At 23.4% G+C, this 72089-nt stretch overlaps 1 protein-coding gene across 3 annotated transcripts; it reads left to right on the top strand.

Annotated features, from left to right (window-relative positions):
* Positions 1 to 40678: 40678 nt before the first annotated feature.
* LOC129612738 (titin) lies at positions 40679 to 52022 on the top strand. 3 transcript variants are annotated; one of them, XM_055526497.1, is made up of 7 exons: positions 40682 to 41099; positions 43439 to 48482; positions 48539 to 48746; positions 48826 to 49378; positions 49446 to 49770; positions 49831 to 51124; positions 51579 to 51831. In XM_055526497.1, the coding sequence occupies exons 2-7, from the start codon at positions 43494 to 43496 to the stop codon at positions 51701 to 51703; spliced, it is 7494 nt and encodes a 2497-aa protein (XP_055382472.1). In that variant the 5' UTR covers positions 40682 to 41099; positions 43439 to 43493; the 3' UTR covers positions 51704 to 51831. The 3 variants fall into 3 exon arrangements, with proteins under 3 accessions (XP_055382470.1, XP_055382472.1, XP_055382471.1); XM_055526495.1 differs by having other exon boundaries at positions 40679 to 41099; positions 49831 to 52022; XM_055526496.1 differs by lacking the exon at positions 40682 to 41099 and adding an exon at positions 43263 to 43366 and having other exon boundaries at positions 49831 to 52022.
* The last annotated feature ends 20067 nt before the right edge of the window (positions 52023 to 72089 follow it).

Genomic DNA, 72089 nt, shown 5'->3' with positions numbered 1-72089 from the left:
ATTCATAATTAGGGCTTTAAGGACAAAAAAATAATTAGGTATAGGTACACAATTCTCCTTATAAGATAAAAACAATAATGAAATCTGTTTTCTTATAATTTTATATATTTGTCTTCTTCTGTTATCTCCTCTTTTCTCTCTTTTAATGGTTTCAAAATTTTATAATTTATATGTAGGTAAGTATTATTGTTATGAATTGAATAATATCACTTTATCGCATGATAAATTGCTATTTACAGAGCTGCAAACAAATATGCATAAACATATGTATATATACGTTGATAATATACGTACATAAATATATAAATATAAACTTAGATTTAAAACATATTCATGTATACACTCTATAATAATGTGATTTGTGAATAATTATTCCTATGGGCTTAGAAAATATACGAGAAATTCTGCGAGATCCTTTGATCATATTAAAATATTTTAAGTGGGTATTTTCTGGTATGGTAAATTTTCCTTACAACTTTTGCAATACATATGTACATCGTTGGGATAATGAGCCATATATGTTTGTATATATATGAATTTTTTATATGGAAACTAATTTCATAAAATAATTAAAAATATAATATAATTTATACCTATACAATAAAATAAATATCCATACATAAATTATTTTTAAAAATAGTTAATGGTTAACTTACCCTGCATTGGGGCTCCCATAAAATTATGACACACACAAAGGTATGAAGTTATATACAATGTACAAATTTTCATTTATTTTCTGTTGAATTTTTCTGTTAACAATTTTTTTTTTAAAACTTTTCAATTCAGGATCAGATTCCATAATTATTCAGCCACTAAATTCCATTGCAATTTTCGAAAATTTGATTTGTCTTTTCAGACTGAATTTAAATTATCCTTTAAACTTGACTCACTTTAAAGAAAAATTTTAGTTTTTGAAGAATTTTCAAACATCAAGAATACAAAAAAGATTACTAGATTAGTTTGTAAATTATTAAAATATTTTTATATTTCATATGATTCTTGTTTAAAAATAAAATTATTTATTTATAGTTATTTTCTATTAACCGCCTAAATTAAGCTTATGTGTTTTTTTTTTATTGAACTACAAAAATGTACGCTATAAATCCAACATATTGAAAGCCTTAAACTTCATTCAACATCCTCTCAAGCATAAACTTAAAGAGAAAGAGTGAGATAAAGGGATAAACAGAAAAGAAATTGAAAGGAAGATTTACAATCGAAAATGTAAAGCTTTCATATTACATTAGATTGGACATTGAACGGATTTTCAGCGTTATGAACTCATACACTCACAAAATATGCTTCACACTCATATAATAGGCTTCATAATTAAATTGGAAATACTAGAATAATTACTGTTATGCGATCAAAAATTGCAATTGAAAAAATCATATTTGTCGGAAATTTTAACCATATTTGGTGAATAATATTATTAACTTATTAATAATTACATAATTTTACTTTCATATAAATTATAATTAAAATTTTACTTGGGGATTATAACGCGCTCTTAATCAAACACTATAATTAAATCATTATAGGTACTCGACACTAATTTGCAAATTATACTAGATGTATATTATACATATATACATACAATATGAATATGCATATATTATGAATTTTGAATAATATATATATATATACATAGAAACATACATATGTATAAGTATGTGAATATACAAAATTATGATGAGGAAAAGAAAATTTACATATTTTTTTTTTGTTTTTAGAAAAATTTTCCTTTCTCATGCAAAAACGCCAATGCATCACAACGTGAATTTGTTTTATGAAATTTGATGTAAGCACTCATTCACACTTCATTACATACATATATACATAAATACGTTCCATGCTTTTGTATAAAATTTTGTATAGTCGAGCGAAGGAGCCGTAAAATTTTACAAGCAAATTAATTAACAATATCGTAATACTATATTTAATTTACTATTTGTCTAATATTTGCTATTAAAATTTTCCAATTTCTGAAAAATTTTCCACACTATTTCCTCTCAAAAACCCTCATTTAACATAATACTCTTAAAATATAGTGCATGAAAAAGCATGAAGACAAAGTGATATACGAAATTTTGTGCCATATTTTTGTATTGCACACAATCGCCATAATACACAAAAATTGTTCGTATTTCTCTATAAAAATTTCTTTCTTTGTTCTTTTTCAATTTTCAATAATTTTTTGCATACCGTCTGGAGTTTTGGACTTAATACATAACAAAAAAAGGAATTCGAAAAAATATTCAAGGCTTTTCTCTAGAACAATAACAAAATTTATTCTGATCTGACCAAAATATTTAAAAATAAAGAGAATCTTATATAAAATACATTGACATATAAAATAGTAGATAATAAAAGAAAAAATATTATTGAGTACGATTAGATATCTTTAGTAGATTCTTTATGTTGAATTTAGAGACATTAAGATCTATATATACAACTTCACATACAATAAATGTACACATATATAAACACAATGTTGCTATTATATTAACCGGAATTTCATATCTTACATCTTATTTTTTCTTATAAGTATTTTTCATTGTACCCATTGTCATGCAACATGTACGTATACAATATTGTGAATTGTGATGATCCAAAATGGCAATAAAAATACCCTGTGAGTATAATAAAAATAATTACATAGCCTATATATAACAATATAACTACAAACATGGACACATACATGTGTTTTCTCATATACTTACAATTGAATACTACTACTTACAAAAAGAACTGATGATATTATTTAAAGAGCACCATATCATAAATACCAACAGTAATATCGCGGAAAATTTAGAATACAACATAAATGCAGAAGTTTAGAAAATATTTGCCGCGTTCCATCAGTTTTAATAATTGTACCGGTAAGTTTTTCTTGTGTAATTAAATATTAATAATTTTAATATTCTTATGTGCCACAACACAGTAATATAATTTTTAATTTAGAAATTCATATTTAAGCTCAATTCAAAATTTCTGATTTAAGCTGAAATGAATATAAAAATTATACTCAAAATATTCAGGCAACGGAATCGCAACAGTGCTATCTTGAATCTTATTATAAAAGTATTTTCCTAATAGTGCCATTTTCTTATATTGTACAAACGAACATGTTTTTTGCATCTTACAGGAAAATCTATTTTAATAAAAAGCCCAAATTACGGAAAATACGAAAATGTTCGCAATTTCGATGCACTGCATATAAAAATAACAAGTAATAATGATAGGTGTATAACCACATACATAATGTTATATACATTTAAGCATGCTACTCAATCGTATAACAGTACAAGAAATATAAGTCAGGCCAGGACTATTATTTTACTCTCACAATTTTCAGCCAATTTCAATTATTATTTTCTAGATATTTAATTCTACTGATTAGAAAAATAAGTGAAAATATTTTCTTCTAAAATAATTTTTTCAATTAACATAACCTTACAAATATACTTAAATAAAATTTTAAAGTAATTTCTTGTATTTATTTAAATTTTGAATAATCCTCTCTTTTTTAAGTCTTAAGAATTCCAATGGATTTTTGTTTAATTTTAGGGTTACCACATCTCTTTGCTTTTGTTATGTCATGGGATCACAAAATTTTCACAAAAATTAAAATGAGTAAAGTGCCTAGAGTCTAGACTGTAAGCTAATTTATAACAGCTTAAATAAATAGAACATACAGAATATACTCCATTAATATATTTGAGTATGTGTATGTAAATACGAATGAAAATGCATTTGTGTTAGATTTATAAATTTTTGAGCTAACAATGAGAGGAAGAGAGAATTTTTGTTTAATAAACGTATGTTCAATTTGTATTCATATATAATATTCTCATTCTCATTTATTTATATACATGTCAAGTCACTGATCACTATATTATATTAAATTTAATATAATTTGAGATAGAAAATATAAAAGAGTAGGTAACTGCTTATAAATAAATAAATAAATAATATTTTGCGGGGGGAAATTGAGAGAATATTAGAAGAAAAAAACGAAAAAGGAGACGGATATAATCAGTAATATTGAAGAAAATGTGAGAAAATAAAGTTTTTATAAATCAAATGAAATTATAAATACGATCATTTTATACAATAGTAAGTGAGTATGTGCATAAAATTTTTTGCAAACAAAAGCAGAATCCCAGTAGAATAACAAGAATTTAATATGTAGATCATTTTTAATATTTTAATATCGTAAATTAAAATGGCGGTAAGTACAAAATATATTAATTTTCTTTTTCCATATTTTTTTATTTGATATTGTTTAATATTCGTCATACACATTTAATTTCCAGTCTTAAAATACATTATATTTTTCTTATATCCGATAATTTTTTATGATTAGTGGCAACAGTGCTGCCAATTTAATTATATTTCTGTAAAATTAAACTGTCAAGTGTCATATAATATATATTTGTAAGTAAGTATGTACCTATCATATTTTTCCTTTAACAAATATTATATTCTTATTCCTATTTTTGATCAGTCCTAATCAAGGATATGGAATGTCATATAATTTTTAGTGCATTATTTTAATTATTGAAAAATGCATTAAGTAATTCAATTATAGCATCAATAACGCGGAATTTCTCAAATTTTTTTTTGAATTATTTATTAAAGTAGACAAATAATTTGGTATAACACTTTAATTTTTAAAGAATTATTTTTGATTCCCAAAAATTTTGCATAATTTGAGAGAAAATAATTTTTTTTTTTTTTCAAGAATTTTTTAGTTCCTTTTGTCTCCTTCCAAACTGCAAAAATTTCATTTTTATGTACCATAATATACTTAACTACGTTAAACTCCGTCACCTATCTAGTAAACTAAATAACATAAGAAACTGGTTCATGGTTATCTACGATATCATGCACCAGCTGGTATGTTACTTCTAGGAACTAAGTAGGATAAAATAATATATACACAATAATATATACATATATATGTATATATATATACATATATATGCAATATACGCCAAACCAATTCCCATATTTTTTCTCATTTCATCTTCCTACTTATGTATTTGGTTATTTTAAGCTTTTTCAAGGCATTTAATTAGTATTTATTTTAATAAGTATATTGGACCTACAAAAAAATCTAAATAATAGCAAAAGTTTTGAATTCCCTTCACTTTATCAGAAATGTTTTTGCAATTTTATCTCATTTCAAAACATACATTCAACCGGAAATGAAATTATTTATTTTTTTTTTTGGCAACATTGCTTTTGTGACTTATAATTTTAGATCAGACAAAAGTTAGAAAATAAAAATACAGGAGAATAATGATAAGAAAAAAGAAAGAGTAAATAATAATCACACTACTGTCTGTAAGTGTAGATAGAAATAGCAACAAGAATTAGCTGTTCATTTTTTGCTCTCCTATTTGCAGAATTATTTTTTTTCAATTCTTCATTCCTTTTCCAAAATGTGAAAAATTTTTTTGTAAATAGTTTTTTTCTATTTTATTAAATTATAATTTACCATTACTTCATTTAAAATCGAGTGAAATTTTTTAATTAATTTTGGAAATTAAAAAAAAAATCATCTAAATTCAATATTTCTCTCAAGTTTTTAAAATTTTTCTCTCAGACATTTTTGACATTTCATTTTTCAATATTTTTCCTAATATTCATTTTAAATTTTTGAACATTTAAATCAAAATTCTCTCTTTTGCTCTCCGAATGTCATCATATCTCTCAATTCAGTGTTTAGCAGTTTATTGTATGTATTGTAAGGTAGGTGAACGACGAATACATAAAACATTTTTATATTATTGTGTGTGCATGTAAAACTATATGTAGATCCGCATAGACGCTTGTTTGTATGCGAGAGTAGGTACAGATCGTGATTAGGAATTTTGTTGAATATTGATCAACCATTTTTAATTTTTTTTTATCTATTTAACATGTTTAATTCTTTTGATTACAAATAAACAATTTCATTATTACTAAATTATATAAAAAAGAATTAAAATTTAAAATTGTATAATATATCGTATATGTATACTTTATATATGTATACTTTATATATGTATGTATGTATGTAATATATAGTTGAAAAAATAATTAAAATGAAAATGTTTTTCTGCCCCCTGTTTTTTTTTTTTTGGTTTTTAAAGAGAGTTAAACAAGAAAATTTTTAATAATTTTCTGTAAATATTTTATGTTTGTGTGTATTTATGTATTTGTACGGCTCTATATTTTATATGAATGCATATATGTATGTATTATATCTGCATAGGCATGATATAGAAGCTGTATATATTATTAAAATTGTAATTAAAATTGCAGGCCTTGATTTTGAAAAAGCAAAAAGAACAACAATCGAGAGCAAATATAGTACTTATTTAAAAAATCCCTGTTTTTAAATTCTTTTATATCTAGAAACCCTCGAATTTCTTGATTTCTTCAATACAAATTCATTTGAAAATAATATTTATTTATAATTATTTTAAATATGTACAATACTTTAAAATCACCCCAGTTTTTCCATAACACCTGACAGTAGTATATTTTATTTTTCTCAATTTACTTCTAACTAAATTTTTGGCTCTCTTATTTTATTTACATATGTTGCTCAATTATATAAATCCATACTTTATATACCTACTTATATAAATAAAAAATATAATAATTGTATTTTATGTTTTATGAATGCATATTGATGTATGCCTGTATATAAAAAAAGAAAATTATGAAAAATTTTATATTTTACAGTTTTTTATTTCAGGTTTGTTTGACATAAAAAAAGAAAACAAAACTTCTCAATTTCTAATGTCATTATTTTATTACCATGTGTATGTTTGTATTTGCATATGAGGTATTAAAACCCACACATTCATTTATAATTTAAGTATATAATGTAAAATATTTGATAGGTATATAAATGAAAACAATCCATCCATTATAATAGCATTGAAAAACACGTAATAAATTTTTTTTTTTCACTATTTACAGAAAAAAAAAACCAAAAGCTTAAAAATTATTTTAAGGCAAAAATATAGAAAGCAATTATTAAGGTTTATATTTTGGGAATTTTTCATTATATATAATTAAATTTTGAGGTTATAACTATTATTATTATTCAATAGTTAATTTTAGGAGGCAAATAATCTGGTATAACACTTTAATTTTTAGAGAATAATTTTTTATGCCCAAAAATATTGCATAATTTGAGAGAAAATAAATTTTTTTTTTTTCAAAATTTTTGGGGTTTTTTTGTTTGACTCCTCTCTCTCTCTCTCTCTCTCTCTTCGTCTATGTTATATTTGATTAATGATATTTTAAATTTTTAACCTAATTAAGTAATTATTATTAAGTAAATGAATACTTAATTATAATATATTTAATTATATACATACATATGTAATTAAATATATTAACATGTGTGTATGTATATACAATGGCATAATTTTATAAAATCGAAATCGTAAGAGTATCACGATAGGAGTTTTTATATACATACCTATATAATTTCAAATATTTTATTAAATAATAATATTATAATTATTCGTCATTGTTATTTGTAATAATCCATTACGTAATTATGCATATATTTATTATATATTATGACTTAATATTTGACATACATATGTACATATAAAATATTGTGTGACAACTTTAATATGTTATATACCGAATATAATGAGTATCTTATATACTGTTATATACTGAAAATTATTATACATAGGATTGATATTTAATGACATATTAATGTTGTATATAAAGTATAATATGTAGACTATGAAATAACTTGGTTATATACGAATTTATATTATATATAAAATAAAAAAAAAAAAATTAGTAAATAGAAAAGTGGCATCAATGCTACTTTAAAAAGAAAATTAGGTATAGGCAAAATAACTTTAAATTGGCTTTATAATATAATTACAAAATATATGTATAACATGTATGTATGTATAATATGCAGACTGTGTGTGGTAATTATGAATATGCAAATAATACTTAATATTTTAATATGTACATAAGTGTTATACAATGTATGTATGAGTATATGTATGTATATATTTGTATAAATATGAAAATAATCTAATATATTTTTTAAATATTTTTATTATTTCTCATATATTATTTTGATTTATAAGTAGGGTAAAGGTAGGCTCTTTGTGATAACTATAAAATACATGAATATAGAATAAAAATTTTTCTTTTAAATAAATAAATAAATAAATAATTTCACACTTCTCCTTCTCCTATATTTTTTTTCCCATTTAATTTCTTCTTCTATCTTCATACTCTTCATCCATTTTTTTTTTGTATTTCTATTTTGTTTTCTATATAAACCATAACTTTTTCTCTTTCTTGAATTCTTAAAACTTCTCTCTCGCAATATTTTCGAAAAAATAGAAAAGAAAAAAATTATTTACAGTTAAATAATTTATTTTACTTGTTTATGTTTTAGGTTTTCTTTTATAAATTTGTAAAATAGAAAAGCTTGTTTGTTCTACAAAAAATAAAATAGAAGAAAGAGAGAAAAAATGGAAAAGGAAATAGATTTATGTAATTTATGTAATTGTGTATAATAGCGTATATATGCTGCGTATATGTTAATTGAAAAAGAAAATCTGATTATTATTAATGGCGTTTCTTTTATTATTCTTTCAATATTTAAAAAAAAAAATTTTGCTATTTTTTCTACATGAATTCAAAGAAAATAAGAAATACATTTCCTGACTAGAAAAAAAATGGAGGAATATATTTGTAATGTAGAATTTTTTGAAAAGTTTAGTATCCATAGGAATATTATTGAAAAATACAGTTCTGAACTCAAATGTAAATTACTTGAACTTGTTAGATATAGGTTTCTCATACTTACTCTAGCCATAGAAATAATTTTGTAAATAATACTTAATTAAATTTTAATTAAATTGTTGGAGAAATTTTTTTTTTAACAAATAAATTAGTAATTATTTTATTCTCAGGAACAAATTCTTGAGAGAATAAGGTCTTGTCGGAAACAATATTATTCTAATTTAAAAGTTTTATTAAATGAAATTTCAGATTTTTCTAAATTTGAATTGGGTAAAATAAGGTGGTTTAAATTTTCACTTAATATTCGGACATGTCCAAAATACTTGCCAATACGCAAAACTGAAATGACTTAAAATTTCCTTGATCCACATTTTAGAGCTAAAAAATTTAAGTTTTGGCTGAAAACTGAAACGAAAACGCGCACTTACATTGGTATACCTGTAATATATTTCTACCAGCAGTTTTTGCTGAATAAAAAAAAAATTAAGAAACCTCAGATTCTGAAAAGTTGAAATTCTATGAACAATTTTAAATTCATTTAATTCGATAAAAACTTTCTATTCGATTCGAATAGATAATCAAAAATTTTACTCTCGGAACCTGTGCCCGACATTTTAATATTAAACTTGTAGGTTCCATTATTAAATAGCTTTAAAATTTTCAAAACAATTTTATTATAATTTTAATTTAATAAATCAATTTTATAAATGTGCAGATATTGTAAATTTTCATTGCGAATTGGAAATTTGCCAAATTACATTACGGAAATATAGGCACAATTACTATGTATGTATATGAATATATACATTCAAAAGTAATTAAAATAGGTAACAAGATTTGAGAAAAGTTTCGATTTGTTTTTGATAATATTTTAAAACTATAATTGAAAAATTTTATTAAATTCATTAACTACAACAAAATAAATTCCCCAAAACCTATAATAAAACTAAAAATATATCACAGAGATTATATTTTATATAATCGTTAGTATATACAAATATAGAGATTATGTACAGACTCACCTAAAATATACATACAAAATACAGGAATATGCCCTTGTATTTAAGAAATAGAGGATCAGGAGAGGATAAAAAATTCCAGAATATTTTCAAAATAAATAAAACGATTAAAAATTTACTGTTTCTACTATGAATAGAATACCTACATGTATGATTGTTCATATTTACATATATGTGTTTATATACCTAATTTATAATGATGTTGGAATAGCTCTAAGACTTTAACTGTTTTATATACGGTATAAAAACCGAAAAGACAACTTATTCCCAATTATTAACTAGAAAATTTATTAATAATTATTTTCTAAATGAAGTTACTTTAAACATTAAATTTTTAATTACGACTCTAACTAATACATACGTACCCACATACATATGTATTAAATACTTTATAAATTTTCTAAATATTTCATGTGATCTATACACCTTAATTTCATATTCATTTAACATTTATATACCTACTTTATGTATTATTTATATATTGTATAACAGAAATATAAAACTTAATTCTGCAATATTTATAATGTACAGAAATAATGACAATAACTATATATATCAATCTACATATTAAATCAAGAATATTGTATATATACCCATATTGTATATTTATGCAGAAATATATATATGTATATATACACCTACTTGAGCATTTAGAATATTGCTTAAAGCTAAAAAACCAAATTTTTTCGTTTTAGTTTTTCTCTTTATTTTTTCTGATCTTTGATCAAAGAAAATGAAAATAAAATTTTTATAGTAGAAATAAAAATTTTTGTATAATACATTTACATTTATATCAGGTTCAATTTATTTTTTCATTCGTACAAACATGTTATACATACAGACATTAACAAAATAACAAATGAGTGAATGTACAAAGACAAATTTTTGTATAACAAAAATTCTTTTCTTGTTTTGTCAAAATACAATATCCTTTTCCGGTTGAATTTTTTTTTTGTTTTTTGTTTATACAAAAAATTATTGAGAATTTTTAGAATTATGTACACAAAAATGTGATGAGTAATTTCTAGAATGCATGATAATTATTTTATTTATGTGTGTAAGCATGTATGTATATAGAAATTAGAAAAGATAGAAAGAGAAATAAAAAAAAAAAAAACAAAATTTACCTGAAATTTATTTTGTTTATGAAAAAGCAAAAGGGAAATCTTATATTTTTAATATGACAGAAAAAAGAGAGAATAAAAGAGACAAAAATAGATTTTTGTTTTTTAATTTATTAATAAAATAAAAAATTTTCTTTCCTTTTTCATTATTATTTTCATTTTTTATTCTCCTTGTTTCTTTGAATTGGAATTTTATATTTTTTTTTGTTTCTTGGTAGAAAACTTTAATAGTTTGGAAATTTTTATGAAATATGAAGTTAGAATATTATTTTCTATATAAGTTCATATTGTATGTATATTATTTGAAATTAGAAATGTAGGATAAAAATAAGAACAGTATAAATATAGTGTTATACAAATAGTAATACACGAAAGATCTTTAATTTTAATCCTTTTATTAAAATTTTAATAAGTTTTTTTTGCGTATTCAATCATATTATATGAAGATATATGTATGTGTTATATGTTATATAACTAATATACAAAAGATATGATATATTGAGTAAATGTATACATTATTTGAGATAGATGAAAAGAAAATAAGATTTATTTCACGGAGGGGAGAGATTGTATTAATATTATTGTATGTACCAGGTTCATAAGAATATAACAATTTTGTTCGAGATTTTTTTAGATTATTAAAATTTACTGAGAAAAGAAATTCAATTAATAATCAGATAAGGGGAATACTGATCAATGATATATAGGAGACCCATATTTAATATATTATAATATTTTTATGCTCAATTTTGAAAAATGTTGAATTATTTAAACTAATTAGGCAGAGATTAAAATTTTTATATCGTGTTATGCAAATTATTAAATTTTTTTGCTCTATAATGACAATACCAGCAGTAATAATTTTTGTAAATGATTGACAAATTTATATAGTAATTTTAAAATTTTCTCTTTTTCTCTCACTCAATTTTAAAGATCTCAATAACATCCATATGGAAATAGATTTTAAAATTCAATTATTAATTTAATTAATATATATGATATTATTGAAAAACCTTTGTTTATAAGGAAACAATTTTTAAATTCGACCAAATCGTTCTTATATGACTTACGAAAAATGTTCTATTCCTGATTTGGCATTTAAAATTAATTATTCAGGTCTGAATATAGTACTCTTATTAGACAAATAAAATTGAATGAAAGGATAGACAAAATGTAAATGTACAGGAGAGTAATAACTACAAAATTTACCTATATAGTATACATAGCTATAACTTCTTTTTACTTTGCAGTATCTCGTAAAATGTAACGAAAATTTTATAATACTAGAATCCTACTTTTATTTTTAAGGATATAGCCCTACACCTGTGAATAATTTTCTTAGACATTACATTTCAAATGAAATTAATAATTTTTATATTATTGGTAGTACTGCAAAATCACAATGGCTGCGAAACATCTCTTTCTATACATTCTACAATATTCATTTCTCTCTTTTGATCTGATTTCATATAGTTCGGCTCATATATTTTGCTCCAAAATGTTAAAAAAGAATATGCAACAGATCACTATGACAAAGTATATGCAATAAAAAATTTCATTATTTAACAGTTTAGCACGAATGCATAATATTATATGAACACGGTCACACACATATATACACACACATATTTATATTGTATTACACATATAAAATGATCTCATGATAAAAAAAAAAAAAAAGTTCACAATAAAAATTCTGACATTTTAATTTTTCTTTGAAAAAAAAAAACGATAAAAACAAAAAAAAAAATCCTTAATTGTTACCAACATAAAAAAAAAAAAATAAAAAAATTTTTCTGTTTTTTATTGTAAATATACTTTTATATTTTGTTATCGTGTTCTACAATATTTGTTGCTACACACATGCACATACATACGTGTATACTTATTGTTGCTACATACTTTTTGTATGAATATGACTTTTGTGTACAAAAAAAAACAAAAACAAAACCAAAAATGTTGTCAGCATAAAAAAAAACTGGTTTTTTTCTTTTGATATTTTCTTTTAGTTCTCTTCTGTTTTTTGTTTTCTTCTGTTTTGTTTTTGTTCTTACAATGTTATTTTCTTTTGTGTTTTTGCGCCTTTTTTCTGAATAAAATTTTTATGTACCCATATTTTATGTACCCGTTTACATATCTACATACATGCATATTAATTGTTATAAAATATACTTAATATAAGAAATGAAATATTGCAGAGACTAGATATATGTAGGTACTTACAATACCTACCCTATCTATATACAAGAAAAAAAATAAAGTGCTTATAAAGTGATTAAAGAAAGAGAGAAACAAAAATATAGGGAGAGAGAAAGAGATGATATTATTAAAATTATAATAAATTTTTTTGTTTTTTGATTATAGACTTTTATATAATAAAAGTTCATAATAATTTTTATATTATGTAGGTACATATATACTATTGTATATCTCTACCTGTATACCTAATAATAAATTGAACATTTTTATAAAAAAAGGATCATCGATCTTATAACTTTATTTTGGTATTCTCTCTTTTTTTTTTTTAAATTTTATGAAAAAAGTTTTGAGTAAAATTATTATATTTATGGAATTTGGGTATATTGGTGGATTTGGAGTAAATCAGGAATTGAATTAAATGAAAATTGAAATTTTAAATTGTATCAATACTGGATTATCTGAGTATATATAGAGTAAAGAATATATATATATGTTATACATATAAGTATTAAAGATAATTACGTATATTATAATGTTATATTATATTTACGTAAAGTTCATCTACATAATTTTATAAAAATATAAAGTTTAACATTATAACTGTATTGCATTTAAGTTAACCGTTAGCGTCATTGGTGCTATTCATTAACGTTTTCAGTATTAAGTAATAGTGTTATACTGTTATACACAAAAATTTAAATTGAACTATTTTCGGAGACACTTTTAAGCACATTAAAAATTGCACGATTTCCGCTTGTTTATATTCAGTTTTTCTAATAAACGCAAATTTTATAAGCACAAATTTTATTTCAAAGCAAATTTTGAACTCATGTGTGCTGCATGGCAAAAATTTCAAAGTGATATACAAATAACATTACCCGAAATGGCAATTTTATTTAAGCTTATAGAAATATAATTTATGGCAACTGTAATATCAGAATTAAGTTTAAGATAAAATTAAAAATATTTTTGCCTATTAAAGGACCTCAAGATAAAAGGAGGAAAATTGTGAATAAAATAGGCCAAAAAAGGAAGTTTAATTTTATGGCAATATGTTGTGTATATGAGCCGGACTACATCTACAAAATAAATTAGATTTTTGAATGCGAATTGATTTTAATACAGTCATCATCAGATAAATGCGTCCAACGATTTTTTGACATTTTAAATTGAAAAAAAAATTCACAATTTAAAAATTGATGCAAAAGATTGGTTCATCAGTTAATTTTGTTAAATGTAGAGGTTTTTTTCATTTAGAATGCAAAAATTTTAAAGTATTTCTTGAAATTTAAAAATTTAAATACGAACTTTAAAATCAGGAACAGTTTTGCAAGAAAATCGGATTATAGAATATGAACCGCTTTTACGAACTAAATTTTCTATATATAAATAATTTCAAGGCTACTATCTTGTATAGAATTTGAAATAAATGCCTTAAAGGACATTTCCATAATGTCATATGCAACAATTGAACAATGCAATATGTTATGTGCTATCTCCATCCCATTTTTTTTCTAAATTTGACTGTTATACTACAGGGTATCCGGGACTCAATGGTATTCTCGAATCAGTGTGATACAATGCATGCAGACGAACAAAAATTAACGACGAACGACTAGTGAAATTTTTCTGTTTTGGCCATTGTTCTCGAATTGTGGGGTCTCAAAATTGGAATATGCAAAAACTGTCCGATTTTCACATTTTTATGTTATTGGCACCACATATTCTATCATATCAAATATGTTCTACGAAATTCAATTTTATTTAGTAAATTCTTTATCCTTTGAAATAAATATGAATATAAATGTAAGAGGTACCCATAGATACCAATTATTTTATTTACAAAATTAAAATTTCTTTAAACATTCAAGTAAATATACAATATATGCAAACATGTAAACACTATACTGTCCAATGACAATAAATATATTAAAAGTAAAAAGAAAACACAAAAATAAAAATATTGGTGAGATTTTTCTTTTTATATAGAAAATTGGGTCATTCAGTAAAGTTAAAAATCCCAAAATTAAACGCTATACAATTTTTATATTTATAATTCATTAATTTTATTTTTTTATTCCTTATAAATGAAATCTTAATATTCTTCGTAAAATTTTTTTTTTCATGTAATCATGTTTACATATATACATACATATGCAATATATTTGATTCTTATGGGTTTGGTTGTTAAAAATGCAAACAATGATGCAATTTATTGCGAAAAATTATTGAATATGAGCAAAAAATATATGCAAATATCAAGATTTAATAATTTTTAATTGTCATATTAATTGTTTAATTTTTGCTTGCAGCATTCGTCATTAAAAGGAAAATATCGAAAAAAAAATATTAATTACTTTCGTATATTTTAATAAAAATAATTAATAATTCCATAAAATATTTGGTTAACTATAAGAGTAAGATCAATTATTGAAAGCAAAATTTGCATTTCAACAGTGCTTGCATACAAAGATACCAAAACTCTATACCTGAAGAAAATCAAGACATTTTTGTTGAAGAAAATTTTTTGTTTAAAATTTTTTGAATTTTATGTATTTTAGTGGCAAATTTCAGGCACGTATTTTGAAAACCTAAAATGTTGTCCTTATCCACTATTGCAAGAAAGTTGTTGATATATCACATTTAAGGTCCCGATATCAGAGATTGTATCTTCCTATACAGAAGAGTTCATCCCTTCTATTATATATTGGTGTAGAGAAAACCGATTGGAATCGGATTCACCATTCAGAAGAAGAAAAGCAGTACACAAAGAATTAACTTTGATTTGGACATTATTACGTAGGGTTTGAAGTTCTCTTAATATAATTGCCTAATTTGTGATTTAAGATGTTTTAAAGTTGATATTGTTGATTCTTTTAAATATCTTGGTTTGCTGTTAGACTCTAATTGGTCAGTTCATGTGCTTTACGTCAAGGACTACACTTTCAGCCAGGTTTACGGCATTTTTATCATGTTATATTGGTATTCATATAAGAAAATATAACTCTAAAGATGATAAATTCAAGAGTTCGTCTTGCTTAAATCCGGGTTAAATACAATATAAAAACTGATTGGAACAAATTTTAAATCAGTTAAATGAAGAAATCGAATGCAATACAGATCGAGAGAGAATTTGAATGAACTAGAAAGTGTGAGGGGATTAGAAAATTAACAGTTTCGAATGTATGGTTGCAAAACAGTTATATGAACCAAAAGGAATATGAACCAAAAGAGAAAGGATTCAAATGTTGTTTCTAAAAAATATTGCACAAGTTTACTGAGATATTACTGAAATTGAGATACACAAGTGAACATACAAGACTAATTGACTAACCGAAAGACCAATATCCCGCCAAAAATATTTTATTTACAATTCCCTACACGTTTCTAGTTTCCACCGAAAACTTGAAATACGAAATTTCGGAGCTATTATATACCCACACCCTTTGGAAACCGGGGACATTTGAAAATACTGTAGAAAGGATGAGGAGGTCTCAGTGTACCTTCTGGAGGAGTGCTATGCTCTCGGTCATATGTGAAGGAAGGCGCTGGTTGGCTTTACTCTCACGACGCCGGAGTTGTGGCCCTCCGGGACTCATAAGCTGATTGAGTTCATCAAGAGGGAGGGTCTCGAGCGTATGCTGTGGAGCATGCCCAGTACTCAAAGGGAGCACACGATAGATCGTAATACGAGGTCGCGGTGCACTGTTACTCACGTTGAATAAATCTGCAAATCTACTCACACCATTGTTGTATGCAGTCAACAATGATCTATTGGCAAAATGACATTGTAGTCTGAACAATAAATTTCCTTTTAGTCATTAAAAAGAGGAAAACAAAATCGAACACTCTTTCAGCCTCTTCAATAGCAAATTTACTTTTAAAGAGTAAACAATTTAGAATGAAATATTACAAGATCGAAAGGAAGTTTTAAAATGCTAATAACTCCCTAGCGTGTAATTGAAATGAGAAAATGAATTTTATGTTGTGATTTTACAAAAGTGATAGATCAAATTTTCTTGGTTATTAACCATTTTTTTTAATTACGGACAAAAATTTTCATTTTAAATCAGCCCGATATCCTTTCAGAATGTAGTGTTCATTAGAATTCTGCACTTCAACTTAAGGTGTTCTACAGTTTATTTAATTTTTAACATTTTGTATGACAAACAATTACTAGCAAAATTTTAATTGAGAAAAATTCAAAAATTATTTCAAAAAATCTTTGCAAACTTCTTTCACTTTATTAAAAATAACTTTAAAAATACCTTGGTATTTTTCTTTATTTCAAAACAGAAAATTCAAAAAAAAAAATTAAAATTAATTTTTTTTTTATTCTATAACAAATTTAAATATTTAAATTAAAAGAAAACGCGTAAATAACAAAGCAAAGAAAACAAAAACTGCGCGCGCGCGCGCTGTTTAAAAAAAAAAACAAAAATTTTTGTGCTTTTTTCCATTTTTTTTTATTACTTTGCTTTCAATTTTATTTTTATTTTTATTTCAGAAAGTCAGAAAGCTTCAAAGTTCATTTTTTATTCCAAGGTTATGTACTACACGTTCCATGTAATATAGGGATCGTGCCATTTTAAGTAGCTTGAAATATTTAAAAGCTACTACTAAAGAATTAAAAAGCTTTAATTTTTTTTTTTGCTTTTTTATAATGTAAAAACGAAAAAAAAATTAATTTTATATGAAAATACCCAAGTAAATATAATTATATGTATGTACACATGTCTGTTTATTTACATATATTTATGTATATATATATATATTATTTATTTATTTATATATCACCTTGTTTACTTTGAAAATAAATAATTTTTAGCTTTGTTATTTCTTTTAATTTTTAATTTTTACTTGCGGTGATTATTTTTTAATTATAATTAAATAGTTTTAGATTTTTAGAAAATTTTTTGAAATTTCTTATTAAATCCTTTAGAATTTGTGAAGAATTTTTTAGCTGATTTTATTTAATAACCAGAAATACATGGTAATCAGATAATTTTGAACAAAATCTCAATTATAGGAACTTTTAAGAATAAAATGTCAACGTGAGATTTCAAGAGACTGACTTCATTGTTCTTGGTTTTTAATGCAATATTTTACATTATGTAAAATAGCTAACATTATGCAGTAGAACTGTCTGGCAATAGATTGTAAGTGAAAAAGCAGCTTTTCTTGAAAATTGTACTGTACAAGATGAAATACTACTATAACAATTAGTAGTATAAAAGTTATGACTGCTGATTAACTCGTCACATTTGCAAATTATACTCTAGACTATTCTTGATTAGAATGAACTATTCTATGGAAAATGAATATTAATCCGAAATATTAAAATTTATAGCTTTGCTTTATTTAAGAGTCGGGTTTCCGCTGAAAGACAATACTTGGGCCTTGCTATGTAAAGTAGTACCATACAAATAAATTGATACAATCTAACCAATTTTTTTCGAATGCGAAAATTGCTTCACGAAAATCGAATAACATAATAGGGCCCCTGAACAAAATTTTGCATATAATTAATTCGAATTATTTTGATGGTAGTCGGTCACGATGAGTTATATAAAAAAAAAAATTATGGATTTTTAAATAGTGGTGTATTATTTAAACATCTGATGTTCACTTATTAATTCTAAATTCTAACAAATATAAGAAAATTTTATTATAACACTAAAACATTATTAAAAAAAATTTGAATTCTTTAAGTTAATTTGTATGAAGAAGTCAATTTTAATTCAGAAAAACTAAGTGCTAGTTATACGTTTATGGCGAATTTCTCAATTTTCTGCAACTGACTTCAAAAAAATTGCATATTTATAGGAATAAACCATAAAATCTTAAGAAAAACTGTAAAAAATTGATTTCTTTGCTTTATTTACCCAAGCTTTTTTGGTATAATGCCCTTAATTTCTAAATTTTCATTGACAATTTGCTTGATTTTAGATTATTGTGAAACGCACCGCTGTTCAATTTAAGTGTAAACCGTATTAGAGGCAAATTGATTTCTTAATTTACTTACACATTTCGAGCTGCGTACTATGCAGATTATATACCATATAGGAAGTTTATTCTATATACATACACATATAAATATGCACATATATTTAGAAATACAAAAATACGTGCTGTTCTTTAAAATTCTATTTAAAATTTTTAATATTGTTAATGTTCTGTAAAACTATATTAATATTTTTCGTAATAATTTTACTATTTTGAAATAAATGACGATTACAACAAAATTCAAATTCAGAAGAAAATCAATTGGCGGAAGATAAATTTTTAATTTGAATTTATGATTCATTATAGTTTTAGTCACACTATTTTGACTCTTCTGGCTTTTAAACACTAAAATGAATCATATATATGTAATAATTGTGGTTAATAGCGGAATATTTAAAATATTAAAAATTTTTTTAATAGCTAGAATGTATTTTTTTTTAAATAAACTTTATAAATAGCTACAGACGTCCAAAAAAAAAAATTATTTTTGGTAAAGGCGATTTATCACCATAAACTTTATCACATCGGATTGTTGATTGAGCTTAAATTTCTGATTTATACTTAATAATAGAAAAATATTATTCAAATAATGAAAATTATTAAGAAAAATAATCAATAAATCTAAAAATTAAAATTATAAAAAATTGCATATTTTTAGGCAATTTTGTAAAAAAAATTCATTTTTAATTAAATTTTATGTTGTAAAATGTTACATATATTTAGAATATATTTATATAAAAAACTATTAGTTTGGTGAATGGTAAAAAATTTTAAAAGCATATAATAGACATTGCATACCAATAGGCGCTCATCATAAAAATTATTTAAAAATGTATGAAATTTTTAATTAAATTTTAATTTAATTTATTAAATATGTAAAATTTTAATATTTTTCACATATTTTCATTAACAGAATCCTATATTATTTAATATTTGGTTCCTTAATACTAATTACCGACCGTATTGTGTAAACAATAGGTAGGTTATGTGATGGCAACAAATTTTGCATATCGAGTTTTCGGTGGGAACGTACTTCTCCATAGTAGGGAAGTGTAAATAAACTATTTTTAGCAATCTGTCGGTCTGTCGGTCTGTCGGTCTGTGTGTGCACGCGTGTATCTCAAGTTCGGCTGAACCGATTTTGATGAAATTTTATATGTAAGTTTGTTTCCACCATGGCACGGATCGATCAACTTTTGGTATATATCAGGCCTCGGGAACTGCACTTTTTAGCGGGCCTGTTTTACATTTTTGAACATTTTGAACAAAATATTCAACCGATTTACTTGAAATTTTATATATAAGCTCAGCTCAACCGTTCGCAAAAATTCGTATGTTTTAGAAGAAATCAGGCATCGGCAACTAGACGTTTACTACGGGCCAAATATACATTTTTGTGTATATAAAGAGAAATAATCAGCCGATTTCATTGAAATTTAATATATGAACTCCTCGTATTAAAACAATGAACATATAACTTTTTTGGAAAGATCAGGGCTCGAGAACTGATTTGCGGGCCGATTTTACACTTTTCACCATATCCACAGAACAAATTGATGGAATTTCTTGAAATTTGATATTTGAGTTCTGGTTGTTACCGAAACTAACTGGCGAGCATTTCAGGGAATTCGGGTAGCACAAAGCGAAACTCTACTAAAAGCCAAATTTACATTTTTCTAAATATGTTAACTATAAGCTTACTAATGTCCTAAAAATTGGAAAGAAGTATTTAACAGACATTTTTATAATATTCTGTAACACTTTTATTTAACTAGACAATACACAATGCGGTCGGTTATGTGCTGACCACATCAGATTTTTTTTTAGTAAAGATCCAATGGTTTATATTAAACTCATTGAAATAAAGGCTGTAAGTATGGAACACTGTTGTAACAATGTTAAATTTTTTTATCTTAATGCAAGAAACAAAATCCAAAACCAATTTTCTTATTGTTTACTATAGCTTAATGCTACAATATTATTTAATTTATATAATCCAGCAATATTGAATCTATTTATAAAAGTTGTTCCTGCCGTATTTTAAAACAATTTTTACTAATTTAATTGTAATATCATTTTTATTTTGATCTGTTTATAATTTTTTCTCATACGAGGTAATAAATAGAATTCTAATGTAAGCAAAAATCTTAATTTATGCAAAAAAATAGACAATCAGGACCAAAAAGTTTTCGAAAAGAAAAGTTCTTAATATTCATGGGGTTTTTTTTTTAAAGTGTAATAAGTTTTTATCAGAGCTTCTTTATATTAAACAAATACCAAACTGGACATTACGTCCATCAGCGTATATGCTCATCAGAATATAAATTTATACACAAGTTTGCTACAATATCGATTTTCATTATAGTTTCTCATATTTTTGACCCTCTTCAAAAGCCAGTATTCAATTTGGCTCTTTTCAAATGGAATTTGAAATACTACAGCTTGAATCTACAAGTGGAACTTACCTTATACAGGTAGCTATATTGTGACTATAAAGATTCTTCAAAAACGTATAATACATAACTAATGTTGTATAACACTTAGCTTAGCTAATATTATTTTTTCTATAAATTCCCATATTAATCATATTATTCGAATTCAATTTATTACTATTACCATTTTTTGTATTAATTAAAGGCGTCTAAATCATTTCATCATTTTCTTATCATTTTTTTTTTTACATATAAAATAAAATCATGAATTTTTCCAGATATTTTTGATAAGAAATTTTATTCCTCTATAACTGATAAGCATATTTATAATGTAAACTGCGTCTGAAAAAAATCTATAAAGACCTCAAAAATATTTTATGTGTATACCTATGTATGTATGTATGTATAATGGCTTGTATATAAAATAATAATGATAATATATTTTAGAATCAATAATATTGTTATAAATGTTATTAACATTCTATTTTCATAATATTAAAATTTAGTACCTAAATTTTTTCGAGAAATTTTGAGAATCTAAACATAAAACAAATTTAAAAGTTAATTAAATGAATGGCAAGAATGAAATTTTAGAAATTTTCTAATTGTGAAGTTAAAAATTTTTTAGAAAAATTTTAATAGAAAAGGTGTAATTTTCGTCTTGTTAATTATGCGAGGTAATTTGAAATCATTGGTTACAGACGACGTGTATAATTTGTATGTATGTAAAGTGATACATTATATTGTGTGTCATATTAGAAGAGAATTTCAAAACAACAGGAATGCTATTTAACCTCAGAAATCAGTTCCATACACAAGGGATATAATAGATTTCTAAGAATTAAATGATGCATTAGGAAATTGCAATTCATGTAACCATATGTGACATTTAAGAAATAAAGAACTTGTAGTCTGAAATTTCAAACAAATTTTCAAACTATATTGGAAAAGTTTCCGTTTAGATCATTTGGGAGCCATAAACCTTAAAAAAAGAAAGCTGATATACCACATTTTGGTATTAGAAATATTTAATAGGAGAAGAAAAGATTGAGATCTTGAAATATAGCCGAAAGGAAAAGGTTTATTGCTGTTTTTTTTTAAGAGATTTTGTCGATCATAAAAAATAGAAAATTGAAAAAAAAAAATAGGAAAATATCCTATGGGGGTCTCTAGAATTCAACAATTTTATTTCTTATATTTAAATTCAATTGCATATATTTAGGCGCAGTAAAATATTTTTCGTTCATTAAGAAATAAATTTTTCAAATTGAATTACAAGGACATGTATAAAACAAACTATTTTAAGACTAATGAGAAAAAAAACCTGAACTCTAACCAGAGTAATTCATCTTAATACGGGCTGGTCTAGAATTTTTCTTAAAGCAATGTGAGCAATGTCTCGCGACTCGGAAAAGAACTCGGATGTCTCAGAGTAGTTCTCGAGGGTTAAATAAAATTTGATGTAAAAAAAATTTTCGTTAAAATTATCCATGACAACTTCGAAATTGTTAAAGCTAGAGCTAGTAATTTTTTTCTCAGTTAATAGACCTACATAACTATATATTATCATTTGTTGATGTTCCCTACAATTTGGTTTTAAAATTTTCTTATTGCAATATTAAATTCAGTATTTCGCAATAGGTTTATTAAAACAAAGTTTTGTAGATAAAAATTAGCCATAACTTTATTATAAATGTGCAAAAATAAAAAATAGAAGCCGTGAAATACAGAAATGTGAAGATATTTGGGGTCCATAAATTAAAATAATTTACCTGCTTTTTTTGTTTTTTTAGACATTCTTTCTACCTTCAAATATAAATTAAATTGTATACGAAATAATAGAAAAGTATAGAAGAAGAGTAGACAAAAAAACACCATAACAATAAAAAGTGAAGAATAACTGTATCATATTTGAAATTAATTTTATTTTAAAATTCGCCACCTGATGTCACTTTATTGTTATGTCATTTAATTTGTAATTTTTAAATAAATTTTTAAAAATCAATTAAAATTGATTAATAGCAATGTTACAAAAAATATACGGTGAAGAGCTCTAGAGATTTAAAAAATTTAAAAATACGTATATTGTAAAACAAAAATTTAAATTTTAAGTAAGATCATTTTGTTTGGAAAAGCTGAGCTCTAAACAGCGAATTTAAAACGCCCCTCCCCCCTTTAATCTAATCATATATGAAGATACCATATATAAAGTGGTTATCGCCAGTCAATAATAATCAGTTTATATGGCTCAAAATTACACGCACAAATGGCGTAAATGCTTGATTTCTAATATAAAATCTTCCTCTTTAACAAAATAGCCATTTGACTAATACCATTTGTTTCAAATTTAAATAACTGTAATTAGCAGCAATAACTGTAATTATTTATTACTATATTTCATATATATAAAATTTTAGTCAAATCGGCTAATTATTTCCTCAAATATACTTAAAAATCCAAAAAATGGTCTGTATGAATAAAAGATGAACTAGATTCCAATACCAAATTTTTACAAAAAGTCCCACAACTCGTTTTATGACCTTCATAAGCACATATAAAATGCACAAATTCCAGGACCATTCATAATTACTTATTTATGATATGAATCTTAGTAATAAAAGTTGTACATTACAATTTGTACTGCAAAATTACCGCCCATTTAATTACTGTTGCAAATTTAATTGAAATTCAATAAAATTTATATAAAATGCATAGCATTGACTTGATTAATATTTTTTATTATACAATGTCTGTATATAAATTAGAGCAATAAAAAAGCTTTTTATACATAAGATGACAATTTGTAAAAAAAAATGTGAGTTCTAAAAAACATAATTTATAACTCTAATAATAAAAATCAATGTGATGGCTAATGGAAATTGAAAAAATTCAAAATAAAAAAGAAATTCAAATTTGAGTACAAATGTGACTAAAAATTATGACCATACAGAATATAAATTAAGTATCTGAAAATTAATATTGCCAGTCGAGAAATTCTCAATATTTTATAAAATTCTTTCGCCTACTCCTTTAAGCTTCTTTCGCAATACAATTAATTTATAAGTGAAATTTCTCTGAAAATTTTATTTTGCATTTAAATATTTAAGAATTCTTAATGAAATTAAAGCTAACGCCAGCTAAATTTAAATTTTGTCACATAAAATTAAAAAAAACTAATTTGCTAATTATTTAGAAAAATGAAAATTATTTCCCTGCGACATAGCTCTTGCAATTCATTGTAGTCATTACGATTAGATAGAAATGTAGACAGAAATCTTGATATTTTTTATGTTCATTATTGTTTTATTCAAATATTCTCATAACCTATTCCGAAAATTGAGATTTCGAAATTGGTAAGGTTCTTCTCAGTATATATTTTTTCTTGAACCAATAGGATCCATTTTTTAAATAAAAAATACTTACAATTTAAATTTGTAAAGACCTTTGATCCATTTTCAAATAATCAAACGCATAATCATATTCGTTAATTTTTTTTGGAGCCCTTAATCTCGGTATCATTTTGAATGAAATTTGAAGTTAAATAAACGCTTACAGTCGAGCCCAGAAGTTCTCCCTTATTAGTGTTTCACTTAATATCGTAAAAATCAAGTATATATTCTTTGTTTCATATAAAGAAGGGGAGACACAAAAAATACATTTTTTTGTTTCTTAAAGGCAGTCCTTAGAAGGATAATAAAAAAAAATTTTTTCAAAAAAATCAAAATAAAATTAACAAACATTTTGTAATCGTACAAGAACTTTACCACAAACAACATGGCACTCACCACAAACATTTGTAATTAAGGTATTTGATTTTAGTTTTTCCCTAATTGTTTTTTCCCTAATTTTAAAATAAATTTTTTTTTTCAGTCGAATCTAAAAATCAACCGTTACAGTTTCCGTTTCCGCTTACGTTTATTTTCAGTTTCAAGGCAATTGTGAATTTATTAATCTTAATCTTTTACGGATGTCACTCAGTATGTTGTTTCCTTAAATTTTCTCACAATGACCCACATCTGTTCCTTATAAGAATTAAATTAAATGAATATTGAACAATTTTTGATGAATTTTCCTCCTATCTTTTATTTGTTGGGTAATTTTTTCTATAATTGTCGCTTTCTATTTTTAGATTTAAAATTTGATATTTAAATTTTAATATTAGAAGATTTTTTTGTATGCATTTTTTTTATTTTTAATTACAAAATTTTCAAAGAAAACACCCAAAAATTTGATTTTCCTATATGATCAAATTTTTCTTTTGTAATTTTATACACCATTCAACGATATGTGTAGGTTGATATGTATGAATATATGACCGTACTAATGCCGAATATAGGCATTTATCAGATCACCAAGCTGAAATTATTTTCCGAAGTAACAAAATTTACAAAAATAATGTTTAATTCCGAAGTATTTTGAATTTCGATTATAATATTTTGATTCAAATTTTGAGTTGCTATATTCTCATTCGTTTTAGCATGTTTTCAAAAACTAGCTAATTAGACAAAAGCCTAATTAGACAAAAAAATGGTTCAAGTTGTTTTTGCACTTTTTCTTTTTCCTGGAATCTTTAAACCAAAAATTTAATTCTTAATTAATTCAGTATCCTTCTATTTGTAGCTGAGGAAAGGTTGAATGTATTAAAATTTTGTAAGTCATATTTTTTTTTATATTACATTTTTCTAAAGAAATCAAATCGAATATTTTACGAAGAGAACCAACAGAGAATTGGCAGAGTTAAAAATATTATACAATTTCCTCTACACAAGTAATTTACAGCAACCCCTTGTAATTTTCATATAAATTTGTAAATTATTTTTAATTGACTCCCCTGATTTTTGTAGCCTGATAATTGGATAACACATACTTATATAGAATTGGTATATAATGTATACACCAAAAATAATCCAATAATAAAAATTATAAAATTTGAAGAAAATACTGTAAAAATATTTTGCTAAAAACTTTTTTCAAAAATAATACACACATTTTTACCTTTTCTAAGAATAATACACACCACTTAGCTTTATAATATAGCATTGGCTATAAAAGAAATATACACATTATAACTACATACGTACGTACATTGGTAATAGAGAAATACAAACATTCATACATGTGATGTGAAATAACAAAGGTATGCAACGAAAATAATAAAAATGATATGAGAAAAAAAATTGTGTAAGAAAACCAAGAACAAGAAATACACAAAAAAAAAATTATATAAGGTCATATAATAAAAAAAAAACACTGAGAAAAAAAAATAACTAAAAATCTAATATAAATCAATCGTAAACGAAAAATATAAAAAACGATAAAATTGATTTTTTTTTTTCTTTCGTACATCAAACGAAGACTGAAAACAAACACATACACGAACACCTTGTATGAATTAAAATGAACAAGAAAAAGCTACAAAACTGGTTAGAAAAAAATAAAAAAAAAAATAAAAATTTTTATTTTAGAATTGAAAAAAAAAAGCAAGAAAATTTTTTTCTTCTAAAAATATAAAATTTAAAAAAAAAAAACGAAAAATCAAAAATTAAATCCAGAAAATGGTGAAAATTTTTTACGTACTTATTTGCACATTTTTTATCCGTATGTTTATGTAGAAAAAGTAGATAATTTTTCCTATTCTATAAACCGCCTGTGTGCACATAATTTTGCCTGTATGTACAAAACCTCACTTAAATCATTGAAATTGTTCTATGTGATCTTTATTCTGTTTCTTGTTAATTATGGGGTCAATTTTCTAAAGTTGTGTAAATATTAAACTTTATGAAATTATCAAAAATTATGAAAAATAATTTGAAATTTGAAATAAGAAAAGTATAGAATTTTAATTTCTTTTTCTTTGGACATTAAGGGAAAAATTTAATCGGATAAGCGGATTTTGAGAAAAATTAATATTTAACCTTAAGATTTAATTAGAAATTTAAGCTTTGGCAATAAAAATTAAATTTTTTTCTATTTTATATATATAATAATATAAAACTCATAAATTCATTTTTGAATTTGGTTATTAGTTAACGCTTTAGTTAATATTAAACGATTGGATTATATTCTATACCTATACAAAATGATTACAATTTCATATAGTTTGAATTGTATTTGCTTGATTCGTTTTCAAATTATCCTGCAATATACTATAATATAAAATATGTAGGATATAGAAGTATATTAATACAGGGTGCATATTAATTATTAATACATTTAGACAATGCAATAATAAGGTATATAATTTTTGTTTTAATGAAAAATGTTTTATTCTTTTTGGTTTATTCCTGAAATAAAATCTTAATTTAAACATATCAAACTTTTAAATTAAATTATTGTAATATTAAAAAACATTTCCCATATATCCCATTTAATTTATTAAATAATTAAATTTATTAATATAAAAATACCCCATAAAAGTGATGAATTCCGAAGATATAAAATACAATATGTATACAAACGCATGTTAATTTTAATATAGGTTTTAATACTATAACATATTTTTCTATTCGATAAACATTTTATATAGAAAATTGGATTCATTAATATGAAATTTGTTAAACATCAGATAAAATTCATTCAAATTATTAGAAATATTAAAATGATTTATGTCAATTTTAATTGGTTTCCTTTTATATCCTTCAAAATTTCTTTTTGCAAAAAAATCCTGCACCATAAACGGGATACCAGAAACGAAATACTTTATATCAAGTTTAAAAAAATTTTTGGTTTTAATTGTATGTAAATGGAAAATTTTTAAAAATGTCCCATGTCGTCTTTTAAGGACATTTTGGCCTTTTCAAGTTTCAGAACAAATATTTCTTGTCTCATTTTCATAAGCTTACTACACAGCATGAAGCCATTATTCTACTACTACCTTTTTACTAAAATCCAATAAAATATTTATTTCTTAATTAAAGTGAAATTTTCTTGTGGTAGCTTAAAGTAAAAATTGCAATATTTAGCTTCTACGTTAACATATAGTCCAAAATTTTTTTTATTATTATATCTTGTCATTTGTGTATTAATTAAAATTAATTAATATATTAACCAAAATTAATATATAATATATTAATATTGTATGTGAGTATTATGGCATATTTAGCAAATAATTTGCATTCAAACACTTTTATAAAATATACATACGAACATTTCCCATTTATAAGCTCATATGCATTTAATTAATAAAATATATTAATTGTTTTATTAGAAATTATATCCTGTAGAATTTACATAAGTATATTATAAATTACATAAATTTAATTCGACAAGACTTTACATTGAGATTTAATAAAACTTGTTTTGTCAGTTTTTAAAATTGGGTGTTGATTAAAAAAAAAAAATTGAATGATAATTGAATAATAATTTTATAATAAATCAAATATATGAAAGAATATTTAGTTTCCAAAACCTGATATTCTTGCATTAAAAAAAAAAATGTCATAGAGCCTATAAGATGTACGTATATAACATACCAGCTTATTTTAGCAGAAATTTTTTAAGATCAAAATTTTAATATAAAAAATTTTCCTTTAATGAAAATTTAATGTACATATACATATTTAAAATTTTAATGAAACCTTTCAATTTTAATTGCTCTTTTAAAATATTTTTTAAAATGACAAATTGTTTCATAAGAACAAACACAGTCTGGAACTATTTACTGCATTAAAATTTTCTAAGATAATTGTATTACGGTCTACGGGTAAAATCATCCATGTAGGTACCGAAAACTCACCCTATATTAAATGACTGCGAATGAAAATTTACAATATACTCAATAATTATTTTTGATTAACAAAAATCTTTCTTATTAAATCATCTACTTTAAATAATTTTTATAATTTCTTCATTATATTTTAATATTTTTTTAATAATCATAAAATATAGAGACTGAAATGTAAAAATGCTCAATAAAAATAAAGCCAAACCATGTACGTAAAATAAAATACAAAATGTGAACGTGAAAGTTGCAACGTTGCTTTTACTTATTCTTTTTGTTGTTTATTTTTTATTATTATTTATGCCTGTTATATACAAACTTTTATATACCTTATACCTTATATGCATTTTTACCTACAATGCATGTAAAAGTTTTTGAGTTTAAAAATTCTCTTTTGTGTCTGTTTTTTTTTGTATGTTTTTACATTTTTTTTTCTTTGCGTTCTACTTTTATTTTATTTCTAAAATAAGCCTAAGTACCTGTTATAATATACTGTGCCTATTATTGTTATACAAACATAAGTATGTTCATTAAATTCGAAAATTTTAATAGCTACATAATATTTTATAATTAAATTTGTTAAAATATTTTATTCTTAATTATTTTTCTTTAATAAAAAATTATTATTAGCTTTTTTTTTTTGCCTTACAATAAATAAATTTAATATTATTAAAATATGCATTCAAATACTTGTATTTATATTGTACACTTGTCTACTTATTGTCTATGTATATTATGTAAACTGATTAGGTACTGTTTACACACACGAAGTAGAAAAATAACCTCAATATTCAATTTTATTTTCGAGCTCATTTATTTATTTATTCAATTTTTGAAATTTTCATTATTTTCACTATAAAATAATTATTATAATTGTTATATTAATAATTAAAAAAATTTTAAACTATTATAGGCATTTTATATAATACATCTGTTATACATATAATACATTATAATATATAAGGAATACACGTATATAACATAAAATGTCTACGTATACACGCTTATATAAATGTCTGTACGTATATATAAATTCAACATACATATATAATTTTGTTATACTGTTATACATATTATGATTAATTTGGATTTTTGAAGTGGAAAATACAAAAAAAAAAAAAAAAAATATTAAAGATGAAGAAAAAAATTAAAAGAAAAAAATCGAAAAATCAAAAATATTATTTTTAGATAGAGGGTAATTTTTTGTCATTTTATTTTTTGACAATGTTACCAGCAGCACCTTTATTATATTTTTTGTATTCGCAATGATATTTTTTTTGTTTGAAAAATATATTCTATTTTTTTTTGTGTTTTGTTTTGCTTCTGTTTATAAATATTTTAGGGGGTGGATTTAAGCCAAAAAAAAAATCAATCAATTTGCGATTTTATTTATTATTCAATTATATTTTGTATTTTCTATTAAACAATTATTTATCGGTGCTTATAAAACTACATACGTATGTATGAAATTGTATTATAAGTATAGGTATACAATTAAATTAATTATAATCTTTGATTTTATAATATGGAATCTATTCAGATTCAATTCAGAATCTATACAGATTCAATTAATTCAGTAAATTAATGTGCACTCAGTACAATCAATTAAAATCAGTACAATTAATGTGCACTCAAAATGATTTTATACTTACCTAGGCGTTGCTTTTACTTAAACAGTTCGTTTTTTGTCTTACATTTATCAAGAGTTTTAATTTTTTTCTGTATTCTGAAAAAACTAGAGTCACTTGTTCAAAAATGTCACATCAAATACTGCAAAATTAATCTGTTAGAAGGATAGACTATATTTAAAAAGTACTCAGGCCAAAAAATAAATAAATGAATTCGATTTAAATTTGCTTTTTTGACACAAATTTTATTTTGAAATTATTTATAGAAAAATGTTATTATTCTTTTGTGGTAATATTATAGAAATAGTACCTCATCAATTATTAATGACAATTAATATAGAATAAAATTCTTAAAAATCCAATTGAAGTATTTGTCAATGTCACAAAAAAAAGGGATATACCGTTATTTTTAACAATATTTCGTGACTATTAAAATCATGATACAATATGGATTCAATAATTATTTACCACTATGTTTTCGAGAAAATCATAAAAAAACTACGTTTATTTTTTATAATCAAAAGTTTTACAAGCAATAATTAATTTACAAACTTTTTTAAATTAATTTAAACACAACTTCATTCGCCCGTACGAGTTTAAAAATTTTCTTATTTTTAAATGTGTGCGAACGGATGAAATTACCTATATAACACAATCTACTTATAATTGAATATTTTCAATATTATACTTTATCAGAGACTCTATAAAAATTTCAATAGAAATATGAAAAAACACAATAAAAATTAGTTTCTCTATTAAATATTTTTTAAAAGTATTTTATAAGGAGCATTTATAAGCAAAAGAATTTTATAAGGATTTAAGGATTATTTTAATATGAATTACATATCGAATATCGTTCGCACCAAAATAAAATTTCAAAATTACCCTAAAATACACATGTCTACGTATTACAAATTGTGAACCCAAAATTCTTGAATTTTTATTATGGTAATACAAAATTTTATGAAATTTAAAATCTCTATACAAAATTTAATTTTAATTGCCTATAAATTAAAAAGCCAATAATTTTTTAAATATATAAATTATCATTTTTGATTTTCTGAGTATGAATTGAATTAAAAATTATTGCTATAAATTAAAATTTTCTCCAACTATATAACAAAGATAATAAATATTTGATAATTTAATTAAATTTACAAAACTTAATTTTTGAACAAATTAAAAATTAACTTGAAACTATATCGGACAACACGATATGTTAGATCTACTGAGAATCACTGAGAATAATTCTAGAATATTCTAGAAAAGAATATGAGAATTTGACTTGGTAAATTTAATTTTATTAATTTAATTTTTATTTATATAAATAAAGAGCTTCTTATTTATTATGTCTCCATGAATTTTGGGCTAATAGAGATACATACATTGAAAAAAAAATGAGAAAATTAGGATTAGGATTGTGGTGAATTCGTAGTTAAAATAAAATTAAATTAAACTAAATTAAATTAAAAATTATTTTAATCAATAAGTTCTTTTTATAATAACAGAATTATTATCATATATATATAAAAGTAGTACTAATTATTATTAATCAGGATATTGTGCACATGAAATTGAGATAAATTAGCACTCATGTACATACATAATAGCAACTCGATTAAAAGCATAAACTCCTTAATAGCAATACATCGATTAATAGCAAAACATAATTGATTTTATACATTGTTCTACTATTTTCCCCATAATTGACCCGCCTTTAATTTTTCCTCTTTACCAAACCATACCATTTCCCTACTAAATATCCAATCGAAAAATTTTTTCAACTCAATTTCGGTTAATATATTTATTTTCTATTTTGTTTTTAATTCGAAATCCATTCTCTTTGCAAATTTTCTATTTTACTTTATTGAAATATATACCACAAGTTTCATAATATAACATCCATCATCAGTAGCCGATCACAATATCATCTAAAAATTCCAAAGGAAAATTTCCAAATACGAGTATATTTGTATGATTTATCAAAAGAAAATTACCCAGCAGAAGAAAATTGTAAGCAACTCAAAAAAAAATTTAATATAAAATAGCGTTCTTCTATAATAAAATTTCCAAAATTTTCTAAAAAATACAAAAAGGAAAACAACAACAAAAAATTCATATAATATAAGAGGAAAATCATAATAATTTGAATTTTAGAATTTTTTGAATGACTGTACCTTCTTGTTCTTATTTCACCCTCTCCCTATATGCATAAGAACACACAAAAAACTTTGTCAAAAATTCTTAGGCTTTAAAAACAATTACAAAGAAAGCATTTAATATTTATTATTATATATACAATGGGGTTATAGTATATTATATACATTATTTATGAATGTATATACCTTATATAGTGCTTATATACACAATAATATTCATTATAGAAATTTTATTATATTTTAATATAGAAATAATTATTTAGTTATTAAAATAATACAAATCCTAAATAAATAAATAATCTGTATAAAATTTTATATAAATATACTTATTAGTCCATTACATAACTATATAAATATAGTAATCCTGTATAAATGTATACACATACATATAAATACGCATACAACGATTCAAATAGGCATTTTTAACATATTATAACATTAGCATATTTTGTGCATCTGCACATCAATTTTCTGTTTGCATTTTGGAAAATATATTTGCTTTTAAAATATATGTATATATGTATGCATATATGCATGCAATATACAAAAATTTCTTAAAAAATAAATGCAATTAAATTTCATTTTAAATTATTCACAATTTTAGAATTGCATTAAATGCTTTATGCATTTTTTGCATAATTTTAGCAGCAATAACTCATAAATTCAATTAATGTCCATATAGTCATGGCTGTTATAGTAGGGAAGATTTCATAAAAAGAGTCATAAGAAAATTAAAATTTCATTCACTCATCCCTATACATTAATAAATTAATGTAAAATTATACATAATTATATATATATTATGTAATGTGTTTACGCTGTATAATTTCTGCAAACTTCAATTTTTGACTTTCTAAAAATTTTTTATATTAATAAACAATAATTTTAATTTAATAATTATTGAATTTACTTAAAGCATAAGAAGGTACGTGCAATTACCCATGTCATATTAGTTACATATACACCTATATCACATACATACATATAAAAAAAAATTACTAAAACCTATACAGAAACATAAATAGAAGGCAACATTACAATACAATTGAGAACAGAGGCAACGAGCAAAAAGAAAACAAAAAACTTCTGCAAATAACTTTAAAAGTAAAAAAAAAAGTCAAAAATTACAACAACAACAGCTGTAATTTTTAAATGTACATTGTAAAAGAAATGAATTTTTCAAAAACAACAAAAAATCCCCTTTAAAGGATCAGATGTCCTTCAAATACATTCTCTTCATTTTCTTGATTTACAGTTCATTTCTGATGAAATTTCTCCTGTTCCTCTCTTTTTTTTTTTGATTTTTATTTCTTTTTCTATGTTTGAATTTCTTTTAAATCAAAAAAATTCATTGATGTTGTACGGATGCGTTTATCTCTTTTTTTTTCTCTTCTTTGTTTTCCCTTTTCCTCTTATAGAAGCAAATTTTGTTTATTTATGCGATTATGAGTTTTTGCTTGTACACATATAAACAAGATGTACCTAATTTAACTTTGTAACTTTCAAATACACCACAAAAAAAATAAACAACAATAAAATTTATTTTTTGACATTCAATATTATTCCTATATAAAAAAATCTCTCTAATATAAATTTTATTATCCAAGTTTTGCGTATGCCATATTGTATATGTATATTTAGTATGTCTTCATAAGAATGATACGATAAATCAATGGAGATTAGAACAGGAACAATATTTGTTTATATTACTTGCATTTATGTATTATGTTTTATTGTAAATTTTATAATTATAAAAAAATATAGTGTTGCCATTGTGCAAAAAAAAATACTTCAAAAAAAAAATACGCACTTCATTGCAAAAAAACAAATTACAATACATAAAATACATAAACATTTTAAAATTAACACTTGAAGAAATGACATGATGATTAACCCTTTGTTTCCCTAAAGTTATTGCTCCAATTACTCCTGTGAGAGGTCATAGCTTATAATCAACTACGTTGAATGGGTGATTCAAGTGGGCTGATTAAAGTGGGCTGATTGGAGTGTTTCTAACATAAATTGTAAAAGTGACAACATAAATTATAAAACGAGTTAGTTTTCATTTATTATATAACTTTCATTTATTTTAAATATCATTATATAGGGTGGTCTAGAAATATATATGGTGTTAAAAATCTCGGAGGCTGCGATTTCTTGCAGGTTCTTAAAAAAAAATATGTTTATGTGAGAGATTCGAGGAAAACTAAGACTAATAGTAATTTGGAAATGTTAATGAAAATTAAATTTAAAAAATTCTACTTAAAATAAATTCTTAATAACCTCGAAGCTGCATACGGTATGCATCGTAGACCTACATACATAATGGCAATATTGACAATTGACATCAGATTTACTGGTTTTCGAATAACAGGTGGGTTGTGAGTTAGCTACGCCTATTATCATTTACGTTCTGTTTGGCACTAATAAATTGAAATACAAATTTATTTACTATTCCCACCACCAATCCAACTCCAACCCCCCGCCCCCCCTTCCCCAATTTCTAACGAATACAATATTTTCTAAAAAAAGAACTCTGAGGAATCGAAACATCCCTTCTAAAATTTAACAGCATTTCTAAAATATTAATTTCAAGTTTAATTCACTAAAAAATTAATTAAATAGGAAAATATAACAATAATTAAGTGTAGTTATTGCCTAATAATATTAAGTATTTTAAAAATTTTGCATATTTGTAGGTTAAAATTACCTAAAATCTATACATATTAACCTTATTAATACAATGTTACTATATGAACGTATGTATATATACATATGTTTTTACTAAGTAAATATATTTTCTCTATCAAATGTTCATACATAAATGTATCTAAAACAATGTATACAAAACAAAATATTGGGTTTTATTTACTTCGTTATATCTGTTATACTCGTACGAGTATATCTTTTATATTTATATATATATCTCTAATATTTCAGGGTCAATTATATTTATGTATAATTAATACAAAAATGTTATAATAAACTATACCTGTATACAGGTATACATATTTGGTAAATAATTTTTGGAATTTTGCAGAAATTTTTTACAAACTTATTCTCAATTTCAATAATTTATTAACATTCAAGTTGATAAAATCAATAGAAATTAGAATATCGTATATTATTAAATGTAATTCAATGTCATGCATAAATATTCATAAATACCTTCCTGATTTCATCTTATATACTTGTACTGTGTGCTTATACATAATATATCCTTTTTATTTTCTTAAAATTTTTCTGGTACATTTAATTTTTAGAATACCAAAATTTTGTCTTATATGTTACCTACACCTTCCGGCGGTACCACAACGGGCCTAGTTGGCCTATGTGTACCCTTCGGGAAGCCGCGACAACCTAATCTATCCTACCTACACCTTACACCTATTGTCAGAAATTTTATTATAAAATATACATATAAGCACCTACTGTTAATGTTAATTTTTTTCACTCTCTTAATATAATTTACTCATTATTGATTAGGTCATAAATACGAACAAATAGTTACATTCAATATTATGTTTTAAAATATGTAAAACATATCTATGTCCATAATTTTCATAATTAGTTACATACATACATACATACGTATGAATATATTTTATTATATTTTAATAAAATAAATTAATATTGAATTTTAATATTAAAGTAGCTATTATTATGATAACATAATATTTGGCTATAGATACGTCACTGTCTACAAATTACAAAAATTCATAATAAAAATCTGTTAATCATCATACATTATATACTTTCATTTATGTACCTATAAATAAAATGCATATTATTTTATATAGAATATATCCTTATATACATAAATACATGAGTACACATAATAAATCTCTTTTCGATTATTGAATTGTTTTTTAAATTAAATTAAATTTTAAATAGAAGAATTTTGAAATTACAAACACTATGTATGTATGTAGATATAATTCAATAATATGCAATGTACATACATACATACATACAGTTTCTATTCACAAATATTTAGATGTACATATACGTATAATATGTAAATAATAATATAAATATTAACATATTTAAAATAAATAAATTAATAAAATAATTAATAGTATATATGTAAATATGTGTACATACATATATAAATAATATATGTGTGTACAAATGTAGCTATTTAAATGCTCTTAAAGTTTACAAAATTACTAGCTTTTTCGAAATTAATAAAATTCAATGAAATAAATAGTACCTATTCCTTTTCATTAAAATAGTAGAAGAGAATATTAAAATAAATATTTACATACATACATATGCATAATAAGAATGTGCTTATATTGATATATTTTCATATTAGGTATATGCATACATACTTACTCATGGAATATTAAATAAATTTGTACATAAGTAATAAAAATAACTCATTTTAATTTCAAAAATTTTATTATATAAATTCCAAATTGTACATAAACAATGTATGTATACAATAAATGATATAAATTAGTAAATAAATAGATTATTTCTTATCTCTAACCTACAATATTTTCAATTTATTATTTAAACTATCTACAAAATTATTGTAAATACGTAAATATATACATATATATCAAGTATATAACATAGTATATAGTATATATATACTTTTATATGTTATATACCACATTATATATCATTTTATATACTTGAGTACATCGTTCTATTTCATTCTAAGGAAATTTATTCTTCCCTCTCCATTTCAAGTTTTCAAAGTAGCATACACACATATGTACATACATTATTGTAAAAAATATGAAATTATATACAATATAGAATTAAAGAACATACTCTTTTTCTTAGAAAAGATATTATAGCCGTATTTAAAATAATTTTCTATATTAATATTAATCGTAATCCTTTTATATCTTCAAAAAAATGGTCATTGATTACGTAAAATCATTATAATATGCAAGTACATACATACGTAATTATTTATTTGTAAAAAAAAAAACTTAAAATAAAATAACATTTTCAGTATATAATAAATTTTATCATCTTATATATATATATAGTATATAATGCTTATACTAATATATATAACATGGATGTATGGTTGTGTTCATTATACGCATTCAGTTATTTAAATATGGAAATAAAAAGTAATCAAAAGAATTTTGTCATCATAGTTAAAAGAGTACAATAGTTTTGTTGTTCAGATTTTCCACAAAACACACACTCATACAAAATTATAAATTATAATATAATAATATAATAATATATTATTATTATCCATCAAAAAATTATTTTATATTAATGTGGTATATATTATATGTATGTATATAACCATATAAAAAACGGCACAATTATTATTTTCAATATTTTCAATATTACTGTTTCCTCTCTCTCTCTCATTATTTAAATTTTTTATTTTTTTTGAAGATTTTTTTAAATTCTCTTTTTCTTTACTGTATTTTTGAGAGAGCGCTGTACATACACACGACACATATGAACATGAATTTAATAACAAGATGGTTAACAGAAGAACAGGGGTGAAAAATCTTTTTTCTCTTTTTCTATTTAAGGAGAAGCAGTAAAATTTGCTGCTTTGTTTTGTATTTCTGTCATTTTTGTATTGAATTAACAATTTTAATATTTAAGTTTTAAAATTTTATTGTTATAAATTTGAAAATTAAAAATTTAGGGTAGTATTTTATGAAATCTTTAATTCCTATTTATTAATTAATTAAATTTGTTATTTGTTAAGGAGAATATCAAATAAACAATTTGCAAATCCGAATTTTTTTATTTAGTAGAGAAACTTCGATGTAAGCGTAATAAAAGTAAGTGCGAACTGTTATATTTCCTTAATTATTCTATTATTTAACTGGATGTACATTGCAATGATTTTTTTGAAAAATTCGTACTGTCTTGTCAAAAATTTCTCTTCAAGGGTTTATTTTCAAGAAAAAAAATTCTTCATACAACTGGAACATTAAACTCGAACCAATGATCTGTCGATTCCTAGGCGAACGATTTTCTAAAAGTGCTACCAAATTTTCCTTTATCGAATCGTCGCAATAATTTTCTGTTATAATGTATTTTCTTTATACAAAGCTTTTTAATTCTATTAACCGTAAATTACAAAAAAAAAAAAAATATTTGTGGGCCATTAATTTACGATCGCTGTATATTTAGATATAAAAAAATACATTAATAAAATATATACTTTCATATAGTAAATAAATATTATGTATTAAATATATGAGACACAACACAATTGCATTTATCAAATATCATGCAATTATTTAAAATAAAAGAGGAATAGTAGTAAAAAGTGTACGAAAAGAAACCGATTAATAAAACCATATGGAAGATTTTCTATATATTGCATTTCTTTTCCGAAATCCAAATAGATATAAATAGATACATATGTACATAAAATATATAATAATTTTGGAGATGGACTTTCCGTTTCCATTTTAACTTTACAGAAATATTGCAGAAAATGAATATGGATGCGGTATAAATATGACAAAAATGACAATTCATTTTATTAAAAAATATAATATTTTCTTATTTCTTCTCTTCTGGCTTTATGTGGTTATATTTTGCAGACTGCAAATGAACGCGACCTTATACAATACATTTAAAAAAGAGATTTTCTGAATTTGGCTGTAGGAATTTTTTTTTTTTATATATTTAATTTATATTTGTATTGAATAGAGTCTTTTTAAGAAAACAGTTTAATTTTATAACGTTTTTTACTCCCTTCATACACTCACACAACACAATCATATAAAATACTCTTTAGAGAATAATTGAGAAATTAAACACATGGACACAAAATGTATATAAATTTAATTATGCATAAAGTATAAAAGGAACGTGTTTGTGTGTAGTTGTGGTGACTTTTTGACTAAAAATACCGGAGACAGAGAGTTTTTTTTTTTTTTTTTGTTATATACTCTCTTTTTAATTTTTTGTGTTTTACTTTGCTCTTCTTTTTTGTTCTGCATAAGAAAAGAGGATAATATTATATAGAAAAATTAGAAAAATAAATGTAAGTAAATAAAATATGGTATAAAAAGTTGATATTTAATTTGTATGTGTTAGAAGAGTATAACTATATTATTTAAACTGATTCTCTTGCTTTTTTTTTCTGTTTCTTCCTAACGTATTTTATATTTTGGTATTTTTTGTTATACATACATATACTTTTTTCATTTCTTCATATTATATTTTCCCGATATCAATATACATGATTTTATAAAAATTTAATATTAGTTATACAAGCGATCTCTCAATGAGAAGATCACAAATTTATCGCTCTTTTAAATGCAAAACAAAAAAATTTATTAAAAAAGAAAAAGAAAAAAGAACTTTTATTTTAAAATTTTTATATATATGTATTTAGTATATATATATGCATATTTTGACACATGTATATAACATATATATGTATATACAAGTAAATAACAACAACAAAAATAAGTAGTAGTATAATAAAAGAAAAAGAAAAGAAAAATTTTCTGCTTTTTTTTTTGCTTTTTTTTTTTTTTGGAAAACTACTGTGATAAATTTAAAAAAAATAAAAGGAAAATAATAGTAGAGACCAGAAAAAATAACAAATAAAAAAAATTTTTTTTTTATTTTTATTAAGAAACAATTTTTTCGGAATAAAAAATATAAGAAAATAATATTAAAAATCAACACAATAAAAAGAAGAGAAAAAATATAAAAACTAAAAGGAAAAAATTTATTTAATAGAATTTTATTAAAAATATTAAATAATTTTTAATACATAGTAAATAATATTATATACCCTATGTAAATCTTAAAAATTATATAAAATAAATCAAATATATTTATCTAACTTTTATAATATATAAAAGAAGAAATATATAACTTGCATATTTATATACATACATACATGCATATATCTACTACCATTTTGTACGTGTTATAAGTATATAAGAGGAAAAACTTATTGCTTTTGGATTACAAACATATGTATAACAATAAGTGAAAGCATTTTTATGTTTCAAAAAAATAAAAAATATATTTTTAGTATCTGAAATAGTAAGTTATATTTTTTTATTACTTAAGTATTTATTATTTATTTACATATATTGTTTTATAATACATAATTTTATATTATTTACATATATATCTAATTATACCTTCATATACATTATACATTAAAGTATTCACCCTAACATTTTAGCACATTGTTAATTTTAGTTCCATCTGTTATTCATAGAGTTTTCATAAGGATTAAACAACAATAATATGTATTTTGCATGTTATAATTCAATACAGGATAATAGAATATATGAAATTTTTGTTCAATACAGGATACTCTTAGAAATTTTAATAAAAAATTTTTATAATAATTTATCTACTGAGATAATTATATTACCTATTTTACAGGATAATCAAGATTAGTTTCAAATTGTAATAGGCGCACGTGAATCAAGAAAAAGATATTATCGAGAAAATATGGGGAAAAATATACCACTTACAATAAAAATAGCCAAAATTTCATTGTACCATTTACAATATACCAATTTAAACAGTCAAATATTGATCTAAGAAATAATAGATATTGGAATATATAAGTTGTTGCAAAAGGATTATAAATTTAAAATGATTTCTATAGTAAAATTAACCCGTTAGGAAAATTGGAACGATTACATTGGACCTTACATTCAACTTTAAACACTTTTTTTTTGTGTAGCAATCTTATATTGTATCCTTTTTAGTGTATTTTCATGGTCATGAGCACCGATCTACTATTTCCGTATTTTGCACTTAGTTCATATTAAATTCAATATTTAAGAATGTAGGCAACTACTTACCCACAATAAAATATGAAAATATGTAGGTACCGCAAGAATCTCCTATGTTATCCGATTTAAAAATCAGTGTATTACTTTATTCACTTCTCCATTTTACCTTAGATATTTTCTAATGACTTATATAAGCTATTTTAAAAATCAAATTGTTATTTTTATAAACAAAAATTTTCATAGATATTTAAATATAAATAGGTGCCTAACTACATAACTCTCTTATGTTTAGGTGAATAAATAAGAAACCATTCTACCTAACTAGTTTACTAACAAATTAATAACCTACTTCTCCATTATAGTTTTTAATATTTTAATGTGAAATATAAATGAAAGCTAGTTAGTTTACCTTATATAATATCAATATTTAATTACACACAAAATTTATTTAATATTTTAATTTTATTTTATATATATACTTATATATATACTTGTATGCTACCTATATAATTGTTCTTATTTACCCATTTATTTATTTTCTTATTTATTTTTCAGAAATATTAAATAAGTGTTTTATGAGTACCAATATATAAAAGCATAACATTAAAATAAAAAAATTTCCTTTCCGGTTTTCCAACCTAGAATGTTCATTTACTTTCTTACATCGTTATTTTTGTGTTAGTACACATAATAACAAAATAAATAATAACTAACATATATACATATACATACCAACTTACATATTATTCTGTTATGTATTTTGAATTTCAATGAAAAATGTAAAACAAGAAATTTTATTTTAATTTTCCTTTGATTTATAAAACATAAATAAAATATCTTTAAGATATAGAAAGTTTTATGTTTTAAATTTTTCTTTTTTACATCTATCTATCTCTAGTTCGGTTAGTAGGTATATACAATACAATAGAGAAAAAAGAGGATAATAATAGAATTTTTTTTTATTTTTCTGCTTTTTTTTTTTTTTTCATTTTCATTTCATATTTCTTAATTTTTCTTCTCTTTGTATGTTTTAAAATCAATATTATTTTTCTATTTTAAGGAAAGGATATTGTACAAAAAGAACAATAAAAATAAATACTTAGATACCTAATCGAAATACCTACATAAGCACCTACCTAAAATAATAACATACATAATTGTATTTAACAATTTTTTCTTTGAAATTTTGTTACGTAGCCATTTAGTTATGATAGTGGGTATGTAATTATAGTTAAAGCTCCTATTTTTCACATATTTTTTCATAGTTTTACAATTAAACTTTTGTAAAAAGGTATAACATAACTAATTTTGTTCTGTAAGGAATCGAAAAGGACCTACTTACATATATATATAGTAAGGTCTAAATTCTAGGAAATTACTACTGAAATAAAATTATTATAGAAAAAATATTTTAGCTTTTACTTTTTAATAAGGAATTCTAGAGGGGATATGAAAATTTTAGAATCTACTTTTACTTTTGTATTATTTTTAGCAAGTTTAATACTATCAACAAATTAAATAGTTACTGAATAGAAAAGGATATCAATATGATTAAAAGTATTTCTATAAATTATTTGGTTTTTTACTAAAATATCTCATAATTTAATTTTTTTTTATTTTTATTTTTAGTAACCAGTACGAATTTATTAAATAATCTTATGAATATTAGTACAATATTATAAAAATGTCATCAACTCGGAAATCAACAAATAAATTAAAAGCAGATTCTCCTGCTTTATGTAATAAAACAGCAACAACAACAGAATTAAAATCAAATTCTATAGAAACTTCAACAGTTACAGTATCAACATCTTCAACGGATGTAACAACAATTACAGCAACAACAACCACAATATTAGATGAAAAAAATGAAGAAGAATCAAATATAACCGATACAACTACAACAAATGGTTCAAGTTCATTAAATTCAAATGATAAAAAATGTAATACAAGTGAAACATTATGTACAGATACAAAATCAGAAGATAATGAAAAAACAACAACAATAACGTCAACAACAACAACAACGTCAACAACAACAACACCAACAACGACACCAACAACAACCCCAACAACAACACAACCAAAGACTATTATTGATTTTTTCACTGTCACCGGCAAATCAAATAATAAGGATAATAATACCAAAACAGCTGTAAGAAAAATAACAGTTATGCCAAAAAGAGATAAATTACCAAGAAAAGCAACAACATCACCTGAAAATAAGGATACAGATCTTACGAAAGGACTTGTTGTACCTGGTAAAAGAAAACGTGAAGATTCATTTTGCAGTGATAAATCTGATAAAAAAACAAAATCTGAACAAGAATCAGCTGTTTCAAAGAATAACATAAAAAATAATAAAAAACAAATAGAAAAATCAAATAATACAAATATTGGTGAGTCTTCTTCTGTAACTACATCAAAAAAAATTATAACTAGAAAATATAAAAAGAAAAAGAAAAATCAAGCAAAAACATCAGCTGATGACCCTGAAAGGGATATTGAAGAGGATTCAAAAGATTCGATATTAACAAAAGATGATGATGCATCAAGTATTTCTGGTATATCAGTTGCAACAACAAAAGATGGTGAAACAAAAATTGAATCAAAACCTGAATTTTTAATTAATAATCGTGGTATAGAAAATGATCCAAAATTTGTTGATATTGTTAAAGAAATTGTTGGACATTCTGATGATAGTAATGATGCAAAAAGTGAATCTAATGTATCAGTAGAAACTTCCACGGATACAAAAAAGAAAATTGAAAATAAAAAATCAGAAAAGACAAGCAATGATGATGTAGAAGAAAATGTTGAGTCACGTAGTAAAAGTTCAACAAGAGGACAGCAAATTAAAAAAGTTATTGCCGTTAAAACCAAAGTTGTTCGAAGAGGTAGACCTCTTAAAAAAGTTAAAGAAGAACTTAGAAGTGGTATTAAAAATCCTATTATTGAAAAAGTACAAGCTAAAAAGAAAATTGAATTAAAAGAAAAAATTGTAGCAAGAAGAATAACATCACCTCGAAAAGTAAAAGAAAAATTGTTAAAAAAAGTTACAAAAAAGAGAGGACGATATGTGCCTAAAACTGAAACCGAATCAACTGACCTTGATGAAACTAGCCAAGATGCTACTATACCAAATGTGCCTTCAAATAATGATGTTTCTAATTCCAATGAAAATTTAACAGATGAAAATATAAAAACGAAAGAAATAACAAAAAAAAATGAAGAAAATGACAATGAAGCAAAACTAACTACAAATACTCAAAGTACTATAAAAGAAGATTACAAGTTGCAAGAGAACAAAAAATCAACGGAAAGCCTTATTTCATCAACTTCTAATGCATCTAGCGAAGATAAAACAGGAATAATAGAAATTAAAATAGATTCTGAAGATGATAAAACAAAACAATTAACGAAACCAAAAGTTTCACCTCGCGCTTCACCTAGAACCAACAGAGCACTTTCTATTTTGCCAAGAACAGAAGTAAGAACTCTAAGAAGATCTATTAATAAAAAACTTGAAACTCTAACTAAATTAGTAAAGGGTGATAAACTGAAAGAAAAATCTGAAGAAGCCAAAAATTCTGAGCAAAAAACAGAAACAAATGCAATTGAAAATGATAAAAAAATTCAGAAAACTGAAATTGAAAAGCCATCCTTAGAAAATTTAAAGCAATCTGATGAAAAAGAAAAACAAAATGATCAGGAAATAAAGGTTCCTATAGAAAATGAAAAATGTTCTACAGGAACATCAAACAACTCTACAGAAAATAAAAATGAAAGCACCAGCAAGATTGAAAATAATTCCGAAAGTGAAAATAAATCTAAAGAAATCGTTAAAAAGTCTACAGAAATATTGAAAGACATTCCTAAGAATACAATACTTATAGCAAATTCTGTAAAAGATCTAGAGAATAAAAGTGAGGAATCTAAGAACAAAGAAAAAATCTCCGTTGAAAATGAAGAACAAAAGACAAAACTAGTTAAAAACTCTTTAGAAAATGAAGAAGAGCCTATAGAAATATGTGAAAAATTTGAGGAAAATAAGTCTTCAAAAGATTGTAAGAAGCAACCTTCAGAAACCCCCACAAATGGTTGTAAAGATGAAGAAGTTGAACAAAATCCTGAAAAAGATATTGGAAAAAAGACTGAAAATTCAAACGAAAATGAAAAAAATGAGGACTCCGAGATAAAAAAAGGAGCAGGTATCTCAGAAAGGAAACCCGAAAATAAAGAACAATTAGTAAAGGAATTGCTTGATAAAAGTGCCTCGAAATCAAATGAAAAGCCAGTGAATTCAGAACAAATTGATGATAAACCTAAAAAAGTCGTTGAGAATGAAATTATTGAAGAAAATTCAAATTCAATAAAAGCTTCCGAAAGCAGCAAACATGAAAATGGCACAATAGAAAAAGAAAGTAAAAATATTTTAAAAGCAGAGATGGAAGAAAAACAAATTAATAAATTAAAGAATTCTTCGCAAAATGAAATAGAAGAGCAAGTAGAAAAAACTGAAGAAAAGAAACATGCTGAGGTCAAGGAAAAAGAAATAACTGAAATTAAGTTAGAAAAAAATGAAGAAAAGACTGAAGAATTTCAAAATGATTCCGATAAAACTGAAGAAAAATTGGATAAAATTGATCAGCCGGGCAAAGATGTATCAGGCAAAAAGAATGATGTACAACAAAAAGTGCTCCAATATATTGAAATAATTTCAGATAAAAATCAAGATGATATCAAAACTATAAAAGAAACTAATAAGGATGGTTCTAAAGCAAAAGAAGCAGAAGTTGAAACTTGTAATAAAGCAAACGATGAGGAAAATAAAGTAGAAATGAAGAGTGAAAGTACAGGTACTCGAACTAACGAACATTTAAATGTTACGAAAAACGAGGTAGAGCATGATGTCAAAAAAACTGCAAATGAAAGCCCTAATGCAAATGAAAAAACCGCTTTTAAGACTGAAGATATTTTAGAACATAATTCAAAATCTTTTGATAAGCAAGATAAGATCAAAAATGAAGAAATAACAGAAAATGAAGAAGCTGTTATTTCCAAACTACAAAATGCGGAAAATGTTAAATCAAGAGAAAAATCTAAAAATAAGGATGTTAAACCTGAAGGAAATATTATTAAAATAAACTCTGAGTCAATTTCCGAAAATGACAAAAAAAATACAAAAGAAATGTTTATTGAAATTAAAAGCGAACCAAAGACTGATGATATTGTAGAATCCAATAGTTCATCAAAAGAAAATGTATTAAAAGATGTCCTAGTTTCTGATAAACCAAATGAAAAAGAAAAATCAAAAATCCAAGACAAAGAAAAGGAAAACAAATCAAAGGATGCCTTAAAAAATCAAGATACAATCGAAATTGAAGATGACGAAGTCTCTCTAAAGGAAGGTACTTTAAAATTTGAAGATGATGGAATAGCAATTCAAAATGATAATAAAACTGATGAATCAACATCAATAGCTACAGCTGTAGATTCAGAAATAATTAAAATTGCTGCAGAAACAATTCGTAAAGCTAATGAACTTATAAGTATAACAGAAGAAACAATTGCAAAAACAGCAAAAACTTCAAAAGTGAAAGATCAGTTGGATTTTGAGAAGGAAATAAAAGAAGAAAAAATTGCAAAGGTTTTAAGTTCAGAAATACCAAAATCGACAAAAGAAGAAAAAAATACAACAAAAATTCCTAAAGCAAGGTATTCAACGGAATCTAGGGAAACCAAAATAGAAGAAAAAAAGGAGCTCGTTGATGAAAAGAAGAAAGATGAACAAATTCAGCCGGAAAGAAGATACTCAACAAGAAAATCCAATTTGAAAAAGAAACCAGATAACTCAGATGAAGAAGACACTGCAAGTAATAAAACAAACAATGAAGAAAATTCTGCTAAAGAAATCATAAATGGCGATAAAGAAGAAAACTCAGAAAATTCAGTACCGAAAGATGAAACAAATGAAGAAACTGACGAAACGGGTAGTATAGAAGATAACGGTCAAATTTCAGATAAAACTGGTGAGATTGTTTTATCTATAAATAAGAAAAGCTTAAAAATAACAAGTAAGTTGGGAAGACCTCCTAAACGAAGAAAATCCACTGAAGGTAATAATAATACTAAAACAAGTGAACAAATAGCAAGAGACCGCCGTTCTAAAAGAGTAAAATCAAATGAGTGCAGCACAGAATCAACTAATACAATGAATGAAAAAGGTAATGAAACAATTCCAAAACTTCATATTACAATTTGTCAAGAAGATGCTACAGCAACGTGCTCATCTAAAGTACCAGAAACTCCAGAAGCTGATCGTAAAGAAAATCATTTAAAGGCACTTGGTCTTTTAACATTGAAAGCAGCAGCACAAGCTAAAACTGAAGAACAGAAAAGACAGAATTTATTTAGAAGAAGAAAACAACAGTTTCTTGGTAATCTAAAACAAAAAGAAAAAGATCCAGCAAGTGCTACATATAGTATTAAAACAATTCAATCCAATTGTGCTGGTGTTTTAGAAAGGAAAAGAAGATCACCAGCTACAGCAACAACAAATAAGAATAAAGATAATCGTCAATCTTTAAAAATAACTTTCCAAAAAACTTCAAATCAAAATGGAACCAGTAATAAAAATAGCGAAGAAATAAATTATAAAATTCAAAATGAGGTAAAGATTTTTTTGAGTTCTGTGAAATTACGATTTTATTTGCTGATTTTTTGTAGAACGAGAATGGAGGAGATACTTCATCACATAAAAAAGAGGAAAAGGAAAATATTTTGGTGCCGGAGAAAGCATCTTCCTTTGGTATTCATCCAGAAAGACTTTGCCAGGATCAGTGTACATATTGCGGTGGTAAATTCGGCTTGTTAGACACTCCATGTCATGTTGCTCAATTAAAATCAATAGACAGACAGAAAAATATTTTATCAAGTAAGCAAAAATTACATTTGTCATTTAAAAAAAAATAATGACAATAAATTTTATTTTTTTTTTTATAATTTTATTTTAGATGAAGACAAATTATCGGTCGATAGTTGTTTATGTGACGCATGTTTTAGACATGTTGATAAATTAGCAAATGTTCCATCATATAGAAAAAGACTTTCAGCTCCTGCAGCATTAGAAAACAATAACGAAGATAATGGCAATTGTTCTGTAGATAATCAAATATCTCATAAAAATTGTTGTATTCCCAATTGTGGTAATTCAGCAAATCACTGGCTACGTAAAAAATCTGTTAGAAAAGTTCTAAAAAAATTAATGAAAAATTTCAATATGTCAGATTTTGGAAGTATATTACCAATTTGCTCAGATCATTATGAAGCTTTTGCACAGTATTTAGGATGTGCTTTGTGTAAAAGACGATGTGGTAAATCACATATGTATCATATACAAGAACCGCAGAAACTTGATAAAATATTAAACACTTATAACATCGGAATTCAAATTGGAAGTAGCACTGCAATTTGTAGACTCTGCCGATATTTTACGAATTTAATTATGAAACCTCCAGTTGGAGAACAACCGGAAAGAGAACAGTTCATTAATAATTATAAAAAGAGGTAAATGATTTCTTTTGAAATTGTAAAATAATTTTTATTAAGCAAAAAAAATTATTGATTTTAACAGACTACTCAAATTAAGAAATCTTTCAAACGTAACGGAAGTCATAACTATTGATGATGATAGCCCTACAAAAGAACTAGAAAGTCAAGCTGATGACAGTGAACATAACGACGTTTCAATGGATAAAACTGATGAAAATAATTCTGATACTTCTTCTCCTCCAAAATTATACGCTAAATTAAGATCGATGCTCGAAAATGAGATTCACGATAAAGGTCAACAATATCTTGGGTCTAATTCAGATATATCAATTACATTAAAAAGTGGTAACAGCAGTACTCCAAAAAGAATATTAAAACTACCTGGAGAAGATACTTTAAATGTAAATGTAAGTTTAGTTTTCTTACACTGTTTAATAAATATAAATTTTATAATAATTAAATTACAGGCTCAAATTCCATTTGGCAATGCAGCATTGTCAAGTCGCACACCTGAAGGATGGACTCGAGTTCAAACATTTTTACAATATGATGAACCAACCCGGAAATTGTGGGAAAAATTACAAAAACCCTATGGGAACCAATCTAGTTTCATTCGTCATTTACTTTTATTAGAAAAACATTTTCGCGAAGGTGATCTGATGCTAACAACAGCTGCTAATAATAATGCTGTAACATATACAAATGCTATACAAAATCGCCTTAGGGCATACGACAGCATGTCTAAAGATGAATTCGCAAGAGATTCGTCCTTTGAAGTAGTTAGCAAAAAATCTCGTATTGCTGAAAATGATTTTCCTATTCAATTGTCAAGTTCAATAACAATTACGCCTAAACCAAAATTACCAATAGATGCCTTAAAAGATAATTCAGTTGATAGTTTATTAAAGTCACATTTGCTTCAGGGGAACAGAAGTGGTATTGAAATCCTTCCTATAGGAGCATCAAAACCAAATACCTCGAAACAGAATATGTCAGTTACGGCGACGGTAACATCTCAAAACGATAGTTCTGCTGATATGCCTAATAAAAACAGTAATAATACAGAAAGTACAAATTCACAAAGTGTTCCTTCTACAAGTAATAAACAACCACAAGCTATAAATTTGGATGGTAAACAACAAAACAATGAACAATCTTCAATACACAAATCGCCACAATTGAATCAGCAACAAACGAATCAACAACAGCAACAACAATCTTTAAATAATCAAAGTCAACAAAAATCCCCTCAAAATAAAAATAGTCACAATACTAATCGATCCGCAAATAATAATGAAAGTTATCGGCCTAATATTATTGTCTTACCCGATACACTATCACCTTACGAAAGAGCGACAAGTAAAAATTGGCGACCGACTTTAATGACTTTGAAAAAGGAAGAATATAAAAATCAACCTGATATATTGTATCAAACAATTGACGGTCGTCGATTACCGGGTCTTGTTCAAGTTCAATCAGGTGGCAAGCCTTACTTGATAACAATACATGACTACAATAAAATGTGTATCCTTAGAAGAGAAAAACTTCTTCGAGAACAATTATCTAAAAGTCAAAGTGGTGGAAGTCATAAGAAACAATCCAATACAAATCAGCAATCCTTGTTGATAAACAAACAACAACAACAGCAACAACAACAACAACAAAAAAATCAGCACCAACAACAGAATGATCAAGCTGCTACATCTAGAGCTCAACTAATCGCAAATGAAATAAATCGTAGATTTTCAGAACAAAACAATAGTAATTTAAATAAAATCAAGCCAGTTAATATAGCTACTTTACAACAACAACCACCACCACCACCTCCACCATCTGTTACATCTTCATTATCATCACCATCTACATCATCATTAACAACATCATCTAATGTCAATTCATTAATTAATAATATTACAAAACAATCAAATATGAAAATATCAGCAGCTGCTGCAGCAGCAGCAGCAGCGGCAGCTGCAGCTAATAATTTCTTAAAAATTCTTCCTAAACCGCAACAAGCATTACAAAATCAAGTTCAAATATTACCAATATCATCCGCAACTGGTAATTTACCAGCACTTCCATTACCAATGAATAATAATGCAATGACAACATCCATATCAATATTACCATCGCTTCCAAATGTTGTATCAATGGCACCAATTAATCAGCCAAATAATTTTAATTTTAATATGCAAAATAAAAATTTTCTTGATAGTTTTAAATCATTTACAACTGGTTTACAACAACAGCAGCAACAACAATTTTTACAAAGAAATCAACAGCAACAACAACAAAAACAACATCAGCAAATGCAATCATCTCATCAACCACCGCAAATGAGACAGTCGCAACATCAATCACAACAACAATCGCAAACTGCCAATAATAATAATTCAAATTCAGGACCATTTTTAGATAGTAATTTATTATCACGTATACCAAAATCATTAACAGTAATACCACAGCAAAAATTTAGTTAGTTGATTTATTCAAAATGATTTTATTTGTTTTTTTGAAAATAATGTTAAAATTAATTTTTTCATTCATTAGAAAAATAAGAAAAAAAAAATACACAATTTTATTTGTGTAGTTTTAATAATTATTTTCATTTATAAGAAAATTTATATTAAATGTCATGGAATGGATGTGCATTCAAATACATAATATAGTATAAAAATATTTAACTTTAATTAATTACATTATATTTAATTTATTAAAATATAAAAATTAACATTGATTTTAACTCAGGTATAATAAAATTATTCATAATTATAATTATTTTTTTTTTTATTTCCAAATTGTTATAGGAATAACGACTATTTTATGTTTTTGAAAAAAATTTATTAAACAAATTAATTTTTTAAAATAATTTCAAAAATTATTAATTTAATTAAAGACGTAACATCATGTAAAATAATCATAACCATAAGAATTTGGTTTCTAAATTATAACCAAAATTTTTGTTAATATTACAATAAAAAAATTTTACAACTTAGAAATTAATCGCAATCAATAAATTGAAATTATATTCATACAAAAGCAAAAAAAAAAAAAATAAAATACAAAAAAAAATTATTTTATTTTTAATTTTAAAAGAATTCAAGCAAGCGTGGATTACAATATTATTTACATATCAAGTAAACTATAATAATAATAATAATAATAAAACCAAAATTATATTAAATTAAAATACGTTCATTGATTTTTTTCTATACATACCATGTATTTTTTGAATTAACTTATCATTAAAAAATTTAATATCATACACTAAAAAAATAATAATTTTCTCCTTCAACAATTTAAATAATATAGTAATAAAGAAATATATTGTAACAAAATAAATGAATTTACAATATTAAATTTAATTAAATTATCATAAATTATAGTTAAACGAATGAAGAATAATATTAAATTTCAATATTATTGCAAATTGTGATCAATTCAATTTAATCTAATTCATATTTAAAAATTAGCTTCGATAACAATTAATTTCAAAATGTTGATCAATTAAAATCCATTTAATTTCTTTATGTTTTTGAACATTTTAAATAATTCTTATTTTCTTCTTTAAAATATTTAGTGTTTTTAAAAAAATTTTTCATTCCCAACTATAATTTACTATAATTTAATTATGTAATTAAAATTTTATATAATATATGTAAGTGTAAAGCAATAAAATTTTTTTTTTTTTAATATTTGGGTTTACAATATATTTACTTAATTCTTAATACAAAACAAAAAATAAAATTAAATAGAATATTATTATTAAATTATTTATTTGAAAATTAAAATATGTATTAAAATAATATTCATTATTTAATAATTCAATAATAAATATAATTACTATGAATAATTTAATTATTCAAAAATATATTTATATATTTACCTTTGTTTAATAGTCATGTTTTGTTTTATAATTTGATACAAAAACAAAAATGGTACAGAAATAAAATTTTAAAAAATTATATCTATATAATTAAATAAATATTTAAAATATTAAAAATATTCTTAATTTGAAATTTAATTGAATTTTTTAATTTAACATTTTGTTATAGTTTATTTTTGTTTTTTTTATTTTCTTTTTACTTTGAAATTATATCTTTCAGAAGATTATATCAGAAAAATCTCAATATTAAATTAAAATGAAAATATTTTTACAATTCTTTTTTTAATTTCTGTTTAAAGCTATAATAAAATTTGAAACTTTTTCAAATAATATAAATAATATTGTACTAATTTAACTTTTTAAAATTTCATTATATGAACAATTCAAATAATTTCAAATTTATTTTAGAAATGAAAAATCATTTTTTCAAATTTATTTTAAATTTCTTGATTACTAATAATATATTACTAATAATAATACTATTTAATTACCATAGAATGTATCATTTTAAAAAGGTAAATAAAAAAAACTTTATGTAATAAAATATTTGAAACTTAAAGTAATTAAAATTAAAATTACAAAATATAAAATTTAAAAAAAAATATTTTACATAATTATTCTTAAAATTTAATTAATCTTTGATAGTGTATTTTAGTATCTTGTTTGTAATGAGTATTTTTTATATTTTTAATTTTTTTTTCTTGTATTTTAGTCCACTATTTAATGAATTTATATTTAAAAAAGAGAAACAAACAAATTATAAACTTTAATTTAAATTTGATGTTTTATTATATAGAAGAATATGGTATTCGAATTCAAATATAAATTTACAATGAAATAAAATATTTAAAATATAATAATTAATTATTTTTAATAATACTCTTTAAAAAAAACGTAATAATTAAAAAATTTATAAAGAACCACACTATTAAATGAAGAAACACACATAAAATTTTTAAAATATTATATAATATTATATATAAAAAAAATATATATTAATTAATAATAATTATCTAACGTTATATTGAGAGGTTATATTTTAATAGTTAGTTTATAAAAATATTATATAGTTTGTATGTTAGGAAACAAAAAGCGAAATTAAACAAAAATTACAAAAACAATTAAAAATGTATATAAAAAATTTATTATATTAAAATCACCTTAAAAAAAAAAACAAAACAAAACAAATTTAATATTAACAATTTCAAAAATAATTAGTTTTAAGAGATTTAAAAAAGAAAAGAGAAAAAAATTAATAATACAATAAATGCAAACAAATAAAATAAAAGTAATAAATAGTTAAGAGAAAACTTTCACGGAAATTATATATTACATTACATAATATTGTGTACGTACAATGTGATGTACAATATAATATTATACTTAAATCTATATTTACATATATATATTATATACTTTTAAATAAAAAAAATATATATATATATATTTAAAAATTTAAAAGAAAAGAAAAGACGTATTTTATACAACACTCTTATTAATTATTAATATAATAAAACTAAAATTTATATTATATTACATAAAACAAAAAAAAAAAAAATTATTTTAAAATGGCTGTATATAAAATTATATTCATATTTAGAAATAGTAAGTAGAAACTTCTTATTGAATAAAAGAAAAACAAAAACAAAAAATGCAAAGGAAAACAAAAAAAAAAAACAATAAAAATGTTTATTTAAAATTTCAAAAAAAAAAAAACAAAGAATTTTTTCTTATTTCTTTTTATTTTAGAAAACTTTTCAGCATATTTATTAAATTTTTTTTATTAGAATTAATTTAGATTTTTATTCATTCATATTTGCTAAGATGAATCACATAAAATTATAGAATATTCAAAGTAATAATAAAATTAATAGGAGCAATTTTAATAATCTAGTGTTTCAAGATAATTTTTTTTTTTTTTTTTTTTTTGAAAAAATCCAATTCATAAAAGCAGAAATTTAATGATTTGAATGCATTAGATTTAATTTTAGTATGAATCTTGAGCAAAGACATGACGTTTTTGTTAAGGGTCACTTGAAATGATTAAATATTATTCAAATGCTTTGTTGTAACTTTAAAAATTAGTTTGAAATTAAAAAATTCTATATTGAAAACCTTAATATAATTTTGTAATCACATATAAATTGACTAAGGCAAAAAAATTTTGAGAAAATGTGAAATTGTGAATACTCAAGATTTCAAGAAGAATCAAGATTTTTAATATAAAATTTTAAAATTTATAAAAAAAAAAAACTACCTCATAATCAAGTGGTGCATAATGAAGATAATTGATTAATTTAAGATAATTTGAAATTTTATTTAAATAGACTATAGTTTTTCACAAAAATAATAAAAAATATTTTTGATTAAATTCAAATTTGAAACTAAAACTAATTGAAATACTGTAGAATTGGCATAACTTGACATGATATTTTGTTATTCATAATTTTTGAGTTTTCCATTAATAAAATCATTTTAGAAATTTGAAATTCTATACTAGAAACTAAAATACTTTTCAAGAATATCCCATCACCTGAAGAGATACGATTAATAAACAAAATATAAATGATAATATTTATCATAAAAATTATTAACAACTATGAGATTTTCTTATAAATAATCAAAATTTAAAAGCAATTCCTTATTATTTTTTTATATTATTCTGTTAAACTTGAATACCCTTTTATGATTATTATATCTTTAATCGTAAATATATTCTTCATAAATAGATATATAATAGTAAATAGCGTATAATTAGATAAATAGTTAACATCTGAGAGAAGTAAAAAAACTACCGCCAAATTATTCTAAAATTTATGTATCGTTCCATTATTACATAATGAAATCTTCCTACGATTATTGCATAAAAATAAAAACAAATAATAGCATAATTTTAATGGAGCACATTTTTTCCATTTTTGTTGACTTCCAAAATTTAACCTTAAATAATTTTTTCTTTTGTCCTTAACTAATGTATGTACTCAAGTATATAATTTTAGAGAGGATTGATAATAAAATATATATGTGAACATAATAAAAAGGAGATTTTGAGTAAAAAAATAATATTCATATCATATAAATATAAAATTATATAAAAAAACTACAAAATAAATAAATATTTTAAAGTAATAGTAGAAAAAGAAAATATCCTTTTAAAGCATGTACAGAGGAAATAGAAATTTTAATGAATCATATTTTTTTGTACATATTATATTAAAGCAATATTATATATGTATGAGTAATTATGTATTAAAGGATATGCAGGAAGAAAAAAAATTCATTATACCTTAAAATATATTTGTCCTTTTCCTTTCTTATTTCATATACATATATCTAATTCACATTAGTAAATTTTTTAAAAGCATGCAATCTTCAATACATATAAAATAGAAATAGAATGAAAAAGAGAATCCTTGAAAATTATTAAAGGATATGCAGAAAAATTTATGTAATATTTAATTTTTTTATTATTTACTTTTCTGTATAACAAAAACAATAGAATATTTTACATTTATTGTATATCTACAGTAGAATTACAATATTATTAAATAATTGAATAATAAAATACGTTCCGGGTATTAAAATCTGCATAAGACCTCTAAATATTTAATTATACAAATACATTTATAAATAAAATACATGCAAATATTTTGTGTTTGTAAATTAATTATATTATTGTATTTAAATATATAGTAATCATAATGCAGCAAATTCTTTCAAAATAATATTCTAAAGTAAACAGGAAATGAAATAGATATAATTCAAACCCATACATGTACAAATTAATGCTATTATATACGCATAGAATCATTTTATAATCCTTAATCGTTGTTCTCGTCGTCGTCATCATCATCTCATCAATATTATTTTTTACAAAACAGAAAACCTATCTATAATTATAATAAAATATTTTAGTAATAGAGAAAGGAATCTGTATACAATTATTCTCACTAAATGAACACACACAATTATAATTTTTGCATTCTTTCCTTTCTTTTGTTTTGCTTATTTTCTTGTTAATGTATTTGTGATCATCTGCTTTAATTTTTATTGTGGATGTGTGCGTTGTTTTAGTAATTTGAATTAATATAGCTTCTATTTTTGATATCCTACTTTATTTTTCAATTTCGGTTTTAATAAAATTTGAGAATAGAAAATGAATACAATTTTTTATTGTATATATAAGGAATAGAAGAGAATAAAAGATATTTTTTTTTTTATTGTTGTAAAAGAGATAAAAGGATATCATGTCCTTTTTGAATGTACATGAATAGAATATTAATAATAGAGGCTTATTTAATATATTCAAAGGTTACTATTTTTTTTTTTTTTATTATTTACAAATACTTTGTTTTCATTTTTCGTACAAACGTTTCCAAAACACACAATCATAATATGTTATATAATATTTATGTATGCATTTATGTATGTGTTTTGTATTCAGTTTTTTATCCTTGAAGATGCTGCAGATTCTATTATGTAAGAGAAAAGAAACAAAAAAAAAAATAAAAAATCTAAAAAGCATCAAATTCATTGTTGTCCTTTTTCATTTTCTTCTTCCTTATTTTTCAATATCCTTTTTTTTTGAATAATTCTTGTTAGTTTTTGGTTATGTTTAAAATGTAAAATTAATATTTTTTTTTTAAAACAGGAAATTGCTATCATAGAAAGAATTAAAAGAATTTTGTTTGAAATCTAAAATAAATTTTTGATTTTTAGTTTTGATTTTAAATCTTTAAAAAATGTCCTTGAGAGATTTTACTTTGATTTTTAAAATTTTTTTAATTTTTTTATTTATATTTAAAATCTTTAACACCATCTCCCATAATATTAAAAATATTTTATTTAGATTTAATTTAATGCATGGTTTTTCTTCTTTTCTTATTTATATAGGGCTCTATATTTGGATATCGTTATGCGAGTATATAGAGGAACCCATTATATGTTATTTAAAAATGTTATTTTATAATATGGGATTCAAGGGGTGTAATTTTATTCAATATTCAATTGTTTATTTCTATAAGAAAGAATAAATAATGTGTATATATTGAGGCTAGGGAAATGTAATCAAAATTGAATATAGTCTAATATTCGACATACTATATTTGAAATACTCAATTTGAAAGAGTCTAATAATTTAAGACTTAAAAATTTTTAACTCAGACTTTAAAAAATTTAATCAATAAGCTTTATCTTAAATAAAATGTATTATAGGTCTTATATATCAAAAGTTCTTTTGAATTTCATACATCATTATATTTTTAAAAATTTTCATAAAATTTTACCTGTTCTTCCAATTTGATTTATTCTACGAGATTTTGTATACTTAAATTGTAATCATAATAAAAAACGGACTCAATAATATTTTCACTGGGTTTTTCTGAAAATCTAGTTTGCTTACATATTGCATTTTATTGATTTACAATATATATGTACTGAAAATATTTATGATTTATTTATAAACTTTACTATTTAGACATAAATCTTACATCTAACTAGATACATATATGTTAAAAATATAAAATACTATAATACTAATTTAAAATTCGTTACTCATTATTCTATATACTTACCTTTGTAGTTTTAGTATTTAATATTTAATATTAATAAAGTATTAAAATGGATTTTAGTAAAGAATTTATTAAAAATTGTAATTTGAAGTACATACATACATATCTAAAGAAATTTCAGGCCAAAAATTCTGAACTGTATTTTGTTACGAGTACAACAACTAAAGAAATAATATCTACTCTTCTCTTCTAAAAGAAAGATTATAAATCTATTCTTCTAATTCTAAATAAGAAAAGTAAAACTATAAATTATTATTTTGAATGCAATATTTACACGTATATACCTTATATTCATATATATGTACGGATGTATGTGTTCTGAATAATTCATTCAACTTATATTATATTTGAAATAAAACACCAAAGGGTGCAAAAATTTTGCGTTATGTCGTGTGATTTGTATTTTTGCGTATAGTATGTGATGTATTTTTTACCCCTGTCATTAAAAATTAAAAAATAATTTTTAATAAATTAACTTATATAATTTAATTAAGATTTATTATTATTAATTATATGTATTTTTATTACCTATATAATTAAATATATACATATTTATTATATATACGGTATACGGGGCACATATACTATTATAAAGAATTCTATTAACAAGAATCTTATTAAAATATAGAGCTCGTTTCTAAATTAATTATCAATTAATTATTATAATCTCATTTTTAAATCAAGACACGAATGTTTATACACATATGTATGTACATACATTTAAATGTACGTGAGTTGAAATAATAGAAAAACTTTAATTGACTTCATTTTTAAGTCATTATTGTGTCAACATTCAACAACACTCGCACATTATTTACATATTTTGAAATATAAAATAATATTTTTACAGTTTTAACAATATTTCATAAAAATTCGTCATATTTCTCTCTCTCTATCGTCTCATCTCATTTTTCTTATCTATTATTTTTCATTATTTTTATTTTAATTTTATTTTTATATATTTTAACTTAAAATAACTGTAAATGAAAAATAAAATTGAAAAAATTTTTTTTTTTTTCAAAATGGTGTTCATTATTTTATTTTTTTTTATCTATATACATCCATACAGACTTTGTATTACATACATGCATGTATGTAGCACGTACCTATAAATATAACAAGAAAAGAAGAAGAATAATAAATTTTTTTAAAAGAGAAAACACGGGGTCAAAAAAAAAAAAAAAACTTTTTTTTTTTTTTATTGTTGTTATTGAATTTTTTTATTTTTTCAGTTGAAATTGCATAAACAGAATAATTTATGTATGTATGTATGACGTGGCAGTATTTTTATTGTAATGTTTTTTGTTTTCTTGGTTTTTGAAAAAAATTTCACTGCGTAATTAACTTTTGATTATTTTTTAATAAATAATGAAAGCAGTTACATACACACATACATATATACATATTTAGTTTGAGAATTGTCAATTATTGTAAAAATATGGTTGGCATTATAAAACGTAAAGATAATTTTATAAAAGTGTAAACAAGGAGATTTAAACTTTCCTATATAATATAAGAAAATTGTAAACAGTTTCTCAAGGAAATTTCAGTAAAAAAAGTAGGCAGCGTTCCCACTTGGATACATTTTTGCTTTAAAATTTAGCTTGGATACAAAGATACTCAAATCTGCTAAAACGTCGAAATTGGCTACATTTTAAAATTTTGCTGAAATATGGATACATTTCTTTCTCGAACACTAAATAAATGTTAGAAAACTTTTCAAGTGCTGTAACTTTTAAGTGCATTATCTTCCAAAAAATGTTATTTGTTGACTAAATAAAATTTGCCCGTTTTCGTGCTGAATCGTTTTTACCGCATAGTTCAACAGCTACAGAACATATATTTTCTGACCTTAAATTTTAAAATGTAATAGAAATAGCGTGTGATTTCTAAAAGAATTTACTACAAATAATGAAACTGACATTGTTGAATAAAGCAAATTAATATTATTTACGAGTTTATTGGTATAAAATAAGACGATTTAGTATAATAATTCTACTTTAGGAGGCTGGATACATTTTGGATGCATTTTTTTCTCGAAATTGGATACATTTTGTTTTTATTGAGTGGGAACACTGAAAGTAGGTATATGCTCGTATATAGTAAAATTTAAAAATTAGGAGACAGTATGTATGAGTTTCTATAGACAAAAACTTCATTAGAAGCATAATTTATAGAAGCATAATCACATTTATAGTTTTGAAAGTGGTACGATAAGTCTATTTTTTCATATATTGAAATTTAATTTAAAAATATTTGGCCATAATAACATAATTAACAGCTTATTTTATATCTAAATAGAACGATATTGAAATTGTGATTGGTACTGTAAAGAAAGCTGGTCTGTAGCTCATTAAAATTACCATTAATTTAGTATTTTTAAAAAGTGAACTTTCAAAAAAACCAGCTCAAATATGTTTTTTTTTCTCTCAATGTTGAGAGAATTTTTAATACTCATATAAATTTAATTATTCTTATGCTTCTTTTGGAAAAACTCCTAAATTATTTAATAGTCACTTAGTAGTAGTTGTCAATTCTTTTTAAAACATGGCTGTAGACTACATATATAATATATACCGTTTTTATAATAAAATATATACAGTCTGAAGCTATAGTATTTAAAACTCTTGGGGGGGGGGTAATTTTTTCGAATTTGAAACAAAACATTAGTAACATTTAATGCAAAAAACCATAATACCATAAAAGTACAGTAAAATATCCATACATTTTTAACCTACATATAAGTATAGTGGAACTACATCTAATCCTATACCATAGATTGTGGCCGCCCTAGCACTAATTCACATTTTTCTCACAAAAAAAAATGCCTCTTAAATGAGACCACCACCATATCGCATATGTTTACGACTATATACGTTCCGCAATTTGATTGATTCTACTACATATATGTACATATGTACCTGTACATGTACAAATATGAACTCTACAGGCACTAAAGAGTTAAATTATAAAATTAATTTTTAGTTTACTTAATGTAAAAAATTTATTTTTTCATTAATAATTTTTATATAAATTAAACTAGTTTATAAAAATGTAAGTGTTCGTGAGCTCATTTATTAACTGAAGTATTACATATATGCATCAGTATAATAGTTTAATTGAATAATTTTGATTTTATCATAAATATATTGTGCATACTATTATATACATATACACATTCTTAAAAACAATTCCAAATTTCTTTCTAAAATATTTTCTAGATCCAAACCATAAGATTAATATCGAATATTGCTATAGAATAAGACAATAGGAGCTATTTTTAATTGTTATACATGAGTATAAATATTAATTTACATTTATATTTGATTTTATGTATATAATAGTAATTAAGTAATATTAAAAATTAATAATTACGAAATATTTCAATATTATTATTTATTTAACATTTACAAGTGATAAAAATAATTAAAATAATCAATTGTACATTATTATTTATAATATGCCCTTCAGCTATACTATTGTACATACTTATTAAATTAAAAATTTTAAAACAAGATTTTTTGAATTCCATTTTATTATTATTATCGGTATTATGTACATATGTATGTACATATATGTTATACATATTATATATGTATAACAAATATGTGTATAAAATGTAAAATAAATGCGTCATATTAAAAAAAATAACATATTTGAAAGCTTTATATTATTGATAAGAATTTATAAATTATAATAAATAAATATTTGACCTTTATAATAGGATAATATTAGAAAAACAGAAGTCATATAGAAAAAATAGACTAATTTAACAGAATACTGTCCGTCCTTCTATAATTTTAATTGTAATTTATCCCATTCTATAAGGAATAATTTGATAGAATTATAGGTAGATATGCAAATATTTCGGATTATACCATTCCGAATATACCAAACATTTTACCTTATTATATGTATGTCATTCTTTCTTATACATTTTATTATTAAATTTATATTACAAAATACGAAATTATACGAATATAAAAATACGAAATTATACGAGCATACGAATATAAAATTTTTACTAACAGCCTTTCTTAAAATTTTCTTTATGGCCCTTCAAAATTTTTAAATATACCTATTGGCACTTTTGTATGACAATGCATTATTCTCTTTATTAAAACAGAGCTCTCTTTATTTTAAAAAACTTCGAAAATTTCTCCGTATTTTGACTTGAAATAAGTGAAATGGGTGCAGAAAAATGAAGAAATGAAAAATTGATTCTCTCCATAGTGATTTTGTGATTATTTTTTGATATTTTTTTAAGGAATTCTAGAACTTGTAAGTAAATATCTCCACAGTGTCAATAATTATAGCTTCGACTATTTTAATAATTATAGTGAGCTGCTAATAATTGTAGTTTTTTTGTTAGTTTCAATATTGTTACTAAAGGATGATTACAGAATTGTATAGTTTCTGCAAGGTGCCAGTATAATTGTCTAATATTATGCCAATAATTATATAGTTTTGTAAGTTCTTGCAGGTTTTCTTTACATATTTTGATAAATTAATTAAATAAATACATAAAAATTAATAAATTTTAAAATAAAATATTATAATTTACCCAAAAAAAAATATATCTAAATGTCAACAACTCAATACCATTCTATTTATAGCACAATATCTTTTTTATATATTGTTGCCAATAGCTGTGGTCGTAATTCACTATAATGTACTTACATATAAATATAGATATATAACAAAACCACGTATATAAGTATACATACATTGATAATATATAGATATTGTAAAAATTTAAAACGCAATTAAAATTATATCGCATTAAATTAATCTTTAACTCAACTGATTGGTAAAAGCTTATTTCTTAATTTATATTGTTATAAACTGAAATTTATAAAACTATATATTTGAAAGCTATATATGTATATATACATGAATAAATACATATGTATAAATCTGATAAAAACGCATAAATAATATTTAATTAAATAATAAATACAATTAAAATTAATATTAAATATAAAAGTTATGAGTATACCATTTAAACCGAAGAACATTAAAAATTTACCAAATCAATTTTTAATATAAAGGCAATATTTTCTTTAGAATTACAAACCAATCTGCAAATTTACGTTATTCAGTACCAAACAAAAACGTTATGACCGAAAAAGTGAAGCCAATATTCGATTATAATTTTTGTAGACAGCAAAATTCTATACCTATAATGCCTTTTAACAGATTAAATTAAGTTACCGTGAATTCAAAATTACAATTAAACAGTACTGCCATACACAATTTAACAACTACAACTCATAACTTTTGTATGACGTATACCGTATTACTGCAATTTTGACAATTCGTTTTGTTTGATTCTGCATTTTAACATTAATATCTCGATTTTTTTTGCATTTCTCTCAATACTTATAGTTGTTGTATTATATATGAAACGCTGTATTGCATTAAACAATTTAATACTTAAATTCTAATTGATGAATTGTATGATGATACAGTATTACAACAATTTAAATGTGACAGTAATAATTTTAATGCATGTATAACCCAGAATTTTCTACAATTCTGTTTCAACAAATTTTATCTTCTTCTTTAATTTAATATTTGATTCAATTTAATTATATCACATAGCTGAATTCTAAAAGAAATAAAATTTACGAGATCTTTTAAAAGCAAAACGTAAACGCACGTAAAACTTGCACGTATACGCACAATTACTGTAACTACTGTTAATTTACCTTCAATATAACATTCTTTGAAGCTCAGTTTTAAATGACTACTTATAATTTTGTTAAAAACAGCTCTTTACTTATTTAAAATAATTTATTTTATATTGAACAAATCGAAAATTAAAATAAAAAAGAAATATTTTAAATTACTTGAAAACGTTTAAAATATTTACTTGAATTTTTAGTAAAATATTAATTTTTTCTTATTTTATACAATATTTTAAGATAAAATAATTATTTTACATGAAAGATAAAATAATTATTTTATCTTAAAATATTTTTTAAGATAAAATAATTATTTTATATTTGAAAATTGTAAAATAATACAATTATAACATTAAAATTTCATACAAAAATTGAATAAAAACCAACAACAAATATATAATGCCCCTGAAGATATGCAATATGACGCCATTAAAAATTATTTGAAGTTTGATTTTTTTTTCTATGCGTTAAAACATTACGTCATTTTTCTTAAATGTTAAAATATGAATCATTTCAAGTATTTAATGTTAGGAATTATTAATTTAAATGTTATTTTTATTGGATTTACAAATTTCAAATAAATTCAATAGAAATTATAAGATTTTTCGCTTATTTGTGAAATTTATTTTGAAAATTGTACAAAAATGGTTGTGTGTCTTACATGTATACACATTCTTAATAAATTTGTACGTACTTTATAAAATGTACTAAAATTGCATAATTTGTCGTAATATTTTTATAATTTCGCTTGAATTTGGGAGAAAAATTTTATATCTAAATTTTATAAATTACTTAATAAATAAATTTTAGGTTATGTATATGAAATATCAAAATTAATCAAAATATTCAATGAAATCAAAGGTGTCATCCAATATCACATTTTATTATATGCATTGTACCTACACGAAAAATAAATGTAAGCACAATGTGTATGGTAAAATGTGATAAAGCAACGACGAAGCTAGATTGGGAATTTCATGAAGAATCTGTTAATGTCGGGAAGGAGAATCCAAAAAATAAATTGTGACTGTAGGTGTTTATTGTTTGACATTCTTTCATTATACTTTGAAAGTACTATTGTATCTAGTACATTTTATATTGTACTGCAACTCCAACAGCCAAATTTAACATTATTGCCACATGTTATTTAAGAGAATAAAGAAATTTAAGTATTATTTAAAATATTTCTATATTAGCCGAATAAAACGTTTAATTTTAATACATCTTAGAACAATTGAAATTTATTTGATGTAAATGTCAGCCTTAAATATCTCGTAAATATCTAGGCGTCAATGTGCTTAATATTATTCTGTATAAAAGGTTGCTAAATATAATATTACTAAAGATATAAATTGATAATACCTATGTGTTAATACATAAAAAATGCTTATATAACCATTATATTAAGACAAAATGAAAAGATTTCCAATAAATAAATTTGTTAAAAAGTTTTTTCATAAATATTTTATGTCAGCGCTTTATTATTATTACAACAAACATTTTATAAGGGTCAAAATAATTTGACAACATTTCACTAAATTAAATATATATATACAAATTACATTATATATATATATATATGTTATGTTTATATAAGGTCATTGTTTTTATTACTTTGTTTGTGTATTTATACTCTTTATTTTATGAAGAACTCTATATTTATGAAGAGCAATATAATTGATCTCCTGAAATCAGAAATCATATTTAAAAGGATATTCAATAAATAAAAAAATACAAATAAATATAAATAGGATTTTTTATTGCAACTCCACTTAGGTTAATGGGGATTTTGTGTTGTCTTCTAGGAAAATAGGCGTATGCAAGCCGGTAAGAATAAAGTTATTTTAATATAAATCGCAAAGATTGACAAAATGAACAAAATATGTTTGATACACACCTAACGAAACTGATTTAATTTAGAGAACTAGTTATGGGGCAGATTTATTTCGAAAAATGGTCTACGAACAACAAAATTTGTAGGTTAATAGCCTTACTTCTATGCATAATGGAATTTTCTAATACAAGACAATCTTCATTTTATAAACTGCTCTAAACTACTCCAGGAATATTTTGTAATGTTATATATCGTTATACAAGCAAATCAAGCATTATCTACTTTTAATTTACGCAAAAATATTATTTGACAATAGTTTATAAATAAAATATTATTGACAATATAAATATGAAAATTTCATTATTTTGAAGCAAAGCCAATGTATTGAAATTTTTACTTTCTATCATCCAAATGTAGTAGAACCCTTTTGCATGATGGAATGTATGATCATTTATTTTTAGTCAGATGTAGTATTAGCACCAGTTAGGACTGTTTTATGCCTTAAAAATGAACGATATAGGGTGTCAACTAAATTTAAATTTAGTATGTAAATTTAGTATGTAAGTATGACTTATTTAGTATGTAATATAATATCAATTTTTGAATGAAATCGATTACAAATTAATAATTTATTGCATATAAAATTTATAAAAGATTTCTGTAATTGTCTACAAGTGACCGCATATAGATATTTTTGAATAGTTATCGAACACATACTTGAAAGTTGAATGTGAGCTCAACGTTCTTATTGTTAATTTTTTTTATAATAAATACCGGATAGTCAGTACATCAAACACATAACAACAAAATTTGTTCGATTCATACCAAAAATAATTCAAAATAAAATTCTCCATAGCTATATGGAAACCACATGAAAATACCACTTTGTCTTACAATTATATATTAATAATATAAGGATATTAAAAAAAATTAAAATCTAGTCGTCTTAATCCTTTCTAATTTACTTTCGCTTTTAACAAAAAAAAAATGTGTATTAATTCCTAGTTGTTTAATAAATAGGCAAGAAAAACCACAATCAATTAAAAAACAAAAAAAAAAATTTTAATAAAACTTTTGTCTTTACTAGGTCTATATTTAATTAATATACCTACATACCTGTAATTTTAGCGGTTGCTTTCCATAATAAATAGGATGCGATATTTTATGCGGTAAAGAGCATTCAGTTTTTGTAAAACAATAATTATTGTTCTTACCACATTCTAAATTATTAATTTATATCACACAAATAATGTTCACAACAATAATTTTAAATTTTTTTTATTAACAAAAACCAATTAGGAGTTCTCTTCACCGGTCATATTTCCGGTGAAATACCACTTGCACAAATTGGGTTAATCAGACTCTCTTTCGTGTAAGTTCTGTCGGGACGGTCATACACATTCTTTGTGATTATCCTGCTCTGGCTATAAGGAGCCGCAGATGGTTTGAGAGGGATTTTCTAAATTTAGCGGAGCTCATATACAACTCCCTGAGGGACATCTCCGGGTATTTGCTTGAAACCGGGATAGTTTCAATGGGATATCGGTGGACCACAACAAGTCATAACTGGGTGTGGAAGATGGAGGGGAGGAATTCCTTTGCCAATGTCTCCCATTGGCAATAAAAAAAAAACCACATGTTGTCGTAATTAGTTAGACTCCTGTAAGGAACTGCTGCAACTGCTTATTTCCAAAAGCTTCAAATTATCTTGTAATTTTAAAAATAAATGAAAAATTTATTTTTATAATAAAAATGAGAACAAAAAAAAGTACGTATACCCTTTAGTTATTAATATTCTTTGAGATAATAGATCCTATGAGTAACTCATTGTTTTAAATTTTTATGTCACTTCTCGAATTCTCCTGGATTTTCCTACTTTAAAGAAATTGTAAAAGCTTATAGTTAAATCTAACGTAATACGTTTTTGAGCTATCGCAGGAAGACACCTATATTTTCCAGCGTTATAAATTTTTGATTTAGGGTAGGTTAGGTTAGGTAAAATGTCGCGGACTCGAAGGGTACACGTAGGCCAACTCGGCTCGTTGTGGTATTGTCGGATCTCATCTTTTCCGCTTCTCATACGAACCAACCCGAGCTCCTCAAAAACCAGCTCAGATTTCTAATGCTTATATTTGCTAAGTCCTTAGCATGCCTGAAAAAGTGAAACCGAAGTAATCTCTGCCTGGATAAATTTTTGATTTATCCAAACACTAAATTTTTATTTTATTAATAAAAATACACACATACAAATACCTAATATAATTATAAATGATTAATTTAATTTTAAAAATATGTTACATAAAATCCAAGGCAAGAAAATTTTCCATTTTAAAAGTGCAAACTGGTGCAAAATTTATGTGCTGTTTTATAATGTGTAATAGTGTTATACTGCTTTGCATATAATTGTTCCGACTTCAAATTTTACTTTTGTAATTCTCTCAACATTAAAAATGATGAATATGAAAAATTTAAAACCTATAAAAACAAAAAATTTGAATTTTGAAGCTTCGAAAAAAAAAATCTTCATAATACCTTCATGAAAAAATTCAAATTAACTGGCATCCATGCAGCATTTATTTCAAAACTTTTCTGTGATCTTTGCATAAAAATTATTAAAGTTTTACGAAATTTTTTATCTTTATACATCCAATTTGAAGAAAATATTGCATTTGTTAACTTTTCACTTTCAGATTTTAATGAATCAGCAAAATATGATGGTAAAAATATTTGTATAAGAAAACAAATATTCATAAGATATACACTGGTTGAATAAAAATTTGATGTTTTAATTTGTAAATAATATAGAGCCATAAAAGATATTGCAATTGCTGTTGATACATATTGAACAAACATTTGTAAACCAACTAGATTACCCACAATTGAAAATACTCTTAAAATAAAATTTTATATAATATTAGAGTAGCACATTTTTAAATATTGTTTTATACATTACCTTTCCAAGATCTTATGAAGTTTAATGCATTCAATTAATTCCGTATAAGATTTTTTATTTGAATATTCAGAGATTTTTTCAATTTTCATTAAAAGAACATGAAAATAACCTTTTAATATACAAATATAAATTGGAACAAAAGTTTCTGTTAATAAGAATAGCAATGCAAATATTAAAACGCACAAATAATTATGCAAATAACCTAAGAATAATCCAATTTTTGTAGTCATATCAAATGGATACCATACATTAATGTACATTTTTTTAGAATTTTCACGACTCAATGTAATTGTTTCATGAAACACCAAATTAATAATTAATATTAATGTTAGAAATTTATAAATTTGATCACAAAATTTAAAAACTTTATTTTTTAAATATATTAATTGACTGTCTTGTTTTATATAATCATGAGCAATTAATAATAATTTTCTAATTCTCTTAAATTGTTCTATTGTTATTAATATCGTAATATATTTATAACAATATGTCCATGTTGGTATTGCTAATGGAACATTTTCAAAAGCAATTTTAATATCATTTTCCATTAATGGATAAAGTAACATACCAATTACAAAATACATAGCACAAAATAATATACTAAATCTTAGAATGTAGAAAAAAATTTTTTGTCTTATACTCATTGGTGATGGCAAATCAATTGCAAGAAAATAACAAATTTTATAAATCCATTTTACCGAATAAACATTTTCAATATCCATTTTGGTTAAAATATCGACTAAGACTGAAACAGATTCTATTTTGCAGCTTTAAATTAGTTATTTATTAACTAATATAATATAGAATAATAGTTTGCAAAATTAAATTTTGGGAGCCTAGCAGATGTTTTTTTTTTTTTACTTTTAAAAATGGTAGAACCGCAGTAATTAAGTTTTTTTTTTGAATAGAATAAATTTTTTAGATTTCTATTTAAATAGTTGTTACCATTGTAGGGACTATAAAAAATGAAGTCCAAAGATCAGCAACTAAAAGTAAACTAAACATCAGTGGTAACAAACGAGTAATATGTCAGAACCAGCCAAGGAGACGAGAAACTTATAAGATAGGAAAGCCTTGATAGAATATTAAAATAGGTTTGAAGCAAAATACTTAACACGATTTGGATCATAGAAATAATATCGAAAATGAGTGTTCTATTTGATTGCCATAATTTATGTGATATTAGAATACTAAACTCTGTTATCAAGATGTTAGCATTCATAATTCATTCTAAAAATTAAAAGCAAAATAAAAGGAAATCTCCGAAAAGAAGGAGCAGACTTTATAGAAGAGGACCATTGCCGTCCATAGACGAAGTAACATGAGACAAGGCAACACGCTAAGGGGTAAGGATGATAATAAGTCAATCAGTTGAGTAGAAGTCACCAATGTTTATTATCGCATGGATTTTGGATAAATGCGAACAAGACAAAATGTTAGCATGAAAAGGAGCTAAAAGTTATCGTTTAGTAGGTAAATGTTTCTTAATTCAAGTAAAATTTACTTCCTCTAAAGATAAATAACAACAAAATAACCAAACCTATGTTGGCAAAAATAGTAGTTGGTAGTAACAATACCTGGGTAACCTAACAATACTTGTTATAGATTGAGATGTGTTCAAACAAAAACACGTTCTGGAGGTTGCTACAGAACATGCAAGATACTCTGATTAAGAATAATCAGCAATGAAGACCGTTGGAAATTAGCAAAACGGAAAATGGTATAAACTGAGATGAGGAAAATAAGATGAATCTTGAAAGGTTACACAATACTGAGGGCAGTAAATATTTCAGAATTCCACGAAAAGCTCTTGAGTGAAATCCGCAAGGTATTAAGAAGTAGAGATAAAGAACCATGGCACTGATCAGTAGAAAATGGAATAAGAAGCACCCGAAGGACGTGATCCAAAGATAAGTAACAAAAAATAAATCTGAATTTATGCGAAATGCGATATATTTCATACGAATTTTAACATTATTGAATAAAAAGAAAAAACTGTTATACTGTTCCATTCGGTAATATTTTCTTTAATTGTTCTACCATGATTTGCGTTAGTATATTGATTTTATTGAATTTTTCTACGCAAAATGGTAAATACTCGTATTTGCAATTTTTTATAATTTTTTACAAACTGAAAATAATAAATTATTAAATTCGTTTAGTAATTACAAAGTGGACCTTTGATTGAATATTATATATGGTACTTTATGAATATACTAAAAATAAATTCTTAATAATTAAAATGGTAATATTTTTAAAAGATTTGGAAAACAAAATATTTTTCTCCAAGTCTATTATTTCGCTAAGCTCTTCAAATATACCTTTACTTATAGCTACCCATAATAACAAATTTAATCAGAATAACAAACAGAATTTTATATACCTATGCTCCAATACATTTGTATTAAAAATAGATTTAGATTACATTCAAAATAAACGATCCAAATTGGTTGGTTCTTCTCTCAAATTATCCCTTAAAATTTCAAATAAGAGAGTAATATTGTGCCAGTATTAGAACCACATTATCTGTAAACGCACCAAGCTTTCAACTAATTTTTTCTATAACGTTTCAGAACACAGTATATATTTCAGAATAGAACAGTATATATCCTAAAATGAGTTTTTAAAAATTTTACCTTAACATTATTCGAAACACTGTATGGAATGAGTTGAACACAACATCCGGAAGCTTCAAATGTATAACAGATATGAAACGTATAAAAGTTTAATAGGTATAAAACGTACACAGATACGTTTTATGATAAAATTTTTGAAAAGCTTCAATACAAAAGAAAT

The sequence above is a fragment of the Condylostylus longicornis genome, unplaced genomic scaffold (assembly GCF_029603195.1).
Source record: "Condylostylus longicornis isolate FDR11 unplaced genomic scaffold, ASM2960319v2 ptg000077l, whole genome shotgun sequence".
Taxonomy (NCBI): Eukaryota; Metazoa; Arthropoda; class Insecta; order Diptera; family Dolichopodidae; genus Condylostylus; species Condylostylus longicornis.
Note: the sequence above shows the minus strand (reverse complement) of the source record. Positions and strands in the feature narration are given on the sequence as shown.

Excerpts from the sequence above, each read along its gene's own strand:
- LOC129612738 (XM_055526495.1), top strand. The coding sequence starts at position 43,494 with ATGTCATCAACTCGGAAATCAACAAATAAATTAAAAGCAGATTCTCCT. Across the intron at positions 48,747-48,825 it reads ACAGAAAAATATTTTATCAA|ATGAAGACAAATTATCGGTC; the intron begins GTAAGCAAAAAT and ends ATTTTATTTTAG. Across the intron at positions 49,771-49,830 it reads AAGATACTTTAAATGTAAAT|GCTCAAATTCCATTTGGCAA; the intron begins GTAAGTTTAGTT and ends ATTAAATTACAG.